We start from the raw sequence: 72,089 nt of genomic DNA, 5'->3' as shown, positions 1-72,089 counted from the left end.
AAACTAAATTGCTACACTTTCCGCCTGTCTTGCCTCACGGAGTAATCTGTGCCTTTGTATTAAATTATTTGTTCATTGCTGTCCGTTGGTCCCATACCATCCCAGAAACTCAATCATTCATAAAAAATTGCTTCTTGTATCCATATTTACTTACTAGCCTAAGATCAATATTTCACGGTTAGTCATCTCAGACCATTCCGCTTACTTATTCGCTGAGCGTGACTCGGAGAGATCCCTCTCCTGTTCTGGTAGGGCTAGCTACCAGATTGAGCGTGGTTTGTGGTTACCCTGAATTTTTCATTCCTTCAGCCTAAGGCAGATTTAGGTGCTAACATAGTGGCGACTCCGCTGGGGAAGAAAATGGTTTTCTTGAAGATTGTTTTGCCCCAATACATATCTCAAGTTCAAAGCTAATTGTTGATGGTGAACAACGATCAGACATAAGAAGACGACTGAAATCATTCACCCAGCGACTCCTTTCACTGAAGAATCTAGCAACCGGTGCTTCATGGTGACTCCACTGCAGAGGGATCAGTAGCTTTGAGATTTTTTTTAAAATGGAGTGGATTTCAAGAAGATACGCTCACATGAGCTGAGATAACATTCCAGGCTTTCCAAATAAGATTCGGAAATTAGATTGGTCAAGGAATTTGCCTATGTTTAAAGATGATGGTAAGAAGGACACTGCTTTACATCTAGTTCGATTTCACATGCATATTCGCAAGTTGAAGGTTGATCTTCCTAAAGATTGCTTAATGAAGATATTCCTGGCCACTCTAGAAGGTGAAGCCCAATCTTGGTATGAAAGTTTGCTGCCTGCTTGTATTTACTATTTAAAGGATTTTCATGCCATGTTCTTTGAGAAGTATGAAGACTCTTGTCTAGCATTAAATTTAGTTCATGATTGTTGCAAATACGCTGATGGTTTTATTGAAAGCCTTGAAAAATATTATGAAGATGATAATTTCATGGATGAAGAGATCATGGAAGCCCTGTGTGAAAACCCATTTCAGCAGCATGAAGATGATCATGAAAATTTGCAGTAGAATCAAGATTGTAGTATGGTGGAAGATGAAGGAATTTTGCATCTTGACAGTCAACAGGAATTACATGAAATGGATCAGTAGTATGAGGAAAATTTGTACACTCCTCCACTTGAAAATATTGAAGAAAATCATTGCTCGTGCAAGAGAAAACGAAAAGCCATATCTCCTTTATCTGAAGATGAAATAGATCAACTCTTGAACAGTCATGTTCCAGCTCAAGTTAACACAGATCTGCAGTGTGCACCCGGTCAAGAAGGTGATGGTGGAAATTTTTCCTCTTCTGAAAAGGATGACAGTCCTGTGGGCAGCTTTATAGATCAGCAGGCTGAAGATTTCCATATGTCTAGAAATGATGAAAGAAGAAGTTTTGTTTCAGATCTGGTGGAAATAAAAGACAATATGCAAGAAAATGATGTTCCAATCTCAGATAATGGGGAGGATAAATCAGATCAAGAGACAGATGGTGAGGAGGAAAAAGAGAGTTGCATGGTTGAGGCTGCCTCAAATGGAGAAAACAGAGGTACAAACCTAACTAACCTTATCTCACCAGAACTAGACCTTCATGAGGAGGTAGCTCATTCCCTTGAAAGCGTTTTGTGAGTTCTTGTTTTAGTTAAGTTAGTCATGAGTCATTTCCTTTTGTTAGAGTCAAGTTTTTTCAGTCATGTCAGTTTGCATTGAGGTAGTTTCAGTCAAGTTTTAGTCAATAAATGAGTCGAAGTCTTGTTTTGTTTGTTGAAATAATCACTCCATAGCCCAATGGACGAAGGCACTGTCTAGCTCTTCAAGAGATCTGTTGTTCTTGGCACCTCCAAGGAGCTACCATCCCCCATTGGAGCCAATGTTAGAGTCGGTCTTGCCAGTCCTCCGTCAGAGATCAAAACTCTTTATGCATTTCATTTTTAGTTGTCCCGCTCCATTCACTCAACTGCATTCCACTAGGGGCATGCCATAATCTGATGGAAAAGGTCATTGCTAGTCATTTCCCCCATGTCTGGCTCCTGCTGGCTTAGGTATTTTGTCAATGATCACCAAAGTCCATGACAGTCAAGGTCTGGTCCTTTAAAGGACAAAAGTCATTTTTGATCATTAGGTCTAGGGATTAATCAGTTTGGTCTTTAGATATGTCCAGTAAAGCCATGCAGGCCAGAGTGAGGCCCTTACAAAGTAATTATTTAGAAATTTTCATCATCATATTGATAAACTTCGACTGTTCTTCAAAACTCCGTTTTGAAGAAACGTCAAACAGTGGGTGATAAAATTTTCAAAGAGATCGACAGTTGATTTCTCCAGGTGCAGTCATGGTTTCCGTGGCCAAATTCCCTGTCATGCAATCCCTGGAAAGAGTGCCGAAAATTTCATCATTTGAGCTAAAATTTCAGAGGAAAAGTGAAAATCAAGGTTGTTTTAAGTTAGTGAAAAGGTGTCAAAACATAACATTAGAAAAATGGGTTTTTGAAAAAATCAAGATTTAACCCATGACTTCTAAGACTTTATATACAAGTTCCCACAAAATTAAAGTCATTTTTCAAATCAAGTGCTTAAGGAAACACTGCAAAGGTTTGAGTGTGCATCGTGCATGGTTTGGAGAAAGATTGGAGGCGATTTCATGGTGTGGCGCATATAAACAGGGGCACGGTGCACACAGAGGGCGCCGCGCACACAACGGGCACAACGCACATAGAGCCGGCCCACAATGTATTTTTCTAACTGGCGCGGTGTTACTAGGAATAGTGTCTATACAGAGCTGCTAATCCCACTAAGGCTGGTAGCTACCTTAGAAACAAACAAACTAAAATTACTTTCATTTTCCTTTATGAGAAATAGATGAGAGAAGAATAAAGGAGACCAACCTCTATCTTGCGCTTGGTTCCTTGTTCGATTCCTCTCCCTCCTGATAGATCTTTTGCTACTCGCTTCCTTGTCCACCTAGCCTCACAGGGTACCTGTAGAAGTAAATCAGCATAATACTATCCAAGAACATAGATCTATTATCATAAACAATATAGGATCAGATGTACATTGACCACACAAATGCATAAAACATCAATCACACAAGTGTATGGAGGAAAAATTGAATAGCTTTATTGATAATCAAGAAAGATCCAAGAGAATTACAACCAATTGTTTTGACCCAGCATCATCCTCTCAGCAAGTAAGCCCTTCTTCACCTCATGAAAAGCTTAGATCACCCAACACTATGATATTGCACAAGAAACCAGCAATACTTCCTTACAAGATACAAAATTCCAGCCTCTGGATCTCTGGGATGAGGGATCCATATATAGATGTTTGCAAGGGGGGTGAGTCAGATTTTGAGATTTGATTAGTGTCTTCTCTCCGATAGTTCTTGATTCCACTTGGAGATTGATGATCTCTTACTCATCCATGGTCGAATTTAGAGAGGCAAGTGTCACAGGAGAAGTTTCTGGAAGATTCCATGCTCCTCCACCTTGCGGATTGACATTTCCATTTGTCCCTTCTCGCCCATCGCACCCCATAGAAGGGTTTTTTGACATACATCACACCTACTGTGTGTATTTAGGTGAGATGCAACACACTTTGCCTATGGAGCAGGTGAAATGGTCCAGTTCTGAGTATTTTTTCATGGAGAACTTCTGGGAGAAGATGTAATCAGTTTACCTTGTTTTTCTAGGGGTCGGAACAACACTTTTAGGGACTTAAGAGCCCTTGGTTTATTGACATTTATGATTGGGGTTGCAGTGACCAAAAATGTCTATAACAGTTGCCCCCTAAAGCATGAGGTCGTTAATTTGTCGATGTTGGGTGAAATGCTTTATCATGAGGACCTGAAGTTCTTTCAAGCTGGAAGGAGACCTATAATAAGATACAATACAATACATTATCTTCATAATATTTTCATGATCTAGCTGAGGCGGGAATTCCCATGCTCAGCTTTATAAATTCATTTTTCATGTACATGAGACAGACAATCGTCTGAGTGTAGACTGATGATTCTGGTAGCGCCATCATCCCTTAGATTGGATGATTATCTGTGCATCAATGATGTACATTTGATGTCTTTATTTTCCTGAATATATATTGCAGCCCGGATGGATGAAACTACATCCGGGGTCTTCATTCTCATTCGATCTTCACTCAAAGTACAAGTTGATCCATGTGAGAGATGTTCTGCAGTCGAACATGGAAAGACATCGCCTGATTACCAGCCAATGATGTAAGCCGTTAACAGGCGCGAGAGGAATCATCGATAATGATGATGACCCTCAAGGTACTACAATAAAATTTACGTGGTGTGAATAAATGACTTGGCATCGAACACCACGAAAAATCTTTCGGTCGAAGGCCATTGATGTAAACCTGTCGCCGGAAGTGAGAAACTTGCCATTGAGGCATGCAAGCTTCAAGGTACTGAAAGGGTTGTTCCTAGATCGACTTCTTGGATAATGAGATGATGTCGACAAGAAGCAATCTGTCATAGGAGGGCCTTAGTGAATCCCACATCAATGACACAGAACAGAGCAAATGATTTTAATGGAGGTGAAAACGATCTGGTGATATAAGGTTCAGGGTGGCGGTCATGAAAGAATGGAGCGTAAATGTATTGCAGTGGGTGAGACACAAGTGAATTCTTTGAGTGACTTCTATTGAACATATCAGCGACACTGACATGATGGATCGGTAGGATTAACCCCAAATGTGGATGGTGTGATGGAACCATGGTGATGTGACCAGTGAATGGAACAACCCAACCCGACTTGGATGCGGAGTGAAAGTGTCATGTTCAAGAGCGACTTGCTACCAACAAAGTTTCTTCAAGTTTTCTTCCCAATTTTTCCCTAGTCATTGCTGACCAATACCTCTTTATTTTTGTCAAGCTTGAGGAGGATAACATATTCTTGTTCTACAATTTTCCCTTCAGGCAAACCCATTGCTATGCTTTAATGAGCCTAGCGATAGTGAAACTCATTCTTGTCTGTTATGGACAAGTTTGTCGCTATTAGGTTTTAACGAGTTTAATGACAAAGATAACTCGTTCCTTTTCAATTTTAGAGAGTTTGAAAAGGGACGTAAAGGAAACTCCAAAAATCCTTTTTCGTCATCTAATCCCTTAAGTCCAAAAAAGTATAAAATAATACAGAAGGGATGAATTTTCGGTACTTTTAACGAGCCGAACAAAACAAGCGCTCGATCTTTTTATGTAATAATCCCTCAGGTCCAAAAATATTAAAATCTAAAGGAGGGATAGTGCTTCCGGTCACTATAAAAAGCTGGAGAGGCCAATGGCTTGGCAATATTTTCATATTTTACAAGTCAGTTGAAAAGAGCTTAAAGGAGACTCGTCTTTGAGGAACAAGTGATAAATTCGGGTAGCAGTTGATTCCAGGTAAGGTTTGGAATTTTCCAATCACGGTAGTGTTACAAGGATGGCTAACAGGATCACTCTTCGCAGTTGTTCCTCAAATGGGGTAAACAATCAAGTGGAGGTGAATGATCGGCCAATACAGAGTGGAGGTGATGATGAGAACTTGACCAAGGCTTCAAAGGCTGAAGTACTACATTCACGATGGTTATTTACCGGAAATTGGTTCATTTTTTATTTTAAATTGAGCTTAAACGTTGGGGGAAACACTTGCTCATTGCTTATGTTTATTTTTTAACGAGCTTGAAGTCCACGTTAAAACTGCTCGATCCGGTCATATAATAAGAATGTCTCATCTAAAAAATGGCATTTTTTCAAAGCTTCTCCCCGCATCCTTTCTTTATGCAAGTTAGGAAACGACCAATCCTATGAGTTTAGAGGGTTAGAGGACCTACAAATTTAAAAAATAAATAGTCGCTCTTTGCTTGCATGCCAAAAGGTTTGCATGCCCCCAAGTATAGAGAAATAGAGTTTCGAGGTTACCCTTCAATTTGCAGACAAAAGATTTGTTTTATCAGGAAAGGCCTACCTCTTTCAGGTTACCAAAGATTATTCTATCTGTGCCACAAATAAAACACTTCTTCGGTGATGTCTACCAAAATAGACAAAGGTGAACGGCACAAATGCCTCCACTCACATAACTTTGATGAGAGAATCTTATTCCAGTCTAATCCCATTTTCCTAAACGGACGGGTGTGTCAGACTAGTCATATATCCCTCGCGGAAACCTACCCTATACCTGAATTTCTCCTGCCGAAGCATAACAGGGTGCACGCCCCCTGGGTTTCAGTCATACCCTCCGAATCACTCGTGCTCATCAGGAGGACAGACTGGGGATTGATGAGACATTCCTTGCATGAAAAGACCATTTAGGGTTGGTATATGACTATTTGCTATGTGTGAACCAAGGAATCAAATCTGGTCTACGAGCTTGACCACTCTTCCTTCGTGCAGAAAACAAATTACTCTCAAGAGTGATGAGACAATGGATCCCATGCAATAAATATAGTCTCGTCCAAGGAGTAGATTATAATCCAAGGGTCCTTGGACTACCCTTACGTTCATGTGAATGGTTTTCCCTCACAATGTTATGGGCATATTGGGAAGGATCCCTAACGGTCGACTGGTTCCTTTGTCAAATCCTGTTAGATTTCTCATTTCAGGAAAAAGCGATGGTGAACCAAGCGCTTTCCAAGCAGTTGAGGAAAGGATACTCACAGAAGCCTCTTCATCTATGATGGTACTGGCCATGACCATTCTATATACTTGAGCAATGATTCGAAATGGTACACTAGCTGGTAAACGAGGTCTGCCTAGTAGATTCCAGTCAAAGGAAACAACCAGGTTTCTTGGAGGTGGGACCGAATAGACCGCCAGATATGACTCTGAAGAACTTCCTTCCCGCGGTAAAGGAATGGGTAGACTTCCCCCATGTTCATCGGAGTCTGTGCTTGCGAAAAGAATTTGGACGGTGTTATCCTTGTTCTCTTCGGTGACTGTATCATCTGAATATGGAACCTCTGAAGGCAAGACTGGGTCAACTGCTGCCTCGACCTTTTGACTTTCATCTGGTGGGGATTCAGATGGTTTTTCTTCAATGATAGATGCTTCGGCCGACCACAAGGGCGTGTCGGTCGGATTTTCAACTAGTGACGGACTGGGCAAGAGTTTCTTATATCCAGGAGGAAGCCGTAACGGTGAAACCGGACGGTCGTCCAAAACTCTTTTAGCCTCTTCTAAGAAGGGACAATGGTGGACGACATGATCGCCTTCACATAGTTTACAAGGAAATTTACATTTTCCTTTTTGTCCAGGGGATTCACTTTCACTAGTTGATGGTGTACTTTCAACATGATAATCAGAGGTTGACGACACTGGGTTGTGCAAACGAGGAGACCAGTCCCTTAAGATCCGAGGGATGCAAGGACAATCTCGATGATAGTGGTCTCCTTTGCAAATGACACATGGCGATTTAGGTCCGGTGCAGTGTGTGGATTTTCACTAGACGACGCTTGGTTTCCCATTTTCACCTTTGGCTCCTTCTTCTTCTTCTCTTTCTTCTTCTTTTCCTTCTTCTTCTTAGGTACTTGATTTTTGGGTTTACCAGCTTCATCAAGCGAAGAGGAAGGAGGAGAGGAAGAATTGGATGAAGTAGAGGGTTGGGGGGTAACTCTAGAATCGTTTAGATGCTGAGTCGATTGTTCAGGAATCGCGGTGTTTTGAACTACGAAGGTTGAGAAGAGCCATACGGGCAAGCCAATTGTCAATCCTGGAAGCGACAATGTAGCCATATGGGGTGCACCAAAATCTCCCCAAGAGGAGAAGGGACTAGGATTTCCTCCAAGGGGAACTCCTTGGTTGGTGGACTCCATTTTCCTACACCTAAGAGGTCATAATTATTATGTTTAAAATAAATTTTAGACGCTTTGACACAACATGTTTTTTCAATTTTTAAGAGTCGAGAAAAAACAAAAGATGACTCTAGTCGCCTTCGATTTTTAATGAGCCTGAAGTGACAAGTGCTCAGATGGACCTTTTCCGTTAAGGAGTCTGAAAAGGAATGAAAGGGACTGCTCAGGAAATCTAGACAGAGGGATTACCAAACCAATCGCAAAACTGCAGAATACTTTTTACGGTACGGCAGTCAATCTTCCCGAATGCTGTGTTCAATGCATTGCGATCGATAGGGCGGCAGACACGGCTTCCTAAGGATAAAGGATTAAGCCTATTGTGGTCTCCGAAAATATACTCGATGGTACGTGGGAGCACAAGTCCGTACTAACACTTATCATCTCAATGTGGAGGAATCAGCCAACCAACAGTGAAAACAACAGTTACCAGGCTTTACGACGCCAGAATACGTCTTTAGCCTAGACTTCTAGATGTTGTGCGTTAGGTTCCAAAGAATTTTTAGATTCATTAAATTTATTTTATAGTTGATCTTGCTTAAGAAATTTGCCTTTCAGGTTCACCGCATGATGTAGATGTACAATTCCTGAAATGAAATCTAAGATGATAAACAGTCGTTTAGTCTTCTTTCTGGAAATGAAAATCTTAGCTACTAAGGAAAGAGAGATGGCGTTCTTTCAAGAAAGATCAAAGAGCACACACTATATGCACTGTCCTAAATCAAACCAGCAAACAGTCTAAATGCAAATGCACATGCATGTATTTGTTTTCAGCCTTCTTAATGTGTAAATGATAAGAAGAAAGCTACGTGCAAATCTGAATTATTTTTTCAAAGCGACAAATACTAACAAGTTTCTTTTTCAAAACAAAATGAGGACAATGACAACACTTTGCGATTTGGAATTGAAAAATTGCTTTCGACACTAGAAAAAATACTAATTCAGATCAAATACAAGAGTAACAGGGTAATCGACTATCAAGAACAATCAGATTCTCCTCTATGACTGAAAACGACACTTGCGACACTTTCAAATCAAGAAAAGACAGTACAATTACGCTACTTCTTTGTAAAGGAGAACTGAAAATGACTCAAAAAATACATAAAAACATTTACACTTCTTTGCACAATGGAGGCGGAATAACAGCAAGGAAAGGGGTTTCAAATAGAGGCGTACTGACTACAGGCAACAAAACTCCTGAATAGAGCTGAAAAGAATGAACACAGAAACCAAAATTTAGGAACAAGGCCTTGTCTGATCAGCGCACCTGTAACACAGTGAAACTGAAATGCAACGCACCTACTACACTCGGGAAGTGCACTGCATTTGAAGTTCACAGAACAGACAGTGCGCTGGACTAGGGACGAGACTTTGATTGGGTTCCAGGTCACAGTTTGCAGTTCAGTTCAGGGATTTTGGCCGAGCAAGTGGTAATCAGTAAATCAATCACAGGGGTAGATCTAAGGAGGTTACTAGAGCCACCACAAGGGCAATTAGAGAGCTTGTAAATCAATTTTTTAATTCATAAACAAAACCCAGAGATTGACTGAAGCAGGGTTGATCTACTTTTCACTTGCATAGCAAATGCAGTTCGAAGGCTAGCTGGCTTGACTTCAGGCTCCGTCTGTAAGTTTATAAAGTAAAAAAATGTAGATGAACAAACAATCTACTCGATCCCCAGCGGAGTCGCCATTTTGTTACCAAGAATAGTGTCTATACAGAGTTGCTAATCCCACTAAGGTTGGTAGCTACCTTAGAAACAAGCAAACTAAAACTACTTTCGCTTTCCTTTATGAGAAATAGATGAGAGAAGAATAAAGGAGACCAACCTCTGTCTTGCGCTTGGTTTCTTGTTCGATTCCCCTCCCTCCTGACAGATCTTTTGCTACTCGCTTCCTTGTCCACCCAGCTTCACAGGGTACCTGTAGAATCAAAGTAGCATAATACTATCCAAGAACATATATCTATTATCATAAACAATATAGGATCAGATGTACATTGACCACACAAATGCATAAAACATCAATCACACAAGTGTATGGAGGAATACTTTAATAGCTTTATTGATAATCAAGAAAGAGCCAAGAGAATTACAACGAATTGTTCTGACCCAGCATCATCCTCTCAGCAAGTAAGCCCTTCTTCACCTCATGAAAAGCTTAGATCACCCAACACTATGATATTGCACCATGAAACCAGCAATACTTCCTTACAAGATACAAAATTCCAGCCTCTGGATCTCTGGGATGAGTGATCCATATATAGATGTTTGCAAGGGGGGTGAGTCAGCTTTTGAGATTTGATTAGGGTCTTCTCTCTGATAGTTCTTGATTCCACTTGGATATTGATGCTCTCTTACTCATCTGTGGTCGAATTCAGAGAGGCAAGTGTCACAGGAGAAGTTTCTGGAAGATTCCATGCTCCTCCACCTTGCGGATTGACCTTGCCATTTGTCCCTTCTCGCCCATCTCACCCCATAGAAGGGATTTTTGACATGCATCACACCTACTGTGTGTATTCAGGTGAGATTCAACGCACTTTGCCTATGGAGCAGGTGAAATGGTCCAGTTTTGACCAGTTCTGAGTAGTTTTTCATGGAGAGCTTCTAGGAGAAGATGTAATCAGTTGACTTTGTTCTTCTAGGAGTCATAACAACACTTTTAGGGACTTAAGAGCCCTTGGTTTATTGACATTTACGATTGGGGTTGCAGTGCCCAAAAATGTCTATAACACGTGGTGCACTGGGTTTTACGTGTGGTGCACACAGACAGAGCACCAAAACACTACCGAACTTCCTCAAAAATTTTGTGAAGCCCATCAAATCGGCAGGTAGGCTCTATAACATCACTTGTTCATCAAATTTTATGAGTGATATGGTGGTTTATGCCCATTATTGAATGCAACAAATTTCATAAAACCAACCACAAGAAAATTCCAAAAATTCATTGTTGTTAGGGTTGTATAAGTGTGGTGTTGATGCCAAGGTTCCATTTTCCTTCCTTACCATCCCCCCTATTCTATTGTTTCCTATTCCCACTACCCTAAAATACTACCAAACTCACATTCCTTATCCCTCCACTATTTGGTCAATGCAAACACCAAACCCTACCTCATTAAAACCCCAAAAAACCTACCCTATCAAATACCCAAAACCTCCTACATATCCCTAAACAAGTTTATCCCCATAACCCCTATTCCGATCACATTACTCCCCTCCTAATACTCCCTTTTTTTCATTGTTCCCCTTGGTGTCAGATATCAAAACAAAACCTAGCTTCACACCATCATCAAAGAGCAGCCTAAATACAATACATAAACAGTAGTCATGGCATCTGAGGGTTCATCAGAGTATGAGGTGGAAACTCACAGTGATACGGCTTCAGGAGAACAGGCTCCCAGGAGACATCACAAGAGTGGCAAACATGTCAGGGATGAGCCAAACACCCTCACTGAGTTGCAGGCATGCCCTCTTGCTATGTCATGTTTCTAGCACCTAGCATGTTTTGAATTTTGTCAAAGGGTGGCTAATGTTAGAGTTAATCATGAGTTGGCCCGTCTTTTTGTGCTTCACCTACATGGAGGTCAGTCTATCTTGGCCAGGGTCACCTTCACATTGACACCCAAAACTATCTCAGTGGCAACAGGCATACCAAATGTTGGAGAACAGTGGCATAAGAAGAAGAAGGTGGATAGGCAATACTATGAGCCTTACATTAAGGCCAATTGTTTGAGGCATCTCACAAGAGTCTTCCTATTCAAATATTTGAAAGATGAGTATGATCCACTCATGAAATTGATCATGAAGTACTTCAGTTGTGAGGGGAGGTTCTCTCGCCTATATGCCTATCACATCAAGTTGCTCATGCACTTTACCAGGGTGCGGATGATGAACCTCCCATTTTTCATTTGTAGGAACATAGAGAGGATGAACAATTTCATGCAGCATAAGACCCCTCAACAGCAGCTTAATAGTGTTTATCACTTTGCTCTTATCCGGATTTTGATGGATCATCAGTTGGGATTGCAGGGCATTGCTTGGGAGGACTTCATCTCCTGTGACTTCTTCAGCAATCCACATGTATTATCAGAGGCAGAGCATGAGATAGGTGGTCCTTCTCACCAGTATGAGCGCCATGAGGCCGCTACTATGCCAGTATTCATCACCTATCAGAGAGCTAGTAGACATTTGTTTGCAGCGGCAAAGCGAGTGTTATCTCCACCTGGGGTGGAAGGGGCCTCGCTTCCGGCATCGACGACACAGGAACAGGACAGAGGTAAGGAGCCAATGCATGATGAAGGTCCTTCAGGTGAGCCATCAGGTGAATGAGAGATAGAATTCGTTCTCCTTCATGATGATGAGACAGATACAGAATCGACAAATGCAGAGCTTAGAGAGATCATCCAGGAGCATCAATAAGAGATTTAGGCCTTATCCCTTGACTTGGAGAGGGCTAAGTGGAACGTGAAATACCTGGAGCAAAGGAACAAACAGCTAGAGGATCAACAGGTGATTATGGAGCTACAAAACATTCGTGAGCATCACCAAGCTGCACAAAGGAGAACAGTTGAGCTCACATCATTGGAGCAAGAGATCAATGAGGATTGGGAGGCCAATCTCAAGAGAGTTAATATGCACTTGGAGAGGCTACTGGAGAAGGCCGACAAGGAACATGTCTTACTAAGACACATGGCCTTCCATTACAGAGCACGAAATATGAGTGCAAAGGCCCGGATAAAGAGCTTGAAGGAAAAATTGAGCAAAGCAACAAAAGAGGCAAAAGAGGCAAAAGGGCAAGATCAGCTTTGAATCTTGGCTGAAGCTTCCTTGGCATAGCATAGCACTTCATAGAGGACCTCCAGCCCAAATTTCAAGAAATTTGGGGAAATTTTGGTCACATGACAAATTTTTGGGCAAAACATAGGTTTTTTCTCCCAGTGGCGCGGCACTAAAAATTGGGAGCTTCAAATGAAGAATGGTTTGTATTTTTGGATTCAGCATGAAAAATCACGACTACTTGTGCTTGGACAAGAAATTTGGGCAAGATTTGAGTCTCCAGGAGATCAAAAACACCCAAAAAATGACCTCTCTGCCCCTATTTTGACACACAGGAAGCAGTCTTGGGAGAATGAATATTTGGAGGGGCAAATTAACACCAAATTCAAAACTCCCACTTGGTTTAGAAAGTAGACAGGACAGGCTTTTCAACAAGCATACTTGGGCACACTTTGGACTCCTGCAAGTGCCTCAAAGTAGGCTCCAAACTGGTGTGGTGCACACAGAAAATGGCGCGGTGCATACAGGAAAAAAGCCCAATTTTACCTCCGTTTCGCAAAATTTCGATTCGCAACTTCTCCAAGTGGGCCCGCTCATCTACATTTCACTTTTTCGGAACCTAAGGTGGCATTTAAAGTATTTTCACTCCAGATTGGTTTCTATCCAAGTGGCAAAGGAAGGAAAACGGTCACCCAAGCCATTTGTCATGTTTGTAACGCTGCACCTGTAGCTAATGGTTGGCTTTCCACTTCCATTTTGTAGTGATTCGAGTAACTCCCTAACCCCTGGGTGTTCTATCTCTTCATGGCACATTCCATATATTGTATTCAAACTATTTGCAAAGGGTTGGTTGGCTTGTAACTTCTGGGAGACTGTGGGAAAGAAACTATGTTTCTTCACTGTATATTTTTGACAGAGAATTAATGAAAGGCAGCGGCTCTGTTTGATGAGATTCATGTGGTTGTGAGTGTAGTAAATGTATCTCTTATGCCTCATATGTATTTTTTAATGTTCATAGTTCAATTCATATTCATTTCCAGTGAAATTTTCTGAGTTGGATAAGGTAGAATTCAATTTTATTGCTCTGCCTGTGGGAAAATTTCATGTTCAGTGTTCTTCTTTTGTTGAAAAGGATTCATGTACTTATGCCCTTTTCACTCTCCTAAGCAATCTCTCCATTCCGCATTATTTCGAACTAAATTTCTACACTTTCCACCTGTCTTGCCTCATGGAGTAATCTGTGCCTTTGTATTAAATTCTCTGTTCATTGCTGTCCGTTGGTCCCATACCATCCCAGAAACTCAGTCATTCATAAAAAATTGCTTCTTATATCCATATTTACTTACTAGCCTAAGATCAATATTTCACGGTTAGTCATCTCAGACCATTTCGTTTACTTATTCGCTGAGCGTGACTCGGAGAGAGCCCTCTCCTGTTCTGGTAGGGCTAGCTACCAGACTGAGCGTGGTTTGTGGTTAGACTGAATTTTGCCTTCCTTTAGCCTAAGGCAGATTTAGGTGCTAACATTGGGACAGGGTTCCCTGCAGTCAATTTTGGGGCAAGATCCCAAGTTTTTGTTATGTAAAGTGTAAAGTCTCCACAAGTTGTGGTCGTAGAGTGCATAGATAGTTAGGTGTAATAAAGGGTTTTACCCTTCTATTATGTAAGTTTTGTCAGCTTATATAGACCTACCCATGATCCGCGGACCATGGGATTATATAAAAAGGAGAGTCTTAGAGAGTCTAAGATCAGTTCATGAGAAAAAGAATGAATGTAATGGGTCATTAAGAAGTGAAAAGTGAAGAGTCTTAGAGTAGAAGAGAGGCTTTGCAGCTGTGTGTGCAGAGGCCTAGGGTAGAGTCCGCAGCTGAGTGTGTAGACCCCTGCAGCTGAGTGCACCTAGTAGTCTTGAGTCTGTAAGAAAAACTAAACTATCAATAAAGAGATTATTCTGGAAATATCCTTGTTTTGTCCATTTACTTTTGTTATGAATGAATGTGTTTATGTTATGACGAATCATGGGTTTATGATTTAATAATGTATTGATGCATGATTCTACATGGTTTACGTTGTTATATGAGTGCAAATACTAATATCTGTTTACGTGAAGAGTATCTTAATATATGTTAAAGATATTAGATAATTAGTTCGATTTGGATAAATACATAACTAAGGGTAATTACAAAGGCGCATAAGTAGTTGATTCACCTATTTAGTGTCTATGAAAGAGAGTCATAGATCTTCACGAAGGTCTAGAAGCTGGTAATATGGAGTTATATCAACAAGCCTTAAGGTCTTATCGATCTGCGCAAAGGCAGATAACGAGTATAAAAACAATGTCACAACCATATCTGGGTGTGGAAACTTCATTCCAACGTCCCTCCATATTGCTTTGGGTGAGACTTTAGTCCGCGCTCCATGGGTTGATGTAGAAAGGGCCAGTAGTGTAGGGATTTGTTTGGCAAACTTAACTCGGAACCTGGGTCAAGACCCACTAAGCCAATAGGAACAGTGGCACTAGGATCCGTATGAATAATCTTCCTCCCTTTGTCATTCCCCTTGTTGGTTTCTAACTCAGAGTCAGAACATGCATCTGAATTAGAAGCCTTCAGCTTAGCCACTAGTGACTTCTTAGCTTGACACTCACTTGAGTTTTAGGTGGGGCTCTTATGGAACTCACTCCTCTTCCCTGCATCCTTCTTTTTCTTTGTGGTGTTTTTCTTTTCTTACGGCTTTAGTGGGTTGTCCTGGGTTGCCTTGCCTTGGATTTTTCCTTTGTTGTATTTTTTGAGGGTGCCTTTCCCTTGCTTCAAATTTGTAGATCCAAAGTGTTTCTTCTTCTGTTTAAATTTATGCTTGATCTTGACAGCATATCGGTAGGTGGAAAAAAGTGAGGAGATGTATGTTGGGCAATGCAACAGGTATAAATTTACTCTTGATTACACTCTCTTTCCTCTTTTTTATGCATTTGTGCCGTGATATAACAAGGTTTTAATGAGATTTCGATATAAATTTAGTAAAACTACTCTTGATACGATTTGGATTTCAAAACTAACTTTCGTTGTTTTTATGCAAAAATTAGTGAATGGAATAGCTATTGTTCAAAGTATTGAACATCAAAGACTAAACAGAGGAAACAATGCATGTCTTGTGTGGTCAAATCAAGAAGCGAATCTAGAGGATTAGCGCAAGATGAAAATATTATCTGATAATAGCATTTAGTTGTGAATTCCTGAAGATCTCCTGATCCTGACGAATCACATTTATCTCTTTTTCTCCATAATTATAAAGGGGAAAAATGAATAGAATGGAACTTAACTTTTCACTTTTACTTCAATTGTAATTCTAAGATACAGAGCATTATTCTGAGGAATAGATCGTGCTATAATGACATTTGAATTTGATGAATAATATATAATTCACATTGTTGTTCATTCGTGATAGTCTGAAGTAATCCAACAGTAATCACTGGTGGTTTGGGACTAGTTTCTTGTGGATTTAACTATTGTTCCTTGTTTTATAGTTTACCTTTCTGTAGTTTAATTACTCTGTTTTATAGTTTTATGATTTATTCACTTTCACTAGTGTTGAGTTTGTATGTTCATTTCATTGGTTCTTATTTCTATTGATTGTTTCATTTATTTAATATTGGGGATTGAGTTGATTAAGAATCATTTCTTGTTATTTGAATGCTACACTTTTATTGATTATATCAGATGTATTGGTTTTATCTAGAATCCTAGGTTCAATTGAAAGAGCTCTGTTATCATTACGGTGCACCTCAGTTGATGTAATTGCAGTTAGAACTTTCGGTTAAGATTGGATTGTGATCTCACTTAATATTGAGTTTTGATGTTTGAATAAGTTAATTTCCTTGAAGTTACAAATTGGTAATTTATGGTTTGATCCATTTACTCTTGTATTGAAATCAATAATTTATTCTAAAGTAGTACTCTTTGTAGATTCAACGATTTACATCACTTGCACATATTGTGTACACTCTTGAAACAAAATGACTTACCCAAGTTGATAATTAATGTGAGGAATTTGAGAGTTCTAAAAGACACCTTATTTGTGCCCAAAATTTTGGCATCGTTGCCAGGGAGAGTGTTTCCATTTCACAGAAGGTGATGTGTATTTTATGTTTGTGTGTTGCGAAAGAAATGGGTATTAAAAACGGAAGGTAAAAACCTGTGTACGAGTAAGTAAAGTTCTTGCTCCCTCATCCGCTTTTCAGCACAATTGTGTAGGAATAAATATTTTAGGTTTGTTTGTTGTGAAAGAACTAGGTATTAAAAATGGAAGGTAAGAACCTGTGTACGAGCAAGTAAAGTGCTTGCTCCTGTGCCCGCTTTTCAGCAAAATTGTGTAGGAACTAAACTAGAGATAAATGTTTGAATTTCTGTGTGAATGACTAAGAAGAAAAGAGAAGAAAAATATTTAATTCCTCTGCCCATATCCAAAAATTATATGCGATTGGTGCCCCTTATATGATCAAATTTTATTGACGAAATCATAAGGAAAGCTAAGTCTCTGTCATCAGTAGGATCCCGAATCGTTTACAAAAGAAATCCTACTGTGACCCTTCAGGCTACAGGATCACCATATGTAGCTAATGTTGAGATCCATAGCAGGACTAAAGTATCTGAACAGAGTTTTCAAAACACTAAAAATCTACATTTTAGCCCTTTACAAAAAGGGAATTCTTGCAATCACCATGAAGGAGAAGGAGAAACAGGTAGCACTTAAAAGATTAATTCATCATAGCCCAAATCTCCTAAAGTAGTAGTTGAAAAGAGGACACCCAGTATTCCCGACCAAGGTAGTGCTGTTAAAATCATCTTAGAAGTCTCTTCTAGCTCCCCTAGGAATAGAACTTCAGCTCTAGAAATCCCTGAAGAATATTGGCATATTTTTTACCAAATGGCTAATAACCCGTAACAGCCTCAGACCTATAAATTACAATACCCTATTGTCAATACAGTTGTCAATGCTCCCATGAAAGCTATACCATTACACAATATTCCTACCTTTAATGGGTTAACTTCAAAGGATCCTGATGCATTCCTTTTCGAATTTGATGTTTTATGTAGGGATATGATTACACTATCGACCCCCAGAATCTGAAGCTATTCCCCTATACTTTGAAAGGAGCAGCTTTGCATTGGTTTATGGGGCTTGGTGGAGGTACCATTAATAACTGGGATCAAATGAAAACAACATTTCTAGAAAAGGTACCAAGATTTTTGCCAATCTAGAGAACTGAAGGATGAAATCTTTCAAATGGTAGCTAAGACTAATGAGAATCTTGAAGAATATGTAGAACATTTTCAATATAATCTGCAAAGATCTCCTTATGTAAATTTGCCTCCTGAAGTTCTTAAAACTACAATGATCAATGGTATGAAAGACTGATGGGTAGAAACATTAAATTTAATGGGGAAGGGTGATATTTATCAAGAGGATTATGACAATATTGTACAATTGTGCATCGAGTGTTCTAGAGGTAGTACAAGGCTAAAACCAATCAGGCGTGATGTGATCACCAGAGACAAAAAAGCCTCAGGAGGAAGCATTACACGAGTTGAAATCACTGATCTACTCGAAGATTTCAAGACTCGTATACTGGGGACCCTGACAACACAATTGGATATCATGCAAGACAAACAAAAGCAGGCTGAAGTAGAACAAAATCTGGCTATTTTCTATCCACTTTACAGAAAGAAACACACTCATAGAGAATGTCCGTTCAATACAATACAAACGTATGCCATTTTCACTAAGGATAATGCTACAGAAGCTTGTCCATTGCTCCCTAGATTAAAAGTAGTTTCAAGGAAGCAAAGGAGGAAGAGGAACTCGTATATCTGATGAACCAACACCGTCAACGGAAAACAGGCCTGATAGGTATGCCTACAAAAACATCTTCATTCTTTCCTTCTTCGCAATTTAATTCTCAACACTATTTAGGAGCCGAATGGCAGAACCAACCACCTTTCTATACTTGGCCACCCCAAGCATTTTCTATGCCATCATGGCCCAACCAATCAAATCCAAATAATAATTTTCCAAATCCCTATTACCCTCCACCATTTTCGTAGAAAAACCCCTATTCCTCTCAATGCTCTCCTTCTACCTCACAAAATAAAAAATGGCAACCGAATTGGCAACGATCCGCAAGCTAGCCTATGGGAATAGTTCCTCTGCCTCAACCAACCTTACCAACACCTTACACATTTTAGCAAAATCCTCAACCTAATATATGACCGCAACTCCCAGCTCAACCCAATCCAAAGCCATAACAATAGACCGATCCAGTTAGTACAAATTACTGAGAGACTAGACCCCGAAGTTGAGACAAGAGATTGTAGTGAACTTAAGTTAAGATCTAGACGCGTAATTTCCCAGATGAGGAAAAAAATATGCAACATGAAGTTAGAGAAAAATATCCGAATAAGCCTTTGACTCTAGAAAACCAACAAACAAATCAGGGGGAAGATACAATTAGGCAGAAAGACCGTGAACAAATCATAACTACTTCTCCCCCATTTCCAGAAAGATTGATAATACCTCGATCAATTGAACATGCTGACTTTGATCTTCTGGGAGAACTCAAAAATATTTGTAAAAAATACCCCTCCTCCAGGAAATTCAAGATATTCCAATATATGCTAAAACCATTAAGGAATTGTGTGTAAAGAAGTCTGTGAGGAAAACAAAAATAACACTAGTTGTCCATGTTGTCGGAACTTTGTTTAATTTATTTCTAGGAAAAGAGACACTTGTAAAATACGAAGACATGGGAAATCCCATTGTCACAGTCCAGATAAATGGTCACTCTTTTCCCAATGCTTTAGTAGACTTAGGGGTAGCTATTAACATTCTTCCAATAGAAACCTGTGAAGTGCTTGGCATCACAACCTTGGAACCAACCACTACCTTGCTGGAACTTGTTGACTGTTCAGTAATTAGGTCAGAAGGAACATTACAAGATGTAATGGTTTCTGTGGACTCTTGGGAATATCTGGTAGATTTTTTTTATATAAATCGGCTAGATGGACATCTCTTAATACTGGAAAGGCCTTGGATAGCAATAGCTGATGCTTATATAAGTTGTCGAATAGGTAGTATGACCATAACCAGAGGGAATGCTATTAAGAATTTAGTTTTATAACCTCCTACATAGCCAAGCCTGATCATTGTAAAAACTAGGAAGCAACCTTTAACATATTTAAGAGAAAATAGTCGTTCACCATTTACTATGGCAGATGCGCTTGAATTCACAAACTAAACAGAAGATGATGTCATTAGCACCTTTATCAATCACCCTGCTGCAGTGTCTAATTTGAGCTATCACATGATTGAAGTATTTCTTGATAATGAAATCGAAGAAGATTCCTTGAGAAACATTAATGATCAACCAATACCAAAAACAACTGTCTATAATAGCAAGCCTATTGAAATCGAGCCAGAGAAAATCCTGAATATTAACAGTAATCTGAGTGATGACCAGCAATAGAGACTCATTCAAGTCCTTAGGAAATACAAAGGGATTTTGAATGGGATTACCAAGACATGAAATGGATTGACCCTCAATTATGCATGCACCACATTTAAACTAAAAAATATGCAAGACCCATTGGACAACCACAACGTAGATTAAATCCTCATCTAAAGGATATTGTGAAAGTGGAGCTTCAAAAACTGTTAGATGTGAATTTTATCTATCCTATATCTAGCAGTAAATTGGTTTCTCCATTAGTAGTTGTCCCAAAAAAGAATAGAAAATGGTGAATATGCTAGTGAGCTATAGTTTTGCCGTAATAATGCTGCAACTCCTAGGGCTCCCTTCTTTACTTTTATCAGCCCGGTAGTTCGTAACAAAATTGGAAGTGACGGTACTGTATGCACAAGTACAATCTCTTACTGCAGGCTGTCACTTGATCAGCTGGCGCATGTAAGCTAGGAGCTTAAGCCAACTTCTATGAGTTCTCAGAGGAAGTTTTTACTATGATGGAAGAAAGCTAACTCTACAGGGCCTATTCTACTTGTAGAAAGAGAATGAAAACTGAAATGAAACGCAAACCCTAGCAAACCCTAGTCTACCCACTAACCCTACTTGTGCAAGAAAAGAGATGGAAACTATTGAGATGGGTGACATTGACTCCTGAAAAGGTAAATTTTATTTTTCCATGCTACTTCTGAAGAGAAACAACAAGAAATCATCTTTTTGTACTTTTAAGTATTTTTATGTGGAATTATTATGCTTATGATTTGACTGGTTGTGACTATGCAGAGGTTTGGTGGCAAAGGATGATGGAGTTGGATATTGCAGATGGTGAGGAATGTGTGGAGAGGTCCTAAGAAGTCCCTAGTACCCTTCTAGAGACTTCCATTGCGATCAGACTTCGAAAAATCACTCACAGGAACTTCTATAGGAGGTTGCAGGGGATCTATAGGAGACTCTACAGGAGGAGGCTGAAAGTGGTTTTTTGGAGGTTTGAAGGTTTGATGAAGGTGTTGATGGGTCTATAACTTGTTAAAGAAGATCAGGGCCAAAGGAGATGGTTGGATTTGTTCGAATGGTGAGAAAACAACTTTATGGAAAAACAATGCCAAAAATTAGGGTAGATTGGCAAAATGTGGCGAATGAGTGGGCGAAATCTTGAGAGATGAATTGGTACATGCTGTGTTATGGAGGAATGATGAGCTGGAATGTTTTACAAGAGGTCTGCACACTTACTTCTCAAAATTGACCAAAGCAAGAACCGAAAAATAGGGTTTTGTCTATCTTAACCTAAATTCTGACCTAAAACCAGAAAAATGCCAAACAATACTTTATGAAAATAAAATGATGTGAGAAAACCATGGTTATTGAACATAAAATGATTTGAGCATGTGAATGAAAACTAATATCAACTTCTCCAACTCGAAATATCACACTAGCAGTTGCATTGGAAGAGCAAAAACTTTATTTTTAGTGGCAGCAATAATGCCATGACCTCAAATCATGGTCCCAAGGAAGGAGAAAGGAGATTAAGACCTGTTGGTAGCCTTTTGGATCATTTTCTGTTACTTTAGTAAACTACTTAAGAAACTTGAAGCAAAAACAACTATTCTAACCATCAAAAGCAACCTAATTTAACAAAGCAATATTAACCTAAACAACATAAATTATCTCATGAATGCAAGAAAAAGCATATAAATACACAAAGGAGGTGTTGGGCAGCTTGGGTTGGGCCTTAACCCAGGAGCTTCAGCCCTCTAGAAAAAATCAGTGCTGGTTCAAAACTTGGTTCATCTCCATTTATCAAAAAATAGCAGTTACATCACAAAATTGTCTTCAAAAAGAGCTCGAAAATGAGTTGAGTACGAAGCTGAACAAAAGTGTGAAAATATAATATGAAATGGCTAACCTACAAAGGCTTGAAGCCTTCTTATTTATACAAGTGGGGACTCCCAACAGTCCTCCTAAACTGAAGGAACTTGGCTGCCTAGAACTAAAGATAACAGCAACCCTACTTGACTTGCTCGACTGCCCCTTGGAATCATCAATGTCGGCCTTTGTACTCCGAGCTGTTGATGAAGAATTCGAGAAAGGGGTCATTAATGAAGGGGACACCCCTCCTATAAGTCCTCATCCCTATTTCCTCGAATTTGGCTGTCATTTTTCTCATAAATTCCTGGTCCTTGTCCAAAATTGTCTAAAAAATCTGCAATAAACACTCATTATACTAAATGGCAAAGTGACATCCCCATTCAATCTATTGACATAAATATATTCAAAAACATGCACAAAACTATTGAGAATGGTGGATTAAATGAAAATAATAGGTAGAATGAGCCCATATAGCTACCCGTTTCTAGGGCTCATCATATGCGTTGACTACAAAAAAATCAACAAAGCAATACAAAAAGACCATTTTCCCCTTCCATTTATTGACCAGGTCCTAGACACACTAGCAAGAAAGAAATTATTCTCTTTCCTGGATAGCTTCAGTGACTACGAACAAATTCAGATTACTCCTAAAGACTAGGATAAAACTACTTTCACCTGCCCTTGGGGGAACATTTGCTTACAGGCTATTGCCTTTCGGATTATGCAACGCACCTGCTACATTCCAAAGATCCATACTTAGTATTTTTGCATATTTGATAAATGAAGGATTGGAGGTGTACATAGATGATTTCACACCCTATGGAGATGACTTTGATTAGGCATTATAGACATTGGAGAAAGTTCTAGAATGGTTTATTGCTAGTATACTATGCTTAAGTCATGAGAAATGCCATATGATGATGACAGAAGGCTTGATTATGGGTCATTACATTTCAGCAGTTGGAATTCAGGTAGATCTAGGAAAGATATAGGTAATCCTCTTATTAGCTACTCCGTACACTCAAATAAAGGTACATAGTTTTCTGGGATTTGTTGGATATTATCATAGATTTATAAAGAAATTTTCACAAATTGCTGCACCATTATATGCCTTGATAGGAAATGTTGATTTTATATGGACTCACAAATGTGACATTGTCTTCACAGTTCTGAAACGGTTAGTATAGACATCACCAGTATTACGAGGCCCGAATTGGGATATACCTTTTTAGATTTCATCAGATGCATCAGATACAGCTATCAAAGCTGTTCTTGGCCAAGAAGAAGACAAGAAACCCTACGCTATATATTACATCAACAAAAACTTAACTCCTGCTGAGTTGAATTACACGGTATTAGAAAAGGAGTTTCTAACTGTTATTTATGCTATTAACAAATTTAGACACTATATAATTGGATACCTTGTAGTCCAGTATATTGATCACTCTGCTATTAAATACTTAGCCAATAAACCCATTACAAATGGAAGAGTGACTCACTGGTTACTACTTTTGCAGGAATTTGACATAACTATAAGGGATCGACCAGGGAAGGAAACCTAGTGGTAGACTTCCTCTCCTGAGTGCCAAGAACAAACAATACAGTGGTAGTGGAGGATCAGTTCCTGGATGAACATTTGTTTGATGTGGTCATAAAAATGCCATGGTATGAAGACGTATCGAATTACTTAGTAGCGGGAAAATTGCCCAAACATCTAACACCTAGAGAAAGGAAATTGATTGTGCAGCGTAGCACTCGTTTCTCCTGGATTGGAGGATACCTTTTTCACACGAGAGCTGATATGAACATCCACAGGTGTATCAGGAGGGATGAAATTTATGATATCTTAAAAGCCTACCATGATGGACCTTGCGGTGGACATTTTGCAGATCGTAGAACTAGACATAAAATTCTACAGATGGGCTACTACTGGCCCACTATTTTTAAAGATGCTAAGAAATTTGTCTAGACATGTGATAGTTGCCAAAGGATGGGCTGCCTTGGCCAATCTGATGAAATGCCCCTGCATCCACAGCTGCTGATAGAGCCGTTTAAGCGTTGGGCATTAGATTTCGTTGGGATGTTCAACCTGCCCTCCAACAAGAAAAAGTATATATTGGTTGCAATAGATTACGTAACTAAGTGGGTAGAAGCAGTAACATTACCAAGAGCAACAGAGGAAACTGTTATTAATTTTCTTTTCAAAATTTTTGTACGCTATGGCTTATCTTGAGAAGTAATTACTGATGGGGGACCACAATTCGTGGGGCACAAGATTGCTGCTACACTGAAAACTTATCACATCACAAACATAATTACTTCTCCATATCACCCACCGGCAAATGGGCAAGTGGAGATCACCAACAAAGTTATCGAAGCTATTCTAACAAATACAGTCTCATCACATCGACGAGACTAGACTGATCAACTGCTAGAGGCCTTGTGGGCATATCGCACAACTTGGAGAAACACTATAGGATACTCTCCGTATCAGCTGGAATTTTGTAAGGAACCCATTTTTCCCATAGAATTTGAAATACAAATGTTGAGGACAACCCAAGAAGTGGGACTGGATTTAACTAAAGCCCAAGTTAACATGTTACAACAGATGAATGAATTAGATAAAATTCGACTACTAGCTCTACAACATATTTCACTCATTCAATAGCAAAGAACCAAATCGTATGGTGCCCTGATTAAGAGAAAAACATCTCATGAGGGTATTGGGCACTTCTCTATGATTCCAGATTTCAATACTTCCATGGTAAACTATAGACTAGATGGTTAGGCCCCTATGAAATAAAGAAAGTGCATGACAATGGCACTCTTACGCTGGCCACCATTGATGCATCTGGTTCTTCTTTCAAATTGAATGGGCATCGGTTGCACCTTTACCAAAAACCACTTACCAGAGAATCTTTCTACCAGTAGATAAGTGAGGACCACACCATGCAAGTTTTAGATGCAGAAGGCAATCATTCAATAGCTTCATTATAAAATTCATTTCTTCTCTGTAAAATATGTAAATAAGATTTCTAAGTTGATTTTCTTTTTCTTTTTCTTTGCTTGTTTTTCTATTCAATCCATTGAACAAAACTTCTTTTCATTTTGATGTTCAATTTATTGAACAACTGATATTCAATTGATTGAACAGATGCTATTCAATCGATTGAACAACACTATTTTGCCATTTGCATGGCTTTTGTTCAATCTATTGAACAACTGTTGTTACATCTATTGAACAACACTTATTTTCGTTTTGTGTGTTTGTTGTTCATTTAATTGAATGACTGTTGTTCAATTTATTGAATAGCTATTGTTCAATCTATTGAACAATACTTTTTTTTTTGTTTAGCATGTTCATTGTTCATTTAATTAAATGGTTGTTGTTCAATTTATTGAACAACTGCTATCCAATCTATTGAACAACACTTCTTTTTGTTTTGCTTGTTTGTTGTTCATTTAATTGGACAGCTACTGTTCAATTTATTGAACAACTACTGTTCAATCTGTTGAAAAATACTTCTTTTCATTTTCCGTGTTTGTTGTTCATTTAACTGAATGGTTGTTTTCAATTTATTTGAACAACTAATTTTTAATCTATTGAAAAACACTTTGTTTCCTTTTGCGTGGTTGTTGTTCAATCTATTGAACAACTGTTGTTCAATCTATCAAATAGCTATTATTCAATATATGAACATCACCTTCTTTATTTTAGATTGTTTTTCTATTCAATCTATTGAACAACACTTTTTTCTTTGTGATGTTTCACTGTTCATTTATATGAATAAATGTTGTTCAATCTTTTGAATAGCTGTTGTTCAATGCAATTGAACAACAAAATTTTTCTTTTGTGTGATTGCTCTTTGCCCAATTTTTCTTTTCTTTTTCATTTCATTTTCTTTTCATGGACTGAAGTACACTACTCTTATGAGGACAAGAATTTATGGATTCTATTGAAAGGAGTTAACATCTTTAACATTATGATCTTTAACATGAAAACCTCTTGATGATAGATTCTTTTCAGGAAAAGGGACACAATTATTTATATATTAATTTACTACATCCTTTTCTATTGTACATGATACTGATTGATCATCTTAATACCATGTTGTTTCCACCCTTCCTAGTTATAATCTTCTCTACCTATAACAAATAAGACTATGGGTATACTTTTTCTATTGACATGTTCAACTTCTTCCACCATCCATGCTCTTAAGGAGTATTGAGCCTCCCTCTATTTATCATAAAAATATGTAATAACAACAAAATTTTGTTTTCAGATAGAGGATAGGGGGTCTCATTATGAGCCAGCCTACCATGTTCATAAGGTTATAACAAAGTGACATTCCGACTATGGGCACCACACCAGGGTTATGATCCATTGGATAGCTAAAATATCCTTGGAACAAGAGGTCTCATCATGAGCCAGCCTGATCACTTTTGTTACATCCCAGTGAATGGTAGTGTGGTTATCTGGTTACCTTGCTAGCACACTGATCTCTTCTGTAGAACAACATTGGAACTCCCCATTTATAATTGAGGATCCTAGCTCATGTGGGTTAAAAATCAACCATGCTGAGACTATGGATGCCTGTTGGCAGCAAAGGCTCTGCTTGTGGTATTGAAGTTATATCTTATCGTCAATTACTACTTTAATACCCTCGTCTTATTATTTCTTTTTATCAGAGAAATTATTTCCTTAAATTTTCCCTGTTTAGAATCATTATGCATGAGATACTACTTTTTGATCGTTCATATCATTTTCAGCTAGAATACTGTCAGTAGAGCATCTTTTTGGCATATTGTTGTCCTTTTCTTTTTCGCATAACTTATCATTAACCCAAAGTTTCCTATCTCTTATTCATAACTATCTTTACACACTTCGCTCTCATGATAACCATACCTCTTGCCGTTCTATAAAATACATGCGTACTCTCTTTCATTTACTACCGCACTATTCATTCCCTTGCCTTGCCATCAGAACAACACTCTCCCTATCTACTCGATCATAGGCAACCTCTCTTTTTAAGGAGGGGGAAGGATTCCCATTATGCCTTGGCATGCGCTACATTTATTCCGCTTATTATGTTGCTATGATATCCTATGATCAAATGACATGTGGCAGCATGATAGTCCTTGAATTAATATTATTAATTCTCATGGAAACTTTGCTAACATCATGAAATTTAGTTGTTACATCTACTTGTTGTTCTAATTCACCAAAGCAATTGCTATTCTCTGTTGTTTCTTTTCCATTGTGTTAATCCTTGAAATTGTAGGACAGATATTGGAAGAATTCAAGCATTATGGGTGGAAAATTAGTTCGCTGAGAACCCTTAGTGTTGGAGATTTCTAACAGAGCTAGGGAAATTCTGGAGCATGCAAGATGGATATCATATTTCACAAGACTTCAGATCCCCAGTGAGAAATCACTATCAAGTTTTTACAGCACTTATAGAATGGACAATCCACAATAAAAGGCGTAAGAGTAATAGTATCAGGGGCTGTGATAGCTGAAGTTTCTGGGCTGTCGACAGAAGGAGCAGTATGGCCTAAAAAGCAGATAATGTTGCATGATGTTGTGAATATTTTTAGAGATGCAGATGAGGAATTAATATAAAAAGGAAAGGGCATTCAACCATCCTCTCTAAGAGAACCATGACACGAATTGAAAAGTGTCTTCTAGAAGTACATCACCTGTGATGGTCGCCAGGATGTGGTAAAACCATGAAAACTTAAATTCTTAGCTATTTTAAAGCAGAAGCTCACTGTCGATTTACCGTTTTTCTTGAATTCATTATTGCATGACATGATATATAGAATAAGATGGGCTAGACATCCTAAGACTGTAGCTAGTCATCATGGTTTGATCAAAATAATTGTTAGTCATAATCTTGTTCAAGAAGACTTAACTTAGTATGGTCTCATAACACCCCTAGAAATTAGTCAAGACCTTGTAATTTAAAACTCCGTAGCCTTGGAAATTGGCCAGTAGACTCAAGTCTCTCCAACTTTGGAAATTAGCCAGTAGAACCCAGTTCTGAAGAGGAAGAGGACCGCTCTATCAAAAATTGGACCTCATAAGCGCAAGCAGTTTGCAAGGTCAAACCTAGTCCAGATGATGTTTGTAGATCCTCAGGGTAGCTACAAACGATTGGTGGAGCCATCCATTCCAGTTAATGTATAGGAATCTGGGTCAGAACTAAAGGAAGAACGTAATTCTGAGCCAGAACCAGAGGAACAATGCAATTCTAAGCCAGAACCAGAGAAATAAGGTAATTTAGAGCTAGAGCTAGAGGAAGAATGCAATTATGAACCTGAATAGGGGGAAGAAGGTAACTTTGAATCCGAACCCAAGGAAGAAGGCAATTAAGAAAAAGAACCTGAGGAAGAACATAATTCAGACTCAAAACAAGAAGAAGCACAACATTTTGACCTTGAACCAAAAAATGAAGCAGGGCCTCCTCAAACACCACCTATGAGCCCCCAAGATGATTTCTTGCAAGAATTTGAGGAAAGGATGGCCCAGGTACTAGAAAATTTAAATGCATACATGAAACTTGGAGGATCACTTGATCCAAACCTGACTGAAACCCAATCCTCAGGAGATTCTGGTCATACAAAAATTATGCCTTCCCCAGAAGTTGTAGACTAGGAAGAGGAAGTAAACATAGAAGTCATTCACGAATCTGATAACCAGTCTAGTCACACAGTTAAATTGGAGCATAGCCATGACAAGCACTAAGAACCCTTAGATACGGATGGTATTGACAAATAGGGATTTAGAAAGGAGGCTCCTCAGAAAAAAGCGAATAGCTGAAACAAAACTAAAGAAGGTTAGGAAGAAATACCATGAGCTTTAGAAGACAGTTAGAAGGCTATGTCAAATATTGAAAGAAACTGCAGAGGGCCGGAGCACTACTCCTGAGGTAGTCACTGTGGCCATAAAAATATAAATATGTGAGGGCAAGGCAACAGAAACCGAGACTGAACCTATTCCTAGTCAGACAGTAGCCACCTAAAAAATTTGCGTGAAGACTTAATGGATACAACTATTTAGACGAAGGGTTGGTCCTCCCATAATAAAAGAACTTAGACAGAGGATTGGTCCTCCCTTAATAAAAGAACTCAGACCGAGAGTATACTGTTAGGCCCCTATACTACTAGTGTAACCCCTTATTGTTATTAGTACAACCCACTTATTATATTGATGTACCCATGTAGTGCCTATATTGTTACTCTTGGCCCCATAGAAGCCAACTATTATTATTATTATTGTGCCCTTACATTATTATTGTTGGATTTCAGAGATCTGTGGTTTGTGCTTTTTGAATTTTTGACCGGAGAATCCACAGTTGTAGAATTTATACACCAACGTTTCGAATCCCAAATGGGATCCATCATCGGCTCTGATTATGTTATGACCACTTAGACTCCTATACATAGAAAGGAGGTATTTTCATTTGTATCATCAAATAATTGTTCATTTATGTAATGTAAAGGAGGTTGCCCCCTCGAAGAGGCTGAATTCTAAGGTGTTGATCTATTTTTTCTATCTTTTCTTGAGCTGGTTTCATAACATTTGGTATCAGAGCTTTGGATTCTAGGGTTTTGCTGCTCCAAACAGGTCATCGTGGAATTTTCACTATAACTTTTTTCTGTGACATTTCAGAAGTCACAAAAAAAACCCATTTGAGAAGAAATCGCGCTGAACCTTGGGTCCGAATTTCAAATCTTTTCGCGCTATATTTTCGGAGATATGATCTGAGGAAGTTGGTCTTTTGCAGACTCCTGAATTACATTCCAAACAGGTGACCTGGGGAAAATAATCATAACTTTCTCTCTGGGGATCGGATTGAAATTTCATCAGAAGGTACAGAAAGAGGACAGATTGTAGTTTCTTGTATATAATTTACAAAGCCAAAGGTCGAAACATTGAGACGTGGCACTTCATACAAGTTCGCTCTTCTGGAAAGGTCTATAATCAGGTCATCTTGGGAGATTGTGCATAACTTTTTCTTGGAGAATCCAATTTGGATCAGATTGGTGGAATTGGAAAGAGGACACAGAGGGCTACTACAGGTAGCAATTTCAAAACTTAAATATCCGAAAGGATAGAGTTATAGTCGTTTCAAGATCAAGGCCCTAAAATCAAGAAAAAGCAAGATGAGGAAGTTTGATGGCAAGGATCCGGTAAATTGGACACTTCAGATGGAGCAATATTTTGATCTACATGGTGTACCACTGTTACAAAAGGTATGTATTGCATCTTCATATTTAGAACCGGATCAATTTTTATGGTATAAAGGGCTTTGTTCTCGTAAACAACTTGTTACATGGTCAATTCTCACGGAGGAAATGATAACACATTATGAGGATACAAAGAGCAACACCTTTTCTGGAGCAACACCACAACAATTGGAAAGAGTAAAAGGGCTTTGCGACATATTGGAAAGTAAAATTATGGCAACAAGGAAGTCTACCCCTCATAACTATAAAGATGGAAGTGTTGTTTCTCCTAGCCTTCCACAACCTACAAGGGTTACACCACAACAATTGGAAGAAAAAAGAGAAAAAGGGCTTTGTTACAATTGTGATAGCAAATGCACTAAAGGTCATAAGTGTGTTGAGAAGAAATTACTTTACATAGAGTATGAAGAGGAGGAAGAAAAGGATCAAGAAACATCAAAATAAGAGGATATATGCCAAGACCCAACCCCAGAGAAAGAAGAAATGAATCAGACTATATCTTGTAAACTATTGGCAAGAATGACCACTCCTCAAACTCTCGAGATAGAAGGACATATCAAGAAGAAAAAGGTGCAAGAAGTGAAATATCACATCAAGAAAGAAGAAATGAATCCAACCATATCTTGTAATTCATTGGTCAGAATTACCACTCCTCAAACTATTAAGATAGAAGGACATATCAAGAAGAAAAATGTTCAAGAAGTGAAAGATCATATTGAGCGTCAAGAAATGAATCCGACCATATCTCGTAAAGGATTGGAAGAAATTACCACTCCTCAAACTCTAAAGATAGAAGGACATATCAAGAAGAAAAATGTTCAAGTAGTGAAAGATCACATCGAGCATCAACAACAAGTTCTCCAACTTTTAAAGGATAATGCCACTTCGGTGCAAAATCAAATGAAACAAAAGGTAGATCAACATCATAGTGAAAAATGTTTTGATGTACGTGATTGGGTATTTTTACTACTACATCTAAAGCAAGCTATTTATGAGAAGGAAATGTTGGCAATACTACATGCACTTAAAAAATGGCGACCTTACCGAATGGGAAGACTCTTCAAGGATGAGGATGTGGAAGCATTGTTTTGTGCTATTTCTATTATCCAACCAGATTGGATAAATGAAGCAAGGGATGAATGGAAGAAGGACAAAGAAGTATGGCCACTTATTCAAAAGTTGCAAAAGATCCCAATTCAAACAATATTACCATAAATTGAAGAGGAAGGAAAAATCATGTTGGAACCTGGAGTAGTCACAGAAACAAGAACCCGACAGCTACGAAATCAATCAATTTTAGAGGATCTCATCAAGTGGAAGAACTTACCTGCTGAAGATTCCAAATGGGAGGACAATAATTTTATACAGAAGCATCAAGAAATACTCAAGCGTTGACGACAATGCTTTTTAAAGGAGAGGGGCATGTTAGGCCCCTATACTACTAGTGTAACCCCTTATTGTTATTAGTACAACCCACTTATTATATTGATGTACCCATGTAGTGCCATATTGTTACTCTTGGCCCCATAGAAGCCCAATATTATTATTATTGTGCCCTTACATTATTATTGTTATGTCGGCTCTGATTATGTTATGACCCCTTAGACTCCTATATATAGAAAGGAGGTATTTTCATTTGTATCATCGAATAATTGTTCATTTATGTAATGTAAAGGAGGTTTCCCCCTCGAAGAGGCTGAATTCTAAGGCGTTGATCTATATTTTCTATCTTTTCTTGAGCTGGTTTCATAACATATACCCTCTCACAGCACAGGCACCCAGGCAGAAGAAAAATTCAAGGACACCCGACCAAGAAGTGATTCTATTCTTTTGAAGATACGGAAGGAGTTGGTACAAGCCCATCTTGCTCTAGAGCAATGTTAGATGGAGACAATTCCTCTGCAAAGGTATCAGGAGTTGCATAAGCAATGTAGAGAATTGACCATAACTGATAATGAAACTTTTGCTAAGTTCAGACAGGAGGAAGAAAAGTAGAGGAAAATAAAAGCCAAGCTAGATAAGGTCGTGGGTCAGGGCGATGCTATTTTCTCTTTATACTCTGATGTCTTATCTTGCATGTCTCTTGGCACAAATTATTCTTTGTTTTTATTAGAAAGATATTTGATGTTGAAGATTAAAGTTGTTAAGGCCGACAAGTCAGTTGAATTGAAGACAACTGACAAATTCATAAATTTTTGTAAGGAGCATGGGACAAAGTTCCAACGTCTCCTCTACCTATTCTATTTGCACAATTTTGTATTAGAATGGGAGGTGGATAATAATCCTAGTCCTTTTGTTGGGGATACTCAGTTCCAGGCCTTTATTTCTTTTGCATTAAACCAACTCAAGTGGTCTAAGGCTTATAACGCCTTTCAAAGAAAATAACATAGACTGGATTTGCGGGTAAGGAGTGAACCTACACACCCCTTGCAACTTTCTATTAGACACAAAAGGCTCATGACATAGGAGGGTGCAACTAAGATTCTGGGGCCTATACATAAAGAAATCGTGAAAACTTGAAGGGAGTATTTGTTATCCATTCAGGAGAGATCCTTGATTGCATCTAAGCAGAGATGGACAGTCTCAACCAATAGTGTCAAAGATAGAGAACCATTTCATTACAGGAATTTTAAAGTTGTCTGCGGCCGTTTTGTCACTTATAGCAATATTATCTTGAGGGAAGGACCATATTGGCTAGGATGTCGGTTTAGGAGTTCTATTATTTGATACCCTCCTGAAGGATATCGTTTTGATAATGAGTTGCCTGAAGGACATGAAGGAATAGCCTTTATAGAGTTAATATAGAAGCACGATTTTAGGTTAGATAAAGAAAAAGTATTTCCTGCTTACTCTTTGACTACATTACATAATAACTACTTATGTTCACGAGGATGTGAAACAAGGTAACTAGGGGAGTATGTTGGGTCGTGCAATAGGTATAAATCTACTCTTGATTACACTATCTCTTTCCTCCTTTTTATGCATTTGTGCCATCATATAATAAGGTTTTAATGAGATTTCTATAGAAAGTTAGTAAAACTGCTCTTTATACGATTTGAATTTCAAAACTAACTTTCATTGTTTTTATGTAAAAATTAGCGAATGGAACATGTTTTGTTCAAAGTATTGAACAACAAAGGCTAAACAGAGGAAACAGCACATGTCTTGTGCAGTCAAATCAAGAAGCGAATCTGGAGGATTAGTGCAAGATGAAAATATTATCTGATAATAGAATTTAGTTGTGAATTCCTCAGGATCTCCTAATCTTGAGAAATCACATTTATCTCTTTTTCTCCATAATTATAGGGAAAAATGAATAGAATGGAACTTAAATTTTTGCTTTTACTTCAATTGTAATTCTGAGATACAGAGCGTTATTCTGAGGAATAGATTGTGCTGTAACGACATTTGAATTTGATGAATAATATATAATTTGCGTTCTTGTTCATTCGTGATATATGAAGTAATCTAGCAGTAATCACTAGCGGCTTGGGCCCGGTCACTGGTGGATTTAACTGTTGTTCCCTTTTTTGTAGTTTACCTTTTTACAGTTTAGTTACTCTGTGTATAGTTTTATGATTGATTCACTTTCACTAGCGTTGAGTTTGTATGTTGCATTGGTTCTTATTTCTGTTGATTGTTTCATTTATTTAATATCGTGGATTGATTTGATTAAGAATCATTTCTTGTTAATTGAATGCTAGAGTTTTATTGATTATATTAGATGTATTCCTTTTATGCAGAAGCCTAGATTCAGCTAAAAGGGCTTTGTTATCATTACGGTGCACTTGATTGATGTAATTGCAGTTAGAACTTTTGGTTAAGATTGGATTATGATCTCGCTTAAGATTGAGTTTTGATGTTTGAATAAGTTAATTTCCTTGAAGTTACAAATTGGTAGTTTATGGTTTGATCCATTTACTCTTGTATTGAAATCAATAAATTATTCTAAAGAAGTACTCTCTGTAGATTCAACGATTTACATCACTTGCACATAATGTGTACACTCTTGAAACAAAAAGACTTACCCAGGTTGATAATTAATGTGAGGCATTTGAGAGTTCTAAATGACACCTTATTTGTGCCCAGCAATGTATAGGAACTAAATATCATCCTGGATGCACCTGTGTAGACAATCGTAGTAATTGAGTATCAAATGTCGCTCATAATAATTGATACCTAGCTTCGTGCAAAGGGTATGGAAAACATTTGTGAACTTTGCACACATCTTGGTCCCTTCCCTACTGTAGCATGGTCCATTTTATGTATTTATCTTCATAGCTCCTAACAGGGTAATATTGTACCTTGATGGTGTCTTGGAAAAAAATTGAAGTGGGTGTGGATTAAAATAGTGAGGATTCTCTTATGTCCTTTTGTTCACAGTGGGTTTCCCACTAGTCCTTGACATGTGGGGAAACTTTGAGGAGTAAAAAAGTAATCTTTTCCTGATTGGAAAAGTCATGAACTGAAAAACATCCTTCCAACAGATTTAACCATCTATCTATGGCATCTACATCTACCAGTCCTTGAAATATGGGAATGTAAAAGTTAACTTGTAACTTAAAAGGAGTGGCACTTTCATAGTGGCTGCTGGATGAAGATGTGTTGCCTGTGGGTAGTCACCGAAGGATCTAGGCAAAGTTATCCATCATCACGTTCCTTTGTTGCTCGAGAGATTCCTTGAGTAATATTTCGAAAGAATATCCTGCCCCATTGTCTTTATTTTCTTCCACCATGGGAGGACATCATGGTTTGCGAGGATGGTCTTGCAAAGGTTCATTCAATTCGAGCCCTAACTCATACCCTGAGCTCGTTGGGGACATGCAAAGAAAAATAGAGAAAGAGTAGACTACTTTGATATCACTGATCTAGAGTTATGAAAGAACACAAAAGAATATAGAAATAAACATAAACACATGGATGCAGTAGAAATAAAAATTCATTTCATTAATATCAAACAACTGAAATATGCTTATGTATAGAAATGAAAATAAACTAGCTTGAGCGATGCTAGCTTATCTCTGAGAAGAGGTGGCAGTTGCATGCCTCTAAACTATCTTACAATAAGGCTCAAGGCCTATTTATTATTAAGAAATAATGGAAAGCCCTAAACATCCAAAAACCTAACACTAGGGGATAAAGCGGTAAAATTGTCGGCACCATTTCGGTAAATTGATACATCAACTTCCTGGGGTCTTACTTTTTGGCAGATGATCTCCGTTGGGCTATCATAATACCTTGTTTCAAAGATCTCTAATAGGAGGCCAAAAGCAAACCAGTAAACTGGTTTGGGACTTTTCTAGTGTCTTTATTTTTAATAAAATCATCTTATAGTCCCTCAAAATAACTTCAGAAGTTTAGGACCAAAAAAAATTCCAAAAATAGTAAGTTGTGTTACAATCAAGGAAACTAAAAATAAAAAATGGTGGGGGTCCAAGTGGAATAGGTGGGTGGCAACCAATATCCACCTAGATCAATCATGTCCCCTTAGGAAGAAATTGTCCCCATTACATTGAGTGCCTCCACGAGATGGGGAAACTTTTGTTGAACTTGGTCCCTAGTGAGCCACTTGCCTTGGTGCAGTAGTTTTCCAGCTCTTAAAAACCGATATACTTGGATCTCCTACTAGCGAGTGTTTTTCATTTGTGTTTCCATGATCTAATCACTGGTGGCCTATTCCATGTAGTCTGGGTTAAACTATGTTGGTGTGAGTTGTTTTACAATGTCTAATGTGTCGAGTAATGGTGGAAATTATGGTCAAAGGTAGTCCACATTGAACACCAGGTGTATTCCAAGGAATGATGGAATGATGAGCTCGAAAGTATTGTCCCCTATAGCCTTAGTTATGGTGTAACACCTATAATGGAGCGGGTTAAGCTTGCAGCGGGGCCCAGCGAGGCACTCGTTCTGCAAATGGAACCAAACTATGTCGTCCACCTAGAACTTGTGTTACACCCAATATTGATCATGACACTCCTTGTACTTAGCATTAGATCTGACCAATATGTCATAGGCCTACTAGAGGATGTGCTGAATGTGGTTAATGAAGTTTTCAAGCATGTCAACATCAGACTAGACATGAGTGGAATCTACCTCAATAGCTACAAATGGTATAGCCACATCAATGGGACATAAAGGCTGCAATCCCAACCCCACCTGAAAGGGGTTGTGGCTAGCTGAGCTATGGGTAGCTCTGTTGTAGTTGTGTTGGACATAGGGGAGGCTTTCATCCCATGTATTTTGATTATTTGAGTTGTACTACACAAAATTTGTATGATCATCCTATTGGCAAACTTTGTTTGGCCATTAGTTTGGGGGTGGAAAGTCATGGAAATATGAATATTGGTATCCAAAGTCGACGAAAGACTTGTCCAAAATGTACTTAGGAACATGTTGTCTTGATTTGAGATAATGGATTGTGGGAACCCAAAATGTACCCACAATCTTTCAAAGAAGAGCTTAGTCATCGCTTATATTGTGATACTCTTCTTATAGGCTACCAGAATGGACATCTTAAAGAATCTGTCAATGACCACGAAAACATAGTCATTACCATGCTTAGTAGAAGGAAGGTCCGATATGTAATCCATGGAGATGGATTCCCAAGGCTGAATAGGAGTAGGCAAAGGAGTATACAGGCTTTTCTTATTGAAGATGAGTTTGGCAATGGTGCAGGCATTGTAGGATCTAATGTACTTCCCAACATCTTGTTGAGGATTCAACCAATAAAAATACTTCTGCACCACTGCCACTCCTTTCTCTACCCAAAAATGTCCAACGACCTGATTGTAGTGTGCCTCTCAAATCATATTGGTACACTCGCTTAAAGGAACATAGAGGTGTCCTAAGTGGAATAACACTATATCCAGGAGGTGAAAATTTGGAACTTGTTTTCCTTCTAGGAGCATCTCATATGTGTTGCCCAATTATGGATTGCTCTTGTAAAGATGTGGCCACCCTGCAGTCTCATTCACAAAATAATCATGTACAATGGTCAATGCCATAACCGATGATTGGCTAAGGTAGTATGTATCACTTTTGGTTCTTCTTTTCTTATACTTAATGCTCAAATGGAATTGTTGTAGATATGTGGACCATTTCATATGGAAATCGTTCTGAAAACTCTGTTGTGCCTATATGAGCTATAGGGGTTGGTGGTCTATGTGGATGATTATTTCCTCCCCCATAATGTAATGCTTCCATTGTCAGCAAGCATGCACAATGGAATACATCTCTTTGTCATAGTTGGGATACTTTCAGATTGTGTCTAAAAGTGTCTCACTGTGATATAACACTAGATGCCCCTGCCGAGTAAAAACTACACCAAAAGCATAGTCGAAGGCATTTGTCTCGATTTAAAATGGTTGTTACAAGTATGGTAATGTGAGCACTAGTTCAGAGCAGAGGTGATGATTCAACTCAGCAAATTCCTTTTGTTGGGATTCATACCAAAATAAATTTTCTTTCATTCCTCCCTTGGTGACTTGACTTAAAGGCTAAGTGATATGAGAGAACCCCAACACAAACTTGCGGTAGAAGTTGGGAAGACCTAGAAAGTTGCGGAGCTCTATTAGAGTGGTTGGGGTTGGACAATCTCGAATAACTTGTATCATGGTTGGGTCCACATGCACACCCCACTCATCAATGATGTGCCCCACATATTGAACTTGGGTCATACCAAAAGTGAATTTCTATGAATTGTCACACAAATTTTGTTGTTGTACGGTTCATAGGACCTTTTGAATATGGTGGAGGTGTTCTTCTCAATTCTAGCTGAAGATCAGAATGTCATCCAAATGCGCAACCACGAATGAGATGGTGAAGGGCTGTAAGATGTCCTCCATCAACCTCATGAAGGTTGTAGGGGCATTCTTCAACCCAAAAGACATGACCAGCCATTTGAAAATGACCACCTTGGATTTGAAGGCAGTCTTCCACACATCAAAGGGTTTGATTGGTACCTGGTGATAACCAGACGTCAAGTCAATGTTGCTAAAATATTTGTCCCCCTTGAGATTTTCTAGAAGGTCTTCAATACATGGGAATGGATACCTATTCTAGATAGTGATCTTGTTCAATCCTCGATAGTCAATACATAGTCTCCAGGTCTTGTCCTTCTTCTATACCAACATGGTTGAGCTCCCATAGGGTGATGAACCTGGCCTGATGTGCCCTTTCTACAACAATGCCTGAATTTTCCTCTTGATTTTATTGTTCTCCAGAACAAAGCATTGATAGATCAATCCATTGGGGTAGCGACATGCTCAGAATCATATCGATGGAGTGCTTGACCTGATAGTATAGAGGTACCCCTCTAGGTGAGGTGAATATTTCCCTGTACTCCTCTAAAACCTTGTCCATCTGTTATTTTTGTGTGAAGCAGCCCTGTTTGGAGGCCATGGCCACAATCTTCTTCTTTCCCTGAGGGTGAATCATAAGGAAAAAAATTCCTAGCTTGGGAAATGATCTTACTGCATTACTTCGTAGTGATCAAAGAAACAATGGTAGGCAGTGCTAGCTCCATTATCATGTAAAATTTATTTCCCAAAATAATAATAACAGTGTGAGGCCTAGACTCATACACAATATTATGCTTCCACAACTATGGTTGGCATAATAAAAAATCTCAAAATTCAATAGGAGAAACATCACACAATACATCATTTGTAAAGGGCTTGATGTTGTAGGGAAGGCAACACTGTTGTCTGACGCAAAGATCTCACCCTTGGTGAAGCCACCTAATAGTGTATGACTATGGGTGTGGTGTGGTCGATAGGTCCAATCGCTTCATGACCTATGCCAAAAGGAGGTTACTTTGTCTCTTGTTTTTGACAATGAACTACAATGGATAAACCTTCACCCACATTTGTGAGTGGAATTGATGCTCTCCCTCCTCTTGATCTTCGGGCTCAACCTTATGTATCTTCATGGTGGCAACAATGGCACTAGGCTCCACATCGATAATATGATTCCCTCTATCATTCCTCTTATCAATTTCTGACTCAAAGTAAGAACATGCATCTTATTCAGAAGCCTTTAACTCGGCCACCAGTGACTGCTTGGCTTGAAACTCACTTGTGTTATGAATGGGGCTCTTATGTAACTCAGACCATTTCCCTATGTCCTTCTTTGCCTTCATGGTGTTGTTATTTACATGTGGCTTCATTGGGTTGTCTTAGGTTGCCCTGCCTTGGCTTTTTCCTTCGTTTTGTAGTTTGGGGGTGCCTTTCCCTTGCTTCAAAATCACAGATCCAAAGTCTCTCTTCTTTTGTGTAAAGTTATTCTTGATATTGACACTGTATTGATAGGGAGCACCAAGAAAGGATATGTCCAAGAACTCCATCTCATCTTGGATGTACTTGTGTAGATAGTTGTGATACTTGAGTACCAAATTCCTCTTACAATCCTTGATACCCACTTCGTGCAAAGGGTATGGAAAAAATTTGTGAACTTCAACACATCTTGGTCCCTTCCCTACCGCAAAATAGTCCATTTTATATATTTATCTTCATAGCTCTCGATAGGGTAATATTGTTCCTTGATGGCGCCTGGGATAGAATTCCAAGTGGGTGTGGCTAAAAGCAATGAGGATTCCATGTCGTCCTTTTGTTCACAATAGGTTTCCCAGAAGACCTTGACATGTCGGGTGGCTTTGAGGAGTAAAAAAGTAATATTTCCCTAATTAGAAATGTCATGAATTTAAAAATATCCTTCCAATATATTTAACCATTTATCTATGACATATGCATCTATTTATCCTTAAAATATGGGAATGTCAAAGTTAACTTGTACCTTAAAAGGAGTGTCGTGTCCAGAGTGGCTGTTGGATGAAGATGCGTTGCCTGTGGGTAGCATCAAAGGATCTAGGAAAATTTATCCATCATAGTGTTCCCTTGTCACTTGAGAGCTTCCTCGAGCAATATTTTAAAAGGAACTCCTGCCCCCTCGTCTTTATTTTCTTTTGCCATGGGAGGTCATCAGGGTTTTAGAGGTTGGTCTTGCAAAGATTCAAACATTTTGAGCCCTAACTACTTATACCTTGACCTTGTAGGGGACATGCAAAGAAAAAGAGAGAAATAGAAGACTGCTATAATACCACTGATCCAGACTTATGCAGGAATGCAACAAAATACAGATATACACATAAGCACAGAGATACAACAAAAATAAAAATTCATTTCATTAATATCAAAGAACTGAAATATACATATATACACAGAAATGGAAATAAAGTAGCTTGGGAGATGATATCTCATCTCTGAGAAGAGATGTGGTGGCTACATACCTCTAAATTGTATTACAGTGAGGCTCAAATGCCTATTTATTATTAAGGAACAATGGAAAACCCTAATAATCCAAAAACCTAACCCTAGGAGATAAAGTTCCAAAACTGTGGATCCCATTTGGATAAACTAGTACATCAAATTCCAGGGGTCGTAACTTTGGCACATGATCTTTGTTTGACTATCATAATACCTTTTTTTGAAGATCTCAAAGAAAAGGCTAAAAAAAAATAAGAAAACCTTTTTGTGACTTTTTAGGTCTCTTCATTTTCCCTAAAAATGTCTTTTAGTCACTCAAAATGGCTTCAGAAGTTTAAGACCTAAAAAAATACCAAAAATACTATGTTGTGCTACAATTAAGGAAACTAAAAAGAAATAACGGTGAGGGTCCAAATGAAATAGGCAGGTGGTCACCAATATCCACTTGGATCAAAAGTAACATGAGCTTTGTTTTAGTTATCTAGGTAGGCAAAAATCTACGTAAAGTCCTTATAAAATATAGAAGCAAGGGCTAGGATCCAATAAAGAAGAAGGAAACTGGTCAAGAAAAACGCATTAGAAAGCTAGTGACGACACAATAGGAGGAGAAAATCCACTTGGTACCCCTTAAAAACAATCAAGCAATGATAGCTAGTTGCATAGTGTTGAAACCAAAAAACACCATAAGAAAATGAGGAGGAAGAAGAGCTTGATGCTAGAAGAATTCATGAAATCCAAGCCCGCCATATTTGATGGAGAAGTTAGGAAGGATGAAGAGGGAAAATATTGGTTATTGGGAATGAAGAAATATTTAGAGTACATGACTACTCTGAAAATGTGAAGCCTAGAGTGGCCATTTATAGGTTGAATGGAAAGGCTAATATATGGTGTGAATATTTGAGAAATGTCAAGGACATTAGAGAGAAAGAGTTGTCTTGAAAAAGATTTTAGAGATATTTTCAGGAATACCTATCTAAGAGGTATTATGACAACAAATTTAAATAATGTCATGAGCATAAGCTAGGGAAAATTAATGTTGATGACTACATTAACATTTTTTGGAGTTATTGACGTATGTGCCATATATTAAAGATTAGAATGTGAAGATTCAAAGGCACCACTATGTGATAACACAAACTTATTGAGAAATAATTAACTTTAATGGGCCAATAACGCTAGATGAAACTATCTAAAAGACAAAACATTTCTATGAGCATTCTAGGCATAAGGCTAGATTGCAAATATATTGAAAAAGAATATATATAAGAGTAGATCCAAAGCAAAAGGATAGAAATCCTTTCGATATAAGTTGGGAGGAAGGAATGTAAATTTTACAACTCATGCCAATGGTGAGTTTCAATAGAAATTTAATACTTCTAGTAAGGAACAACCGGCTAACCCAACAAGAGAAGAGGTCATGGAAATGATAAGATGCCCCTTACTGTATTGGACATGTGCAAAAAACCACATGTGGAGAGACTATCCTTGGAAACAATAGAATGACAAGAGTTCATATAACATACAAGAGGCAATAAGGTTAATGATGTGGCCTAGAGCATGCCACAAATTTATGTGGCCTTGGACAATTGAAAAGAAAAATATTAAACCTCGGTGATGGAAATGGAAGGTATGGTGATTGACCATCCCATTTTAATTCTAATCAACCAAGGTTTTAATTTTTTCTATGCCAACCTGAAGATCACAAAGAAATGTTCTCTCCATAATAAAACCCATGAGAAATTGTGGTTGGTTCAATTGTCTAAAAGAATTAAAATATGAGTGAAAGTTGTGGTGGAGTCATGCCCCATGACTTCAAGTGGCATGAAAAAATCAATAGTTCCCAACCTTTTATAGTTGGGGTCATATGATGTATTGGTCAACATATACTATCCAACAAACCAAAAAAAAAATTTACTACTATATCAAGTCACTATAATACCTCGTTGAAGAAGGGGAGAAAGTGATGCTAGAAGAGGAAGCCTATTACCATTAAGAAAATATTAGCACTAAAAGTGAAAAGATATAGTAGCAAAGGGTGTACCTTATATGTAGTCTAGGTGACCATCGAGTTAGAACATAGTAGGGACAAAATGAAAGAGCAACCATAATTAAGGTAGTTTTATGATCAATATTACACCCAAGAGAGAGATTAATTTTTCCATAACCAAAAGTATTACAACCAAGTTTCTTCCTAAGAAAATGAGCCATCACGTCTATTATAATTGATGCAACGAGGATATATCTTTTTCTTTTTCATGTTTAATATGGTAATCAAAATTTTTCTAAGAGTTTTATCATATACAAAACAATCATCTCCTTTAAATATTATGCTATACCCTTTTTGTGTAAGTGGCCAACATTAAGAATATTATGTTTCAAACTTGGAACATAGTACACATTTGGTATGTACCTTTTATGACTCTGTTTGGTGAGGATGCTAACCATTCCTTTTCCCATAATTTTTAGAATATTATTCGAATTCAACTTGACATCAACACTTACTGAATCATCTAGATCTACAATCATGCTTATGTTTCATATCATATGATTGCTCCATTCATTATATAATAGCTAAATAACATTAGATAACTCTTGCACAACATTACATGTAAGGAATAAATATTCCTCACACTTTTCAAAAGAATATTTTACACCTTGTTTGCTAAGCTGAATTTTCTTCTTTCTATATTCATGTGTGTATTGGAAAAACTTATTACAATTAAAAGACTTAATTTTTTATTTTCCATACCTCCAAATTGATTATGAACTTTTAGTCCTACTCCCCCCTTGAACTATGATGATTTTGATTTGATCTCCTTTCTAGTTCTAAATCATCTCTTTAATTTTTGCTCTATTTCTCTTTCCTTTGCCTCTTGATCTTGATCCTCCTATACCTCTCGAGGGAGAAATATGAAATTGAATGTGCTTTTCAAATATTCACCATTCATGTTTATTTTAGATTCATTGGATAACATGGATCCTAATAGTTTATCCATTGATATTTGTGATAATTCTTTAGAATCTTCAATGGCTATGACCTTTGCATCAAATTTCTTAGATAATGTCCTAAAAACAATCTCTATCACTTTCTAATTTGAAAGTTCTTCACCATTCATCATTAGCTAATTGACAATGTTTATGACTTGGGTCATGTACCATTCTATGAACTTGGACTCTTTCATTTTCAATTTCTCAAAACTCATCCTTAATATCTATAATGTGATTGTCTTTACCTTCACAATTCATTGTTAATTAGTCTCTAAGATGTCTCATGTTATCTTAGAGGACTTTGTTGTTGCGACCTTGGGAAATATAGGCTCATCCATTTTGTTTTGAATGAAAATAAGTGCTTTCACATCCTTTTTTTTGTTGATTCTAAGACGTTGATCTTTCTGTATGTTCATGAATTTTTTTTTGGATGCTTGATAATATTAACTAGTGCAACCACATTAATGATATTACTGTGGTTGATATAGCTGAAGGCTTCATAAATATAAACAAAAAAACTATTGTGACACAAAGAATGCCTTACTAATGCACAAATTTACCTGATTAAGCATGTATAGAAAGGTTATGGATCAACTTGAACTTAAGAAGAAAAGGGATTACACATATTACTGTAAAATGGAACATTTTTCTAAATACAATTTTCTTATTGTTACTACTTGGAAATTTTCCTAACCTTTGTAATTAAAGCAAAAACTAATACATTAAAATAACTCCAAATTGGACTCAACACCGGTTTGGTATATAATCTAATGGGACAATTGGTCCACTAAATTAATCAGTGGTATTATATTTAAGAGAGATCCAATGAATTGCACCTCCTTGTATAATGTATGCACTTCCATCATTGATACATCTCTTGAAATGTGGCAACAAGAATATTCCAATTTTAGTTTGTCCTTGAATTAAAATCGAATATAGTCTCACCAGTTGCTCGGAAATAATTAACTAATTCATTATGGAGAAATTAGTTGGAGAAATTCAAGTTAGAAGTCTTTCTGAAGTCATGCAATAGTTATCCCTTAAATTAAGGAGATTATCCCTTAATTAAGGAGATAAGATTGAGTTATATTTGAGTTGTAATTAGTTAGCTCAGTTTACGGAGTTAAGTCCAGTTAAATTAGTTCCAAACCGTTTGAGGAACTAATTGTGAGTTATCAATCAGTTGATGTACTCCAAATAACTAAAGATTCCCTCATCAGAAACTCATGCATGTCTATTATGAGAAAGACCCAGTTGAGCTAAATGTCAAGGATAGTGTACTGTCAGTTGCATGTGTTTTCCTATAAAGAAAACTCACGCATGCAAAAGGAATTAATTCCTTGAGGATTGCGCAATTCTGACAATGTGTTAGAGCAGTGTTCCACTTGGTGAGGTGAGAAACATCCATTAGGAACAATGCAAGGAAATAGGAGCTTGGAGGGAAGAGAAGAAGGCCTGTGAGAAGCCAAGATTTCCTGTGAGCATCTATGAGAATTTTATTGAGAACTGGCAAGATGTGAGAGCTAAGGCTTTTATAATCTCTATGTATTTCTACCTTGTATGATAATACAGATAATGGGGTTTTTAGTTGAGGCTTGCCCCAAAATATTTTCATGTGTATTATACATTGATTCTTCTTTTGGTTATATGTGTTCAGCTTGATCTTGCTATATCTTTAAGCTTCTGCAAAATGATAGTAGAAGTATATTATAGTATTTTTCTTTGGTTATATTGCATTATCAGGTTAATCTACAGTCAAATTTTCTACATGGTCTTAGAGTGATATTTGTAGAGAATCTGCAAATTTTTTACATGGTATCAGAGCAGCCAAGTTTATCAAAGCTATGAACAGTATACTGATAAGAGAATTCGAAGTTTGAAGCTTGGGGTTGCAGGTGAAAATCAAACTCATATCATACTTCAATTGAGATGGGACATTATGCGACTAATTTCCCATCGAAGAAGTCCAAGAAGGGATCTTCGAAAGGATTGTAAGGTGAGGCATTAGCCTCTTAGTTCGAAATGGAATTTATTCTCATCGCATGCATGGTGTCATTGATGATGGGTTGTGTCTGGCATATTAACAGTGGAGCCTCATTCCACATGACCGATGATAAAATTTTATTCAATGCCTTGGAGGAGAAAGACCTTAAGATGTGCATAGAGATGGGTGACGATGGAAGGTATAGTGTTTCAGGAGTGGGCACGATTGCTTTTCAAAGGGAGCATGGAGATCCTATCACCTTGACAGATGTGATGTATGTGCCTGGACTGAAGAAGAACTTGGTATTGTTCATGATGTTGGAGGAAAAATGCCATGATGTTGTCTTCAGTAACGGAAAGGTGTTCCTAAGACACAGCCACGGGTCAGAACAAGAGAATAGGGATTCGGGCAAAGAATATTTATAAACTAGAGATAGATGATTGTGCAACATTGAGTACGAAAGTAGAATTTGTGCAAAGCCAAGACATTAGTGAGTTGTGGCACATGTGGTTGGGCCATTTGCATCATGAGGCTTTGAATAATATGTAGCAGATATCTACAGGACTTACCAAAGGTAAACTTGAGCAAGTTGACACATGCAAAGGTTGTACCTTGGGAAAGTACACCAAGTCTTCCTTTCATGATCGAGACAGTCGAGCAAAGGCTATCTTAGAGTTATTTCATACTAATGTGTGTTGACCATTCTCGACAGCATCCACAATGAAGAAAAGGTATCATGTGATTTTCGTTGATGATTATTCTTGTAAATGCTGGATTTATTTCATACAGAAGAAGGACCAAACCTTCTCGAAGTTTTGTGATTTCAAAGCTTTTGGTCGAGAAAGAGTCAGGGAAGAAGATCAAGGCCTTGGGAAGCGACAATGGTGGAGAATATGTCTCTCAAGAGCTTAAGGAATTATGTGCAGTGGAAGGAATTAAACGGGAGTTGATGGCACCTCACAACCCACAGCAGAATGGGGTGGCCGATAGGAAGAACAAAACTATTGTAGGGGTAGCACGGGCGATGCTACATGACCAAGGCCTACCACTTCACTTATGGGTTGAGGCATGTAACATAGCAGTCTATTTACATAATAGAAGCCCGCATCACATACTTTGGATGAAGACATCAAAGGAAGCTTTCTCTAGTAAGAGACCACATGTGGGTCACTTCAGGATCTTTGGCTCATCAGTATATTGCCATGTGATAAAGGATGCATGGAAGAAGCTTGAGCTGACAGCAGAGTTGGGGATATTTGTGGGGTACACTAACATACCTCACAACTATTGGGTGTACTTGCCTACCAATTGGAGGACAGTGTTTCGCAGATATCTCAAGTTTGATGAGAAAAAGGCCATGTGAGTTTCCCTTGAGAGGGAGCTCCAACTACAGGATGTGGAGGAACTGATGGTTTCTAAGGATGAGGAGCCTTAGACTAATGCGAAGCAGCCGCCTGCAAAGGTTCCAAGAGTGGAGACATCCACTCAAGCAGAGTCTTCCAGAGATGGACAGTAGCACACAAGAGAAGCTGACAAATTGTTGCAGGATGCGAGAGAGAATGTGGGAGCACCATATTCTCAGTGTAGATAGAGTAGGTCACCTGAGTGGTACACTGGATACATGGCCCTTGTTGCGGAATGTGTTGAGACTGAGCCATATTCCTTTGAGGAAGAACTGCAACAGCTGATTTGGGTTGTTGCTATGGTGGAGGAGTATGACTCCATAGTTCATAAAAGTGTTTGGGACGTGGTTCTGAGACAAGAGAACAAGTCAATTGTGAGTTCCCATAGGACTTACAAGGTAAAGAAAGCTGTTGATGGTAGTGTGGAGAAGGATAAGGCAAGATTTGTTGCCTGTGGCTTTTCAAAAGTCAAGGAGATTGAATATGATGAGACTTTTTCACCTGTCGCAAGGTACTCATCTATCAGATCTATGTTGGCACTATCAACACATATGGGTTGGAAGATCCATTAGATGGATGGGAAGACTACATTCCTCAATGGTGAGAATGAGGAAGTGGTGTACATAGAGCAGCCAGAAGGTTTTGAGACCTTTGTTCCTGAGTCGCGTGTGTTCCAACTCAAGAGAGCATTGTACGGAATGAAGCAAGCACCTTGTGCTTGGTACACCAAGATAGACAACTACATCAGCGGGTTAGGCTTCAGAAAGAGTGAAGCAGATGCAAACTTGTACAACATCGTGGTGGAACGTAAGCTTTTGATCATCGTTCTTTATGTTGATGATCTCATATCAACTGGTGATGATCAGTTGATCGTGTCTTACAAGGAGGACCTTGCAAGAGAATTCGAGATGAAAGACATGGGTCTTATGCATTACTTACTTGGCATGGAAGTGTGGAAAAAGGATGGGGAGTTGTTTGTGTCTTAGGGCAAGCATGCCAACGGGATACTCAGGATATTCCACATAGATAAGTGCGAGACCATGCAGACTCCTCTAGCTAGTAACTGGAGGAAGGAGGATGCTACTCCAGGAGAAGTAGTGGAGGTTACTATGTATAGGCAGCTTGTGGGTTCACTGACGTACTTATTGAACACATGACCGTATTTTTGCTATGCGGTGAACCAAATGAGTCAAGCGATGGTTCAATCTACCAAGATGTTTTGGAAGTTGGCAAAGCATGTATCGAGATACCTCAGAAGCACATCTCAGTATGGATTATGGTATAGACAGAAAGAGGGAGTGAAGCTACAGGGCTTCACGAATGTAGAATAGGTAGGGAGTCCACAGATCAGAAGAGCACATCAGGAGGGATTTTCAACATTGGGTCATCAGCGGTTTATTGGTACAGCAGAAAATAGAGGTTGGTTGCACTCAACTCGGCACAGGTTGAATCCATGGCTGCAAGTCAAGCAGCATGTGAGGCCATCTAGATGCGAAAAATCCTAGTTGGTTTGCTTGATCAGATGATGGATCCAACTGTGATCTATTCTGATAATCAGAGTTCTATCAAACTCTATGAGAATCTAGTATTTCATCATAGGTCCAAGCACATCGACATCTGGTATCATCATCTTAGAGACTGTGTAGCAACAAGGATCATGTTGCTGCAGTATATTTCGACAGTGGAGCAACATGCTGACATTTTGACAAAGGTATTGTCAAAGTGTAAATTCAAGTTCCATAGAGATAGTATCGGGGTGGCAGATAATCCCTTTCTTGTTGAGAGGGAGTGTTGAAAGGTGGCAACAAGAATATTCCAATTTTAATTTGTCCTTGAATTAAAATTGTGAATGAAAATCAAATTTAGTCTCACCAGCTACTTGGAAATAATTAACTAGTTCATTATGAATAATTTGTTGGATAAATTCAAGTTAGAAGTCTTTCTGAAGTCATCCAATAGTTATCCCTTAAATTAAGGAGATTATCCATTAATTAAGGAGATAAGATTGAGTTATATTTAAGTTGTAATTACTTAGCTCAGTTTACTGAGTTAAGTCCAGTTAAATTAGTTCCAAACTATTTGAGGAACTAATTGTGAGTTATCAGTCAGTTGATGCATGCATGCACTTAACCAGTGTACTCCAGATAACTGAAGATTCTCTCATCAGAAAATCATGCATGTCTATTCTAAGAAAGATCCAGTTGAGCTAAATGTCAAGGACAATGTACTATCAGTTGCATGTGTTTTCCTATACAGAAAACTCATGCATGTAGAAGGAATTAATTACTTGAGGATTGCATAGTTCTGGCAGTGTGTTAGAGCATTGTTCCACTTGGTGAGGTGAGAATCATCCACTAGGAACAGTGCAGGGAAATAGGAGCTTGGAGGGAAGAGAAGAAGGCTTGTGAGAAGTTAGGATTTCCTGTGAGCATCTATGAGGATTTTACTGAGAACTGGCAAGATGTGAGAGTTAAGGCTTTTATAATCTCTATGTATTTCCACCTTGTATGATAATACAGATAATGGGGTTTTTAGTTGATGCCTTCCCCAAAATATTTTCATGTGTATTATGCATTGATTCTTCTTCTGGTTATATGTGTTTAGCTTGATCTTTCTCAATCTTTAAGCTTCTGCAAATTGATAGCATAAGTATATTATAGTATTTTTCTTTGGTTATATTGCATTATCGGGTTAAACTACAGACAAATTTTCTACATGGTCTTAGAGAAATATTTGTAGAGAATCTGCAAAATTTTTACATGGTATCAGAGCAGCCAATTTTATCAAAGCTATGAAGAGTATACTGATGAGAGAATTCGAAGTTTGAAGCTTGGGGTTGTAGGTGCAAATCGAACTCATATCATACTTCAATTGAGATGGGACATTATGCGATTAATTTCCCATTGAAGAAGTCCAAGAAGGGATCCTCGGAAGGATTGTAAGGTGAGGCATTAGCCTCTCAGTTCGAAATGGACTTTATTCTCATCTCATGGTGTCATTGATGATGGGTTGTGTCTGGTATATTGGCAGGGGAGCCTCATTCCACATGACCGGTGATAAAATTTTATTCAATGCCTTGGAGGAGAAAGACCTTAAGATGCGCATAGAGATGGGTGACGATGGAAGGTATAGTGTTTCAGGAGTGGGCACGATTGATTTTCAAAGGGAGCATGGAGATCCTATCACCTTGACTGATGTGATGTATGTGCCTGGACTGAAGAAGAACTTGGTATTGGTCATGATGTTGGAGGACAAAGGCCATGATGTTGTTTTCAGTAATGGAAAGGTGCTCCTGAGACACAGCCACAGGCCAGACCAATAGGATAGGGATTTGGGTGAAGAATCTTTATAAACTAGAGGTAGATGATTATGCAACATTGAGTATGAAAGTAGAATTTATGCGAAGCGAAGACATTGGCGAGTTGTGGCACATGTGGTTGGGCCATTTGCATCATGAGGATTTGAAGATAATGCAGCAGATATCTATAGGACTTACCAAAGGTAAACTTGAGTAAGTTGACACATGCCACGGTTGTACCTTGGGGAAGTACACCAAGTCTTCCTTTTATGATCGAGACAGTCGAGCAAAGGCTATCTTAGAGCGATTTCATACTAATGTGTGTCAACCATTCTCAACAGCATCCACAATGAAGAAAAGGTATTATGTGATTTTTGTTGATGATTATTCTTGTAAATGTTGGATTTATTTCATGCAGAAGAAGGACCAAACCTTCTCAAATTTTTGTGAGTTCGAAGCTTTGGTCAAGAAAGAGTTAGGGAAGAAGATCAAGGCCTTGGGAAGTGAAAATGGTGGAGGATATGTCTCTCAAGAGTTTAAGTACTTATGTGCAGTGGAAGGAATTAAACAGGAGTTGATGGCACCTCACAACCCACAGCAGAATGGGGTGGCCGAGAGGAAGAATAGAACTATTGTAGGGGTAGCACGGGCGATGCTACATGAACAAGGCCTACCACATACTTGTGGGGTGAGGCATGCAACACAATGGTCTATTTGTAGAATAGAAGCCCACATCACATACTTTGGATGAAGACACCAAAGGCAGCTTTCTCTAGTAAGAGACCACATGTGGTTCACTTCAGGATCTTTGGCTAATCACTATAGTGCCATGTGACAAAGGATGCATGGAAGAAGCTTGAGCTGATAGCAGAGTTGGGGATATTTGTGGGGTACAATGACATACCTCACAACTATTGGGTGTACTTGCCTACCAGTCCGAGGACAGTGGTTTGCAGATATCTCAAGTTTGATGAGAAAAAGGCCATGCGAGTTTCCCTTTAGAGAGAGCTCCAACTATAGGATGTGGAGGAACTGATGGTTTCTAAGGAGGAGGAGCGTTAGAATAATGCGGAGAAACCACCTGCAGAGGCTCCAAGAGTGGAGACATCCACTCAAGAAGCGTTTTTTAGAGATGGACAGTAGCGCACAAGAGAAGCCGACAGATTGTTAAAGGATGCGAGAGAGAATGCGGGAGCACCATCTTCTCAGCGTAGATAGAGCAGGTCACCTGAGTGGTACACTGGATACATGGCCCTTGTTGCGGAATGTGTTGAGACTGAGCCATATTCCTTTGAGGAAGAACTGCAACAGCCGATCTGGGTTGATGCTATGGTGGAGGAGTATGACTCCATAGTTCGTAAAAGTGTTTGGGACGTGGTTCTAAGACCAGAGAACAAGTCAGTTGTGAGTTCCCGTAGGATTTACAAAGTAAAGCAAGCTGTTGATGGTAGTGTGGAGAAGGATAAGGCAAGATTTGTTGCTTGTGGCTTTTCACAAGTCAAGGAGATTGAATATGATGAGACTTTTTCACCTGTCGCAAGGTACTCATCTATCAAATCTATGTTGGCACTATCAGCACATATGGGTTGGAAGGTCCATTAGATGGATGTGAAGACTACATTCCTCAATGGTGAGATTGAGGAAGAGGTGTACATAGAGCAGCCAGAAGGTTTTGAGACCTTTGTTCCTAAGTCGTGTGTATTCCGACTCAAGAGATCATTGTACGGAATGAAGCAAGCACCTCGTGCTTGGTACACCAAGATAGACAACTAGTTCAGCGGGTTAGGCTTCACAAAGATTGAAGCAGATGCAAACTTGTACACCATCGTGGTGGAAGGTAAGCTATTGATCATCGTTATTTATGTTGATGATCTCATATCAACTGGTCATGATCAATTGATCGTGTCTTACAAGGAGGACCTTGCAAGAGAATTCGAGATGAAAGACATGGGTCTTATGCATTACTTACTTAGAATGGAAGTGTGGCAGAAGGATGGGGAGTTGTTTGTGTCTTAGGGAAAGTATGCCAAAGGGATACTCAGGATATTCCACATGGATAAGTGCAAGACCATGCAAACTCATCTAGCTGGTAACTAGAGGAAGGAGGATGCTACTCCAGGAGAAGTAGTGGAGGCTACTATGTATAGGCAGCTTGTGGGTTCACTGATGTACTTATTGAACACATGACCATATTTGTGCTATGCGGTGAAACAAATGAGTCAAGCGATGGTTCAACCTACCAAGATGTTTTGGAAGGTGGCAAAGCATGTATTCTGATACCTCAGAAGCACATCTCAGTATGGATTATGGTATAGACAGATAGAGGGAGTGAAGCTACAGGGCTTCATGGGTGTAGATTGGGTAGGGAGTCCACAGATCGGAAGATCACATCAGGAGGGATTTTCAACATTGGTTCATCGGCAGTTTCTTGGTACAACAGGAAACAGAGGTCGGTTGCACTTAGCTCGGCAGAGGTTGAATACATGGCTGCAACTCAGGCAGCATGTGAGGCCATCTAGATGCGAAAAATCCTAGTTGGTTTGTTTGATCAGAGGATGGATCCAACTGTGATCTATCTAATAATCAGAGTTGTATCAAACTCTATGATAATCTAGTATTTCATCATAGGTCCAATCACATCGACATCTGGTATCATCATCTTAGAGACTGTGTAGCGACAAGGATCATGGTGCTGTAGTATATTTCGACAGAGGAGCAACATGCTGACATTTTGACAAAGGTATTGTCAAGGTGTAAATTCAAGTTCCATATAGATAGGATCGGGGTGGCAGATAATCCCTTTCTTGTTGAGAGGGAGTGTTGAAAGGTGGCAACAAGAATATTCCAATTTTAATTTGTCCTTGAATTAAAATTGTGAATTAAAATCAAATTTAGTCTCACCAGCTACCTGGAAATAATTAACTAGTTCATTATGATTAATTAGTTGGAGAAATTCAAGTTAGAAGTCTTTCTGAAGTCATGACACAGTTATCCCTTAAATTAAGGAGATTATCCATTAATTAAGGAGATAAGATTGAGTTATATTTGAGTTGTAATTACTTAGCTCAGTTGACTGAGTTAAGTCCAGTTAAATTAGTTCCAAACTATTTGAGGAACTAATTGTGAGTTATCAGTCAGTTGATGCATGCATGCACTCAACCAGTGTACTCCAGATAACTGAAGATTCTCTCATCAGAAACTCATGTGTGTCTATTCTGAGAAAGATCCAGTTGACTAAATGTCAAGCACAATGTACTATCAGTTGCATGTGTTTTCCTATAAATAAAACTCATGCATGTAGAAGGAATTAATTCCTTGAGGATTGCGCAGTTCTCGAAGTGTGTTAGAGCAATGTTCCACTTGGTGAGGTGAGAATCATCCACTAGGAACATTGCAAGGAAATAGGAGCTTGCAGGGCAGAGAAGAAGCCTTATGAGAAGACAAGATTACCTGTGAGCATCTGTGAGGATTGTACGGAGAGATGGTTAGCTGTGAGAGCTAAGGCTTTGTATAATCTCTATGTATCCACCTTGTATGATAATACAAATAGTGGGGTTTTTAGCTGAGGCATTCCCCAAAGTATTTTCATGTATGTTGTGCATTGATTCTTCTTCTGGTTATATGTTTTCAACTCGATCTTGTTCAATCTTTAAGCTTCCACAAATTCATAGTAGAAGTAGATTATAATATTTTGCTTTGGTTATATTGCATTATTGGGTTAATCTACAGTCAGATTTTCTACATGGTCTTAGAGCAAGATTTGTAGAGAATTTGCAGAATTTTTACAACATCTATAATTCATTGATATGCACTTCCATCATTGATACATCTAGAATTCATTGATACAATGGGCAGTTGTGTATTGTTAAAGGTTCGTTGGTAAATTTTTTGAATAACCATTACATTGATATTATTTAGTAATCAATATCGATTCATTTTAATCAAGGATCTAACATGAGTCTAGAGGATTTAGGTGTAAACTTATTTTTCAATTGCAAAAAACAATGTGTAATTTTTTATTGCTTAAATTGTATGATGTTATAGAGATTACATAACATATGCATTGAGTCATTTTATCACCTTAGATTACATAACATATGCATTGAGCCATTTTATCGTCACACATTAAACTGGTTTTTGTGTTATTAATATATTTTTAAGTATATGCCAAGATTAATTCATATTAAATATTTTATTCATAATCCACAATGGATATTGTATTCTATACAACATTAAAAAAATTTCTTTCAACATTTTTTAGATATCTAGATACATATGAAGTTGATATTTGAAAAATATAAGGTTTAAACATCTTACTCACAATTTCTTTTTCTCTACTTATAATTATTTTACATGAAACTATATTAGGTCATATTGGAAACTAATTAAATATACATAGCATATTTACATTTAGAAAATATTTTATTTTTATTTTAAGAAGGGCTAACATTCTTAAGCATTGCCTTCACATTGGGCTGTAAAATAAGCCTCTCTACTCAATCAAATTATCATCTTCCATGAATAGATAATGAAACGACCCTTTATTAAGGGAAAGATACCAGTCAAGGTTAGTAAAAAGGAATTGTACATCAAGTGTTAATACTTTTACTTAACTAGTAAAATTCAATGCCCGAACTATTCGTTTTTTCCCCTTTGGAAAAGTTGTAATTTTCATTAATAAAGGAAAATTACATTTTGTAGATGCAAAAGCATATGATGTATATGAGGCTATAAAGCCCATCAAGTTTGTGTAATCAAAATATGGTGTACTCCACGCAGGGAGACACTTCACTGCCACTGTAGCTTCAAAAACAAAACTCTACGCAAAGAGTATTATGTTGTCATATATATGTCTCGAAACATTATGCATAAAAAAAAATTATATAAACAAAATATTATAGACAGGCTCCTTCAGAGCTAGTTAATCTGTAATGTCTATATAAGGTCTATGGTAGTGCTGATGGAAGGTTCCATCCCTCTATTCCTGGATCATCCATGTCCCTATAGGCATGTGTGTTGCTTCCTTGGATAGGAGAATAACAGTTCTATTCCGCTCCCTGTATATATGATGACAAAAAAAAGTGTCAAATATATTGATGAATCTATGAATCTCATCCATAATATGTCTTAGAGAATATGCATTGTAATTTGTAGATTTTTTTATCCAATTGCACACAATTTTTGAGTCCCCATATAATTGTAAGTGTCTGCAATGTTTTTCGAGTGAAAATTGTATGGTAAATTTGGTCCTGATAAGCTCGGAAAAATTGTTTGTACCCCTGCCCAGTCCCATTTGTATTTTGAAAGAATGAGATTATGAAAGGTGTAGTATGGCACCACCCCCACAACCAATGTCTTGTGTTGAGCCACCAAAATAGGCCCAAGGATGTGAGTGGTTTATGCTTTCAGGGTTAATATGCCTGGGAGTGTAGAAAATTATATATTACGGAGCAATGGAACACATAAAATATTGCAGAAATATAAACACAGAAAACGCACAAAACAAGAGAGATATAGATATACGTGGTTCACCTAGTTTGGGCTACATCCACCCCGAACAGCCAGTCCTTCCTTTCTATTATCCAGCAAAATGAAGAGACACAACCTACAGCAAATCCACTGTAATATCCTCTGTTTTCTCTCACAATCTCACCTCTCTCTGTTTCTCGCTCACAGAATACACATCTATTTCACAGCCTCAAATACAATACCCTCATACAAAGAGAGGGGTTTCCTTCTAGGGCAAAAAACCCTAAACTAAACATAAGTTCTACCGCCAGATCATCCGCCTAATGAACGGCCCAAATTTACTAGAAATTACTATACTTTTACAAGGCAATTTTACATTTGTTTTTAGCTTCGGGGGCGCTTCCCTCGAGCCCTCTTCGGGGGACCGCTAGCCCCCGGACCCCCCAGCCGTGGGGGATGGGTCCCCCCGGACCCCCGCGGGGGGGACAAGTCCCCCCTCGCACCCCCCTGGGTGGAGGGGTGTACAAGACTTCCTGGGGTATACATCGGGTTAAAACAAAGACCTTTGAACAATCATGCTCCATACACAACAGGGAGTGGAAATTGATTCATCCTTGGGAGTGATTTGGTAATCTGATAGAAAGCGGGCTGTGATAGTCGACCGGTGGGGGGGAGAGTTTTGAAAAATGTATCAATTTTGAGCAATCCAAATAGCCTAGCAAGTGAGAATAGGGATATTTCTAGATTTTTTCGGGGAGGTAGCAGACCACCAAGAGTCCCAGGCCTCTCAAACTATCGAGCCTTACCATTGTGTGAGGGAGGGTAGGTGTGAGTGAATAGAACTCCATAGATCTTTTATGTCTGGGAACTTGAGGAAGAGACGATCCACAAATTCATTATCGGATTTGCATAGGCCGCACCAGAAGGGTCCATGGAAAGTCCTCTTGCTTAAGTTTTCTCCTGTGGGTATCTTGTTCCTCATAATAGTCCACATGAGGAGCCTCGTTCTGGGTGGTGCTTTTAACTTCCATATACTACTCCACCAAGATTCACATAGTGGTGGCTTTTTAGAGTCCATTAATACTATATATCCTTCTTTTGGTGAGTATCTCCCGTGCTTTGCTAGAGCCCATATTAGCTCATCCTCTCCTTCCAGAATTCTGATGTGCGATTCAGTAAGGGCCTCTGTGTATTCCTTCCATTGATGTTGCCATTGTTGAGGAATCTGCAGTGCTTGCGGAGATTTCCAGGCTTGTTGCACAAAAGTAGAATGTTCTCTATCTGCTATATGACTGATATGAGTAATAACCCTAGCAAAAAGATGGGTCTTTAGCTCCTCAGGGAGCCTATGAGCATTTCCACAACTGATCTAGTGTTCTATCCCTAGTCTAATAGATTCTCCCGAATGTATTCTCCATGTGAGTCCATCCCAAATAAGGGACATTTATTACACAACTACTTTCCATATGATTGATATGAAAAAATTATTCCACTGAGGTTGACAGAGCCACTGTGTGAGTCTTTGAGGAGCAATGTATTTTGAAATTGCCACCTTTGTCGACAGACTATGTGAGGTGATTAGCTACCATCCTAGCTTGGTTTGCAAGGCAGTAGATAAATTTTCTAGTCTTTTGCTACCCCACCCCCCCACTTCTTTGGAAGAGAAAGGGATTCCCATTTGGTCCATGTAGAAATTGTCCCCTACTGCTTCCCTTCCCACAACAATCTACAACAAAGATTTTGTATTCTAGATAAGATACCCCTTGGTATCCATGTTTGTGACTTCCAATACCCTGGTTTCGCCTCCAAAACTACTTTGATGAGGATCAACCTGCCTGCTTGTGACAAGTATTGGTGATACCAAATGTTGAGACACTTTTCAATCTTGGTAATAAGCCAAATCCAGTCTTTGATTTTATATCCATGAGGCTTTAATCTATATCCAAAATATTTTTATCCCTCCTCTAGTTGCAAAAGGGTATAAGGGAATCAGCTCAAGGCATACCGTATCTTGTGTGGGGAGCACCTAATAGCCGTTACAGTGGAATTTGCATTATTTACCATCATGCCTATGTCCATTATGAAAACAAAGAAGGTGTTTTATAGTGAGGTCAAATCACCAATACTCCCATTTAGGAAGAGCAGGACATCGTCTACAAAGAGTAGGTGTGTCAAGGTGCACCTATCTGTGATCTTGATACCTCTTATCCTTCCCCTTCGATGTTCCTCTTTTATGATTCTGCTGAGTCCCTCCATGATGAGTAAGAAGAGTAATGGTGACAGTGGGCATCCTTGCCTGAGACCTCTCTCGGAGTGAAAGAAAGGTGATGCCACCCCATTTACAAGGACACTGAATGATACATTAGTAATGCAGCACATTATCCATTTTATGAACTCATATGGAAAGCCTAGATGAGTTAGAAGCATTCTAATGTAGAGCCAATTTACTCTGTCAAAATCTTTCGAGAGATCTACTTTTAAGACCATACCTTTTAGTTTCTTTGTCTAGATGGAGTGCAGGATTTCTTGTGTGGTTCCAACAGCCTCATGGATTTGTTTGTCTTGCAAGAAGGCAAATTGTTCAGCTGAGATGTGGTTAGATAGGATCGGCTGGAGGTGATTGGCTATGATCTTGGATATGATCTTATATATACAATTGCACAAGGAGATGGGACGAAAGTCATTGAAGGAGGTGGGATTGTCAGTTTTGGGGATGAGTGTGATGAAGGTTGAGTTGTAGGCCTCGTACATCTTTCCATTGGATCTACAGTCCTCTATAACTTTTAAGAGGTCCCCTCCAAGAATATAAAAAAAAATCCAGGTAGAATTCCACATTCCATCCATCCAGGCCTGGGCTTTTGTCTCATTTGAACCATTTTAAGGTGGCTTTGAGTTCTCCCAAAGTGACTTCCTTTGTCAATTCCAGTGCATCATCCTGGTCGACGAACTTGGGAAACAGCTGAGCTATTCGCATAACTTCTGCTAGAGTAGCAGTTTGAGGGGCCTTGTAAATATGCCTGAAGTGAGATGTAGTTAGGGCATCTAATCTTGGGAAGGTGTTCATTGTTTCTCCCTGCTCATCTGTTAGCTGCCAAATTGTATTAATAGCCTTGCACCCATTTGCAAATTTGTGGTAGAATTTAGTATTATCATCCTATTCCATAAGCCATATGGCTCTGCTTCTCAGTCTCCAACTTTCCTCTCGATCCTTGAGTATCTGAATCCTTTTGGCCAGTAGGGATGTAATTTTGTCCTTTTGTTCTGGGGAGGAGAAGATCCCTCCATGATCATTCTCATAGGCCTCTATTTATTCTTCAGTAGTCTTGAGGATAAGGTCCTCCTGGTTTCGCTTATTATGCACCCATATTTTGGAAAGGTGCTTCAGTTCTCTCAGATTGTGAGCAAAACCTTCTGTGATGCTCCCTCTTGTCTCTAGGTGGTGGGTTTTCCAAAAATCAGTGACAAGCATGATGTAGTCTGCATATCATAGCCAGGCAGAGTTGAATTTGAAGGGGGCTCTAGGTTTGTTCATTCCTCCCCTAATTTCCAGGTATATCAACCTATGATCCAATATGCCCCCTGAACCAACCCACTGTCTAATTCTATGTCCCATGTTCAGCTTGCACTCCTTAATGAGGATCTGATTAAGTCTCCTGGATAGGTTGTCCTCTCCTATTCTGTTGTTCCTCCAAGTAGGTTGAATTTTGGATGAAGGGATATCAATAAGGTTATGTTCCTCCAGAATGTTCTCAAAGAAATCCGAGAGTGTGTCCCTTTGAGCATTATGCCCCCATGATTCCACAAATCCAATGGGAAAATTTATGTCTCCCCCAAAAATGAGCTTATCATGTTGCAGTATTTGAGAGTTTAACTACATGTTCTAGAATTCTTCACTATTGTGAGAGGGACCATAGATATTAATGATCCTAACATCTGATTCAAGTTCAGAAGAGAAATTGTTCACCCCGATGTGCCCAAAGCTTCCCCATATGTTACAGATTCTGATGGAGTGGGAGTTTATCCCCAGGGCCAAACCCCCTAAGCGGCCAATTGCATCGAGAGAGTGAAAAGTCCACCTAGGTAGCCAAGATTCGAGCAAGTGTGTGATAACACTAGCCTGACCCAGGGTTTCTTGTAGGAAAAGGACATCGATCATCTTAGATTTTAGTAGTCTTCGCAAGGGTAGTTTTCTCCCAGGGCTAGTCAACCCTCAACAGTTGAAGGATAACATCTTCATGGAGGGCGGTGCACAAGGGTATTCATTGATCTAAGAACCTAGTCAATGGAATGTTGTCTGCTAGATGAAATCTCTTCCCTAGCTTGTAAAATGGCTTTTGATAAAGAGGAAGGTCTACCTCAAGGCTGTTTCAGGGGGGGAGGGGAGGATACCAGACCAATGCCTAGGGAATCAAGAACCTGAGATCAGGTCTGGGATCGAAGATGGTATCTGGAAGATGGAGGATCAGATACAGGGATGGGAGGGATGGTTGAGCGATCGTCAAGAAAATAAGGTCGAGTTCAAGACAAGGAGGGAGAAGGGGGCTTAAGGGGGCATGTCAGGGTAATGGGAGGTATATTGCAGGGAACAGAGTTCTGAACAGTATTCGATGCAATGCAATAAGATGAAGTAGTAGAAAAAGCAGAGGAGGAGGATGATTCCAACATACCCATGGAGAATGCAGCCTCTGTAGTCGCCCTTGCTCTAGTCAGAGGAGGAGAGGGTGGCCCGTATGGTGCTTTCCCACGCTTCTTCCTGGCCTCCTTTGAGGGTGCTTTCTCTGCAGTGACCAGTGCTATGTGATTTACTGCTTCTTCAGCCAAGTGGGGGCTTCCTTGTGTATGAGAGATCTTTTGCAGATTGACCTTATCCTTTTCTCCATCACGCACCTTACTATTCAAAGGGAAATACTTGAAAATATGTCCCATCTTGTGGCACTGTCTGCAACAGAATGAGAACCCTTCGTAATCTATAATTTGATGTTGAGAGAATGTTCTCCACTATAATGCAATGTGTTCTTGAAGGCCCCCCCCCATATCCAGATGTACCAATACCCCGGCCTATGCCATCATTCCAGTAGATAAGTAAGATCTATCATGCTCAAGGTAAGTGCTGAGGGTGTTACCGATGTGCTGAAATATGTCCTCCAACCAAAATTAGAGGGGAAATCCTGGAAGCCGAACCCATATTGGCCCGACTCCTATCTATTATTTTTCCGGGTCGAATAGAGGATTCCAGTAGCAGAGAAGGGTGGGTGCTTGTTCGAAATTCTAGAAAGAAGATAGTACCCAGTTCATGTGCTTGGCTCTAGCAAACTACAGAGCAAACCAACCTCTAACAAATTTTTTTTACAAAAGGTAAGTCAGCCAGGTGCTATCCCCATACCTCCGAGGTCCAAAGCTTCAAACAAGCCACTGTGCAGCTTCTTCCTCTGATACTTCCAACCAAAACACAGTCCGCCATGTCCATGGTGTCGCCCCACTGGATATCTCCGCCAAGCTTGATTATAAAATCTTTTCCTTTGGATTTGAAGAACTTGCGCTTCTTGCTTGGCCTTGCAGCAGCTTCAAATGGGTCTGGCCATTCTTCATGTGAGGTAGGGTTTGAAGGAGGGTTTCGAGGGATTAGATGTGTACCCACGGGAATAGCATCCGACAGTGGGGGAATTATAGGGTAGCTGCCTAATGGAAGAGCCACTGATGATGATGCTTAAGGAAGCCCTTGAGCCGGGTGTGAGGGGTTTCCAGGAGGGAGGTTAAGGGAGCTAGCAGACGGAAGGGGAGGAGGGTAATGTGAGGGTTCAGTTGTAGGGTTAGGGCTAATACAATTGGTCACAAAATCAAAAGTGGAAGGAGACTGGGGATGGGAGGAGGGTACCGGATAGGTTGGAGGGGGCTTGGAGAAGGTCACCATAGAGCTGGAGGGTCCTGAGATGAAGGGAAAGCCTGCAATAGTGGTCGTTAGATCACAACGGAAGGGGAGTATATATTTTGAGGCAGAGTGCAGAGTTTTCCAGATGTTGACACCTTCCAACGGATCCTTCGAATAATCTACGATGTCCAAATCCATGGTTGTTCCGAGGAGACCTCCGCCAGTGGCCTCTGAAACAATCGTAATCGTTGTAGTGATGTCAGGTCAGGTAGGAGGCAGGTAAGCTACAAAATAGTGAATAAGTCATGGGATAGGGGTTTACAATGCCATTACGGAGAGCCGGTACGTATTATAGTGACTGCCACGGTGTCGGTAGCCGGAACATAATGATTTTGCTGCAGGTAAGGCGTAGTTGAGGTATAGGTTACTACAGAACCCTAACCCTTTTCAAACTATCGCGGGAGCTATGTCACCATCTCTTAAATGCGGGAACTATTAGTTGTTATAATCGCGAGGTAAAAAAACCAATCCTATCCATTGATAGTGTCACATATATCAATACTTATCAGTTATTGTACGTGTAACACTCTTTTAATTTATCTTCCACTGTAATTGACAATGGTCGTAGGGTGTTAATTACTGATGTAGTAATCTCGTCGAGAAAGTTAGACTAAACGATTGATCCCATGTCTTCATCTGTGATTTGCATTTGCATTAAGGTGTCCATTAGTGTAAACAATAAATAACCCATGACTTAATTATATTTCTAACAGAGTGAAGCTAGGGAAGACAACCTCCTTTACCCTCTATTACAATGGTTCACAATTACAATTGGTTTCTTATAAAATATATATTTGTATGGAGGGAGATTAATCGAGACTTCACAGTTATATTAATTAAGGTTATAATTAAGATTCCAAACCAAACAAAATCAATGTTGGACAATTAGATGGATAGCTTAAGATTCCCCAACCTGTTTGGATAATGGTTTTGTCTTTCAAAATATATACCACTTATTGAAAGGAATTCATTTCATCTATAACTGCAGGAAAGGCATAAGGTCTTATTGACCAGAAAAAAAATCTGAAAATGTCAAAAGAGGAAAATAGCCACAACGCCGATTGTTTTTTCATTCGGTGTTAATAAAATGTTATTATGAAAAATAATAGTCTACTCCAAATTATACTTATCGCATTAGATAAACTATTACTTATAATATTCCTATAAATTATATAATAGAAATATTATAAATTATATAATAGAAATATTATCAAAATTATATATGTATATATAAAAGCGTCACATGCCAGAGTTCAACCAATTATAGTTGAACATAATCAACATGTAGGTAAACTCACTATGTTATATAATGTAACGAACAAGAAAAAATATCATTATCGCTAATATAGTGCATAGAGAATAGTTATGTTAGGTTTGGGTAATATAATTGTGGAGCAGAAAAATGATAATATCATATCATTATGGCTAATATAGTATATCCAGAATAGTTTAGTTATGTTTGGGTAATATAATAGTGGGGCAGAAAATTGATATTATCAAATTTAATTTGCATTTAAAAAATCATGAATCACTATTTCATAGTTTATGTTAATTATTTAATTATAATTGAGCAACCATTTAACTCTGATTATTTTGTTAAGCTACACTTTTGCATCTTGTGATATTTTTTATTAAAAAATATAAATATTTTTTATGGGTCATGCTACCATTTAAGATTAATAAAATATTGTGCGAAAATAAATTGTGGTTGTGCTTATTACAAATAGATAAATGAAAGAGTTATGAATGGGAGCTATGTATCGATATTTGATTGCGCTGGTTGGTTGACTTGTAAGAGATTGCTCTATGAGGTTGGATTATTTTTCATTTGTCAATATAAGATGGTGAGAGTTTATCTCAATTTTTTAAGTTTTAGTTTTCATTTTATATAATCCAATTTGAGTCTTATTTTACATGACTCAGGATAAAAAGTAATATAATTTTATAATATAATTTGAATAATTTATTAAATACAAATCATATTAATAAATATTACTTCCGAAGAATAACTAACCTACGAAATAATAAAATAAATAAAAATGATAGACACAACTATCACCCCTCGTATTGGCCATGGAAAACCATGCTATAATAAGTTCCTATCGCTCAAAATGTAAGTCATTATGAGACTAAGCACACCATTAATTGATTAGAAAAACACTTGAAATCAGGCTTTACTTTTTACATAAGCCAAAAAGCAAAAGACAAAAGCATAGTTGTGTAATATTTCAGCACTTTTCAAAATACGAAGAATATAATTATATCATTATGTGGTATGCATAAATATGTATGAGTTTTTTTAATAATTTTAAAATTTTAAAATATTTTTTATTTAATTATAAAAATATCAATTTTTATAATAAATTATATTTAATTAAAATTAATAAATTATATTTAATTAAAATTAATAAATAAATAGTTTATCCATAAGAAATAAATTAAATAAAATTAGAAAGCGAACTAGTGAGGTGTCCTTTACTTTTAAGGTGCAGAGCTAATACATGATAATTAAGATAGAGCTTTAAATTTAATCAAAAAAGTTAGATCTCAAATTTTGTGTGAATAATTAAATCCCATTTTGAATATAGAGCTTTTCTTGCAGATTCACGTTACATGTGTAAATAAATAATTAATATAAGATATATGAATAAATGGTTGATATAATAGTAAATGATTAAATTTATTAAAAACATTTTAGGTAAATATTTATTTAAGTTTTATGTAAAAATGTAAATGTAAATCATTAACTTGTAATGTTTAAAATTTAACATTTAACATTTTTAATTTAACGTTGGTTTATTTAAAAATTAGTTTAATATAATGTAGGTTCTCTTTTTATAGTAATTAGAAAAGTATGGTAAATAAATAAAAATATAAATAAACTAGAGGTATGGTAAATAAATAAAATCTCTTTTTTTATTTACTCCATAAACCTCTCTATATTTACAAAAACTCAAAAAATAGGTTTTATTTAGGTGAAGTCTATGGGCCAAATACCATATTTATAAAAGAGGTATGGTAAATAAATAAATATTAAAGAGGTATAAAGAGATATGGTAAATAAATAAAAATATATCAAATAGAATTAGAAATCAATATCTAATTATATACCAAGCCTATGGGTCAAACACCATGGACCAAATTATTATTAATACCAAGCAAAGAAATAATATTAACCTTAATATTAATATTATTATTAAATCTATTATTCATATTAATATATTAATATTGTTAAATGTAATAACTTTAGATTAATGCAATATTAATTTTTTATACTATAATATAATTTAATATATCATGATATATATATTAACTCTAGATATATATCAGAGGGAAGAACAAAGACATAGAATGATAAAGGTGGAGATATGAGCGAGATGGAGGTGAACTGAGGCAAATGGGAGAGGACAAATGAAGAAAGAGAGAGGGAGAGAAGAGTGAGAGATCTAGAGAAGGGTAAGAGAGGGAGATGGAGACATAAAGATGGAGGTGGAAGAGAGAGAAGGAGAGAGTGAGGGAGAAGGAGATAGGGAGGGAGATAGTGAGACGATTTGAGGGCAGAGAGAGAGAGAGAGAGAGAGAATGAGAGAAAGGGAGAGAGAGGAAGGACGAGAGAGAGGAGGAGAGAGGGAGGGATGGAGAGATGGATTTGGATGGGGAGAGAGGGAGGGAAGAAGAAAGACATAGAGAGTAAGAAGTGGAGAGAGAGGGGGAGTGGCAAGGGAGAGATGGAGAGAGAGTGTGTACCTTTAGGGGTTATATAAAGAGACAAAGAAGGAGATATGGAGACAAGGGGGGAGAAGGGAAGAGAAGGAGAAAGGGAGAGATATAGTAACATAGTTGGATAGAGAGAGAAAGGCTGATGGGGAAGAGAGGGGATTAGGGGAAATAGAGAGAGAGAGAGAGAGAGAGAGAGAGAGAGAGAGAGAGAGAGAGAAGATTTGATGGAAAAGAGAGAGGGAGCGGGAGCGATAGAGGGAGGCATGAGAGAAAGGGAGAGAGAGGAAGGAAGAGAGAGGGAGGACTTGAGAGAGAGGAAGAGAGTGATGGGGTAAGAGAGAGGATTGGAGGGGAAGAGAGAGAGAGAGAGAGAGAGGGTGATGGGGGAAGAGAGTGGGAGGTAGGAGAGAAAGGGAGAGAGAGGAAGGACAAGATAGATGACTTGATTGAGAGGAGGAGAGAGGGAAGGATAGAGATATGGAGTTGGAGGGGGAGAGAAGGAGGGAAGAAGAAATACACAGAGAGTGAGAAGTGGAGAGAGAGAGATGGGGAGTTACAAGGGAGAGATGGAGAGAGAGTTTGTATGTTTGGGGTGAGATAATGAGATAAAGAAGGAAAGATGGAGAGAAGGAGAGAGAGAGAGGCATATAGTAACATAGTTGGAAGGTGAAGAGAGAGAGAGAGAGAGGGAGAGGTGGGAGCGAAGGGGAGAGAGAGGAAGGACGAGAGAGAGAATGTGAGAGAGTGGAGAGAGGTAGGCTAAAGAGAGATGGAGATGGAGGGGAAGAGAGAGGGAGGTAAGAAGAAATACATAGAGAGAGAGAGAAAGGTGGAGAGAGAGAGGGAGTGATAAGGAAGATGGAGAGAGAGGGAGAGAGTACAACCGGAGGGAAGATAGATAGAAGCGGGGGAGAGGGAGAGAAGGGGAAGAGAGAGGGAGAGAGGGAGATGAGGAGTGAAGGATAGACATATAGATTGGAGAAAGAGAGTGTATGTGTTGGGGGTGATATAGAGAGACAAAGGGAGATAGAGATATAGATGGAAGACGAAGAGAGAGAAGCAGAAAGAGATGGAGACAGGGAGGGAGGGACATAGAGATTGATAGATATGGAGTGAGAGAGCATGTGAACTTGGGGGGTGAAATAGAGAGACAAATATAGAGAGATGGAGGGAGATACATATATAGATGGAGGGGGGAGAGAGGGAAGAATATTTATTGCACCAGATGCATTGATTTTAGTGTAGATGGTGATTTATAATCCTATTTGATTTCTTGCACTAGATGCATTGATTTTAGTGTAGATGTTGATTTCTAACGATATTTGATCACTTGCACTAGATGCATTGACTTCAATATAGATGGTGATTTCTAATTCTTTTTGATTGCTTGCACTACATGCATTAATTTCAATGTAGATGTTGATTTATAATTATATTTGATTTCTTGCACTAGATGCATTTACTTCAATGTAGATAATTTCTAATCCTATTTGTCTGGTTGCGCTAAATGTATTGATTTCGGTCTAGATGGAAATTTCTAATCCTATTTGATTATTTGCACTAGATGCATTGATATCAATGTAGATGTTGGTTTGTAATCCTATTTTCTTACTTGCACTAGATGCATTGATTTCAGTGTAGATGTTGATTTTTAATCCTCTTTTATTACTTGCATTAAATGCATTGATTTCAGTGTAGATGTTGTTTTCTAATCGTATTTGATTGGTTGTATTAGATGCATAGATTTCAGTGTAGATGTCGATTTCTGATTTGATGTAATTGGTGGTACAATAATTTTAAATTGATTCAATTAACAATGTGCATTGATTTTAGGGTAAGAACAAAAAATTATTGATAATGTAAATTGATTTTTGTGTTATGGTAATTCAACCTATTAATATTGGAGAGCAAGAGAGACAAGGTATGATGTTTACTACAATAGCTCAAGCTAAAGATTTAAATGATTTACGATTTCAACTATGATTTTCATATAATCGATATGAAAATATGACTAAACTAACAACGGTGACAATAAGAATAGTACAAGAAAATAGTTTGAGATTGATCACAATGAAGACTATTTGTAGTTGACTACATTCTTATTATTCACATTTTCTATCATTCAACACTATTACATTCTCACTTTGCATTCAAATTTTTATTTCATCATTTTTCATCATTAAAATTATTAACAATATTCATTCCATATACTTTTAATTATATAATATTCATATTTGAGCCTTTGAATAAAATTAATTATAAATATTATCTAAAATCGTAATATATTCTTTCTCCAAAGGGTTAATTGTTGAAATGATTTAAGTTATATTAGTTTTAATAAACTTTTCCAATTTATAATTGAATACAATTCATTAATAGTATTAATAATAAAATAACTAACTTATAAATTATCTAAACTAATTCTCCCTATCCGTATCCCTCGGTCGAGTCAAGTCAAATATAGTCGTTGTCCCTATCCTTTGGTCCAATCTAGTCAAATATTGCTGTTGGATGATCTTCTCTCTCTCTATTCAACATGCAACCATGATCTGGTTCTTCAACTTGTCCTAACGATGAACCACACTTGTTGATTCGAAACACGTCGCCAATTGATTAATAATGTGATTTACGCCAAAACCCCTATCATATTCTTGTTATGGATCACAGAAGCTTCAATTCTACAATATTTATCATCTCAACAAAATGAGGCAACTAAGAAAATTTAAAATTAAAATGACCACATAAATCTCAGACATATTTAGAATATTTAAAATGATTATATTGATATTAGAAGTATTTACATACTATTGATAAAATGAATTATATGTTCAATAGATTTTCCTTGGTTGCACACTACTGAAACCAGCCTAGGTCCATCTTAACTCCGTATCTATCAAGCGTCGAGAGGGATCAAATCTCTCAAGGTGCAAACATTTCCTCAAATTTTGGAACTGAAAAAAGAGGTTTGCACCTTGAGAGATTTGATCCCTCTCGATGCTTGATAGATCTGGATTTATGATCGATATAGACGGGTTTGTATCACAGAGGAATTCAACAACATGTTTGACCTCGGGTATTTAAATTTGAATCTCTAAATTTTCTTAGGACTCACATTAATCACCAATTTACCAATTTAGTTGCACCTTAAAATGAAAATATTTATTTATTAAAAATAATAATATAATTATATTAAAATTAGTAACATAACTATGCTAAAATTAAAAAGTAATTAATTTATTAATTACTTTTAATTTTGAACAATTTTTCTTTTAAAGAAAAATATATTATTATTTTTTCATTTTAACAAAATATATTATTATTTTTTCATTTTAACAAAGATATATTATAAAAAGCAAATATATTATACAAAGATGGACTATATTTCAGTACATGTCAAATATTGATAAGAGATGAAAACTTGAGATTAAAAATTTGATAAATTTTATAGTTTAGATTGTTTTTTTCTTCTTTAATCATAAAATATATCATAATTCAATTTTCATACTAGTCATTATTAGAAGCTATGTGCTAATGCAAATTGACTCATTACCATTTTTCAAAGAAAACCATACATGTGGATTTACCTAGTTGGATGTGACACCCCGTGGATATATTTATTAGTTACCATGACTCTTTTTATTTTTACTTTTACTGTTTATTTTACAAACTTAAATAACTTGTGGCTCGGTGAAAGGCCTAACAAATGATGTGTTAATAGATGGAATAATTTAAAGAAAGGAAGTTTTGTATTAAAAGAAAACTAAAAAAACTCCTCAAACAGTTAGGATGGTTACCAAGCTCTCTTGCTTCCTAGAGAGGAAGGGATCCAAGGATGGCGAGAGGTGGAGGGCCAGAGGAGAAGAGAGAGAGGATTTAGGAACTAATACCTACTAAAAATTAAGGAGTTCTTGAACTAGACTTATGGCTAGTGGAACCCTTAAAGTAACCCTTGGGTGTAGAGTTCTAAGCTGGACCAGGTGGTCTTGAGGTTTGGAAAACAATCTAACTTGGGACTCATTCCTATACTGTCTAGAAGAGAGGTAGAGAGGAAGCTTGTGGTCTTGAGGTTTGGAAAACAATCTAACTTGGGACTCATTCCTATACTCTCTAGAAGAGAGGAAGCTCTGAGGGAGACTATACTTCATTGTCAGCCTCATGTTCACATGTTCAGGTGGAGAGACTTCCTGGTTAACCTCTTGGAGTGTAGATAGAGAATAGATAAGTATTTTTGTATGTTTTATGATCATTAATGTTTAAGGGAATTTATGTCTCTGAATGTTAAGTAATAGATTGTTATAGGTTGTTATTTTTTTCCTTTGAAAGAATCCATGAATATTTTGCAAGTATTATAATATAATGCATCTTGATGTAGTATGGCTAACAATTCTACGAAAAAATTATGATTCTAATAGGATTGTTTTTATTGTAGACCAAGGAACTGAAACGACAAGTAAACTTCCATGTATTATTTCTAAAGAATATTCAACTAAAGTTAAAAAAATATTGATAATTAAGGAATTATGAGCTAGTCATGCTAGGGTTATGATTAGGTCCCAATGTGAGTAGCCGGAGCTAATCGGAGACAGTCAAGAACTATCTCTAACCTTTGTTAGCACCTTTGGGCTACAAGCATATCCGAAATAACCCAGTTTTTCCTGCGGCCAGGTGACACATTTTGTTTTTTTTTTTTTAAATAGATATGTACTTAAAAATAACGAAAGATGATATTTAAGGTATGGATGGAGAGAAGGGTCTAATTCATACAACTGAAACCATGTAAGTCATGTCATATAACCAGACAGAATATTAAAAACAAGAATATGTTTATCCTTACAAAGAATTCATGACAATCATAGTGGCATGCAACAGAATAAATTCGAAAAGAACTAATAGGCTCAAGACATTCTTGGAATTTAATAAGAACAGTGAAACAATAGCATCGACGAAACCAGAGTTAACCCTTTCAAAAGGCTAGAAAACTCTCAGGTAATGAAATATTCATAACTTTATAATGGTACATAACCAGATTTCATGTAAAAAGACCAAGAGGCAATTAGCATTTGAAAAAACCATATGTAAATATAAATTACAAATTCAACTAGCACCATAATTAGAACCTAGGGACTCTTTAACTGTAAACCACTAGAGGGTTGCAATTTGATAAAATCCAAGTCAATTCTAGAACCATTTTGAACGTAGCTAAAGAAGAGCAAGCAATAAATCAAATTCCAGGTGAACCCATTAAGTCTTCATGCATGTCAGAAGGAAAACAAGAACCTAGAGTGGAATTCTTAGGTAAGTAGTTGTATGCAGTAGGGGCTATCGTAAATAGTCGAGAACAGTTTCTGGAAGCTTACCTAGAAATAAGATAGGAGTATGAAAACTATGTCAGTGAAAACATTAGGGTTTCTAAGCTGCGTACCCTTAGGGAAAAGGATAAAAGAATGTATGAATGTTTTACCTATGCAAAGCAAGCCAAGCCGTGTGCATTCCAGCGCTGCCAAAAGCAAAGAGAGAGAGGTTTTTTATTGTCGAATAAACCCATGAACTAAAATATTTGTAAGCAAAACATGTTCACAAAGAATACCTGAGAAGAGATGCATCATTCCCTCCAGATTTTTATGTTTCTTCTGGTAAGGAAGGGATGAAATAACCAAAAGGGGTACCTGCAAAATCCGAGAGAAATTTAGGGGGAACCTTTCAGAAGTGCCAAATTCATAGGGTTAGAGAAGAGAAACACCCAGCAGTGGGAGGAGGAACTTATCGTTTGATGGGAATCCCTCCTTGGACAAATCTTCCCCTCACTGGAAAAACCAAGTTGAAGAGCTAGAAACCATAGCACCGAGTGACAAAATGAGGGGAAGCCTCGGGTCCCAAGGATAAACCGTTACCTCAACCATTGTCGCTTTCACCTTCGTCATAGGATCAAACAACCTCTAGGTGGATGATGGATGTGCCCCCAGGTGGTAAGTGCAGAAGGCATATTGAATGTATTTATCGTATGATGAATTTAGCTGCATTTAATTCTTGATAACCATAAGTTGAATACTCCCAAGTATTATGTTGGCAAGTGACAATACTTAATAATGAACTTAATATGAAATCAAAAAGCAATATTTAGGCTTCATGTGTCATATATGGTTGACACCTACGGTATTTTGCATATATACACTATTAAATGCTTTTTGCGGCGTTCATATGTTATCATTCTCTAATGTTGTATAATTACTTGTAATTTATTTAATCAAACTATACCCACGGTATGTTAAACTTGCCTCGATTAAATGTGTTGGTTTTAGGTTAGTGATGTAAATTATTATTATTATTATTTTGTTAGGGTGATACTTGTTATAAGTCTTATCAGATCTTGGTGTTAACAATGTGGGCAATTGGATAACTAAGAAGTAAGAAAACCGTTAATGTGCACAGATGACAAGATAAGATGTAGAGAGGGACTAAACCGATGATAAGACCCAATTCACCTTATATGGAAACTAATCCGAAGATATGGGTACATTTGGGAGAGGAATCTCGACAAGCTAATGCACATTACTAGAAATAGTTCAACAACTGTGGGCTGATATGACTAATTTAAGCACTGGTAATGAAAGCCTGAGGCAAGAACAAGGGATAACTTTGAAAACCTTGTCAGACAGACAAAATCAATGGGAACCAAACCCATGTGCCAAAAATGGAAACCGAACTCAAGTATTTCACCATAGGGATGATAATGAGGAACCTAAAGGCGGACACAATGATGAAGAGGGAAGA

This window comes from Pinus tabuliformis, chromosome 2_1, assembly GCF_031772625.1.
Source record: "Pinus tabuliformis cultivar Carrire ecotype Pingquan chromosome 2_1, CPIR1, whole genome shotgun sequence".
Taxonomy (NCBI): domain Eukaryota; kingdom Viridiplantae; phylum Streptophyta; class Pinopsida; order Pinales; family Pinaceae; genus Pinus; species Pinus tabuliformis.
Note: the sequence above shows the minus strand (reverse complement) of the source record.